Source organism: Scophthalmus maximus, chromosome 12, assembly GCF_022379125.1.
Source record: "Scophthalmus maximus strain ysfricsl-2021 chromosome 12, ASM2237912v1, whole genome shotgun sequence".
Classification (NCBI taxonomy): Eukaryota; Metazoa; Chordata; class Actinopteri; order Pleuronectiformes; family Scophthalmidae; genus Scophthalmus; species Scophthalmus maximus.
In genome coordinates this window covers 16,583,517-16,652,500 of record NC_061526.1, presented here as the reverse complement: position 1 = coordinate 16,652,500, position 68,984 = coordinate 16,583,517, and the positions used below count along the sequence as shown (strand labels likewise).

Sequence of the window (68,984 nt, the reverse complement as noted above, 5' to 3'; positions counted from 1 at the left end):
CCGAGGAGGTGAAGGGTGCAGTGTGTGTGGATGTGTGTGTGTGTGGGGGGGGGGGGGGGGGGGGGGGGGGGGACCTTGATGTACGAACACTAATCGTGATCCTTGTGCTCATTGAGTGGTTTCAGACCAAACCCTGCAGGCCGCATTGGCTGCACAAGCCTGGTATTATGGTTAGCTTGTGGCGAGGACAAGTAATACAGGGCTTAGGAGACTATCAGACACTGAGTAATGGACCCTGCGAGGGAGTTGCGCTCTCTCCTCTGTGTCAAAACTTGCAGCCGAAACAGAGTTGCCCGCGGGCGCTCTGCGAGGCGATGCAAAGGCGAGGTGTTGTCGAGAGTTCCTGTGACTCGTGCCTGCGAGTGAGAGTCGATTTGGCACCGGCGTAATTACCTACACACACAGCTCTATTTGATGATGATTAAAGCCACACATATACACACACACACACACACACACACACACACACACACATCTGTCCAGACACTGCCAGTCGCCAGCCACGGTGGCTATGGCAGACATTAAAGGAGACGATTATTAGATGACGATAATTAAAAGGCTTTAAAGCTCAAGTAGAGGTAAACAGTATAGGTAGAAGCACAGTCTCATATAGGAAGACAGGATCAGCGCGCAGCAACAACCACATCATTATTTCCCCAGTGAAATGACCACCCTGGGGCGCAACACTAATGATAGCTTTTCAGTTTTGTTTTTGATAAAAAAAACAAAAAACATAAAAGGTCTCCATAGCAGAGTTATCATCACTCGGAACAATATTGCTTTTGTGATGTGAAAACCTCCCAGGTCCAATTCTGGCGAATGCCTTTTTTATCCTACAGTCAAGTTGCCCAAAAATAATCTGTACGTTGACGGCGAAAAGGCTGACACTTTCATGGCGCGCGACGGAGGGCAATTGTGAGCCTGGCGAGTACGATCAAAACGCAGTCCGCGTCCCATCAAAACAGTTCAACGTGCGGCCGTTTAGCCTCACGTAAACATTTTTGAGAAACGTCCCTTTAAGACGTAAGCAACGTCAACCCGTTTTGACAGAGAGCTGTAACCGAGCCACCGCCGAGGTCGCACGCAGCTGCATGCGAAGGACAGAACCGAGTCGAGGAAACGCTCATAAATATTCCAAAGATTAATACACAAGGAAACATTTTCTTTTCTTTTCATGAGTGAATCTGGGATCAGGGTGTGGGTGCATGCCTCGGGAAAACACGACTTGGCTTCAGTCCTACCACTTAAATTGGTCTCATGTGGTCTCATGCGCTGGACGTTGTGTTCCCGCGGCAGAGTCGAGCTCCTGAGCCGAACGTCTCAACTCAGGCCTAATCAGAGACAGTCTGCTCCTTTCCCTTCCTTTCCTTTCCTTCGTCTCCCCTCTCTTTAGCCCCCTTTTTAAAAAAAACACAAAAAAAACAGAGATCCCGCTATGTTGCCGTTAAGAAGAGCCCCTCATTACGCCAGGTTTTGGGTTGTTTACACGGAACCGAAGCTGGTACAATGCAGCCCCAGTATGCCGTGCCGTGCCGTGCCGCGCCGTGCCGCGCCGCGCCGGCTCTCGCTTTTACACAGATGTGGATTTGGCTCTGTGGCCTCCTCCACTGCTGGCATAAAAGGCAGCACAACGATGTGTCACGATCCATTTGGTCGCACCTTTTATACAGCACAGAGGGGCAGAAGAAAGATGCAACATTTCCTGTATTAAAAAGGGGGATTCTCTCACCGTTTCACCTCCCGCTCAACTTGCAGGAGACCTCCCGGGGCACAGGGTGTTTTCAATGGGCCAATCACTGCCAGTCTGATTGAAAAGAGGAAAAGAAAAAGCAACAAGCAGATGAGGAAGAGATACTTTTTTTTTTTTTTAAAAAAGCTTTGTGAAAATGTAGTTTGCACAACATGTTTAGGAAGTGTTGCCTTGTAATGGAATGTGTATTTGAAATGTTGGGTTGCTGGGTGGTCGTCGGCCTCTGCAGAGGTCTCCGGGGAACGTGCGCTATCTGCCACAGGATCGCCGGGTTGCCTCGCACCGGTCCCAGAGGAATACCAGCCCTCTTAGTTCATCCAGAGGGGGGTGACTTCATCCAATCGCATGCCACCCGGAGTCAGGAAATTGCCTGTTGTGATAAATACCGTACAAGTGAGGTTTGGGGGAAATCACAGGATTTTTTTTTTTTACCAAATTCAGCAAAAGTCGCACATTGCGCTTGTGCCTGAGCTCTCACAGGGGGAGGCGTGCTTCTCTGTACAAAATGATCACTGAAGCAGTCGATCCGCAGTATATCTGGAGTAACGAGGAACGGAACGACCGTGAAGTGAAGTCCACAGAGAATTATGGCCCAAGTCTGAGAGTTTTGGTTGACTCTCACCACGCAAGGCCAAAAACAGGAGCACGAAGAAGAAGGAATATTGGATGAATTATTTCATATATGGCCTTAACATAACTCTGAATGGATTCTAGTGCTGCTCCATATCTGTGTGTAACAGGCAACTGTCAAACATGTTTGGCCCATCATCCTAAAAAATGTGATCATACTTTCAATGGCCAAAAAATGCAGGTGTAAATTAAATGTGTTCATGTATAAACAACACGAGGATGGGGAAAACGGCACCTTCTTTTAAAGAGGCATACCGTCCTCTCATAACTTTTTTCCCTCCTCAAACAAGCTCCCGACTTCGTTTGCTGCTCTGTGGCAAGTAATCAAGCAGCGTCTTGTCCTTCAGCCGGGACAACTGCATCTCCGAGAGAGGGAGAATGTAACAGATATGCGCCCGTAGTGATTAGCTGATGAAAGCTCGGGGCTTCCCGAGTGCTCCCTGCAAAAGAACCAATACAAACAGTGATTTGACTGTTGTCTTGGTTTCGGCGCTGTGAGATTCGTCCGTTTTGCTTTTGCCTGTGAAAGGAAGCTTAAATTGCCACTTGCATTAATGAGGCGGTAAATAAACGTCTCGTGTGTTAATACTAATGACCTCGAAAATCCAGACAGTAAACTCGGGGGGGCTAAAGGCGTTCATTGTCTCCAAGCGGCCATGCGTGAAATCCAACAATGCAGTGTTGTTGATGTGTTCCTGTGGATGTACCCGTGCACAATTTGCACATGTTTCTGTTTATGAAATGCTTCGCACATGTCTTTTAGAGTGTGTGAACGAGAGAGAGCGCTCCCTTCATAGGAGGCTCTCAGGAATCCCCCTCGGGGACTTTCAGACATCTGGTTGTGGATGGATAGTTTATATCCCAGAGTAATACGTCCAGTTAAGCCCATGAGAGCCGCCGCTGTGCACATCATTACAGCCCTCCTTTGCTTGGAACCTCACTGAAACCCTATCGTTTGGTTCGGTGGGGTATAAATATGCTGTATATCCTTTTCATGCTACTTCCTCCCCCGGTCCGTCTCCCATCTGTTGCAGATTAGAGTTCAGTGTGTGTTTAGAGAGCCCGAGCTTGTCGCCGAGCCGGACTGATAGTGAACCCCCGGAGGTTTTCGGTCAGAACTGTCAGGTAGGTCCGAATTAGCAGAGAGGCCAACTGAGGATACGGCTGGAATGAGAGGGACAAGGGGGGGGGGGGGGGGGGACCGACAGTGAGAGGGTGAGACGGGCTCCCAACTCACACAGTCAGCCCCTACCAAACGGCTCGTCTGTTTACCCATGAACCTCGGGCCCGCTACTCGAGGGTCAGTGTGGAATGCCAACAGCGGCCGCCTGGCCAAATTCAACCGCAGTCCCCGGGAGGGGAGGAGGACAAGCGCGCCGCAAAAAAAAAGGCCAGTCACGCCACTTTCCCTGTGATAGTGAGTTTATTCAAGCGCGGAAACTCAAAGCCACTTTCATATCGCACATACTCTCAATATCTGTCGCCCTCGTGGCATCCAAACCCGCCACCAAAATGTTCCCGATGCCGCGCTGAGCTAAGCCGGTACCACTCAGCTGTTTTGTTATCTTTCTTTTCTTCGAAGTCTCTCTCTCTCAATTGCTGGCTCAGTAACCCATACAAAGCTAAACAAAAAAAAGCCCCTTGGGAATGTGCCGTGGAACTAAAGGCTATATGGTTTCACACACACACACACACACACACACACACACACCCTTCTCCAACACTGTGCTGCCTTGAGGACCGTGCCAGCCCATGTAGGCCGAACTGCAGCCCGTGTGCGACGACGTGCCTGAGGCTGCGAACTTGGTCAGACGCGCTGTTCCCAGCTCTTGTTGTGTTTCCAGTGCTAAATTATGGGAAAGTGATGGAAAATGAGGGGGCCGGTTGTGTAATACACAGCCAGTGTGTGTGTGTGTGCGTGTGTGTGTGTGTGCGTGTGCTTGTGCTTGTCTGTTCCGCTTGACTGATGTGCCATCCCTTCAGGATCCTGTCATTAAGCCGCTGTGTACACAACCCCAATCCCTGGCCTACATTTATCTCTGATACAAAATCCATGCGGGGATACACACGCACGCACATACACTTTCCCATATAAAATGTGATGCAACACTCCAGCTTGTCTTGCCTAATATGTCGTCATATTTGGTTTACTTGCAGTCGCCTCTCTATTTTTGGTCTCAATTTGTTTTTATGGGTAGGGTTTTCACAGGCAATGCTCACACGTTGTTTGAGTGGCACGGCTAATGAAAAGTACTCTCGTGGCTGAGACATGTGGCCCGCTGTAAATCAGCCGCATGGATGCTCTGATTAATAGAGGGGCTTCACGCAATGGCATTAACAATGCTACGCCTGTCAAAATAAAATAAAATAATTAAAAAAAATTCCAGATGGAAGCAGTATGTCATTTTTACTTTCCTGTCAACGAGAATGAGAGAAACATGGTTTCTTATCATCAATCCTTGCTCTTTTGGAACGTGCATGGCCCTAATATTTACATGTCTTTTACTTAAAAGAGCAGCTGTAATATTCAACAATTCCTCTTTTATTTCAGCTATTACGGTTTGTTGGCCTCACAACAGCCCGGTCATGACCCTCGTGTTTATATTACCATTCGAGTGGTAGCGGTGATACATAAATTTGTCCTGTCAACAAGAAAAGAGACAATCTGGTTCTTGACATTTTTCACCGCTTCATATCAGTCGCCAGCTCACCTCTGCTCCAGTATTCCGCTCATGAACACAGCATTGGCCTGTTTTCCTTCTCTTCTGTGGAAGATCATTGAACCGCACTTCTGGTTTTCTTTGAGGCAATGTGATTGGAGCAGCTTGGGTTTTAATCAGGACACTTCAAAAACACATGTGCGCACACACACACACACACACACATACACACACACACACATACACACACACACAAAAACACGTGCGTACACGTGCGCACACACCCACAGTGGTGGTTACAGTGACCTCTGGCTTTTATTAAAGAAGGAATGCATCACTTAACAATATCAAATTAATGTTGGATGGGATGCACAAGACTCTCTTTTTTCCTCCCTTCTCTCACTCTCTCTCTCACACGCACACACACACACACACTGCTACTACAAGACAAAAGGATCCTATTGTTACCTAATAGGTATTAAAGTTTTATGGTGGTGTTTCTCACTTATATTCCAGTTCCTCAGGGAATTGGTAAGAGTATGAGAAAGTGCAGTCTTATCTCGTGCTTTTTAGCACCGTCATGCTGCTTTTTAGCTCTGTTTTTTTTCCCCCCTGGTAAAATATAATTTAAAAATAAAAACCAACAATGAATTTTGCGCAGCCACAGAAGAACACTTTGCACGGTGGAGACAAATGTGAGAAAAAATTCTGGTCTGAAGAAGAGTGTGTGTGTGACTTGAAACGTCACCTGTTGCAGTACGATGCAGAATGATTGTTTACTAGATCAGCAATTAATGGAGTTTGTCTCTTTTTTTTGTTGGAGATACACCAGCAACCAAAGTAGTAATGCAATGTTGTCTCCAGCATAACTTTGGAACATTAATATCTGTCTCACGATCACAGTTGTTGGGAAATGCAGAATAATCTTTATCGCCTCACCTGCCATCACCTTCTACAGAAGCCATGTAACCCCTCCATAGATTTGATTAACTGTTTGTATGCAAGTGGATATTTGCCTTGGCGAGGCCATGTAGCCTATGGGTACTCGAGCACTTCTACGAAGTCAGACTCAAGTAATGACATGTATTAAGCACTGAAACGGGGTCGACTCTGCCAAATACTGAAAGGTAATGATGATAATAATGAGCAGCTTACCTCCAGACAAATAGGAGAGGAGGATCCACAGTGGTTTTTTTGACAACCCCATTTAGCCCCGAAACAGCATAATTCCTCAACGGACGCTAATCAGCCTGTGAGTGGTGAAGGGGATTTACATAAAATCCTCTTGGATGTCAGAATAATTGGCTACATGTGCAGGGATATAGTCAGAATCAGGAGCGTAATGGAGATCGACAGATACACATGTAAGGCTCAACGGTAGCTGTAGTGAAGCTGCACTTACTTTGATTTTGCAATGATTTATCCCCCCACAAAGGAAATACCTACTATTTTGGAAAAGTATAAAAGCATTCACTAACAACCGCTGGTTGGAGTCCAGCTGTAGTTTCCAAACTCAAGGCAAAACCCAGACGGCTTTATTGGTCTTGTGCACAAGCACACGGTTCATCCTCTGGAACCACGAATGTCTGCGCCACATTTCATGGCATCTAACAGTTGGTGAGATATTTGACTCCGGACCAAGGTTATCGACAGACCGGGACTGTCCCATCCACACGTTACTTGAAATTGTTGTGAACAAGAAGTTGAAGTCTCAACAACCTGATCCCGACTGAAACTCCCATCCCCGGGTCACTCGACAGCTTCCTGAATTTTACAGCACTTTTATTGCTCCTATTGTCCCAGAGGTGTGCAGGTAACACCCAGCGGTGGTTAGCAAAGCTCGGCCGAGGGGTTTTTATGACCAGAAACTTAAATCACACTCCGGCTCGGGGAGTGTCGGGGAATGTTAACGCTGAACTGGCGAGGCCACCGAGCGGGACGTCCAACGGATCTGATATGCGGCAGCCAGTTGAGCTGGTGGGCCTTGTTTTGGCGCCGGCTGAAGATCCGTTCCGTGGTGTGAAAAGCTGCTGAGAGGCGTCTGTCGGTGTGAATGGGGTTGAGTGGTGCGCAATCATAATGGATGTGAATTGAGATGTGGATCTGAGGGGGGGGGGGGGTTTGTGTGAAGCAGACGTGTGTGTGTGTGTTTGCATGAGCTGGTTTGTCAGCCGTTGTGCGTATGGCCTGTGTAAGTGGGACATCGCTGATTTGAATCGGCAACAGATACAATCGGGATGCAGACATGTTGTCATTCATGGGCTGTATCCGTGTGGTTGGGGCATTTGTCTCGTGGGTGCGTGTACTCGCAAACAAATCAGTTCACATGACAAAGGACCGCGCAGAACAGCTTGAAAAGTAACATCATCCTGAATCGTACGCAGTCACGCGCGGAGTCACAGTTTATATCAGAAAATCGTGGTTCACTTGGGGTTTTTTAGATTTGCCCTTGGTGATTTATTTGTCTGGGCTTGTCAGCTTTGGTTCCGCGCGTTCACCTGTTGTGTTAGGAACGTTTTCATCTCACTCTACTGTCAACCAGTAGGTGGAAAGTAGTTCTTTGCTTAAGGCATCATCGGCAACCAGTGTCAACCATCCGAAATTGCGGTGGTCCTGCATCCAACAAAGTTTGGGACTTTCGTCCAGCCACTTGTCAATAGAGAAGTTTGTCAATCATCATACCCCATCCCCCATCACATTTCTTGTGTACAACCTAGTCTAACACCGAGAAAAGCCCTCGAATGTGCAATGTCACCCCCATTTTGTACAACCCATGTCCTTTGAGTGGCCTTTGAGAACAGCTTCACGTTACATCAGACGGGGAACGTCTGTTGATGGTCATCAACACCCCATTTGTAATCACCTAGTCTACAACCAGGATTCCAACAAATTATGTTTAGGGTATCAGGGATGGTTCCTGTGTTGCGTTTGAGCGTGGCTTTTTCATGACAAACTGCCCTGCAACAAGTCGAGACGTGTCAGTGTCCTTGTTGATTTGAGACAACCAGAGCGACGTCTCTCCCCTGACATTTGCATTCTAAGGGAGCAGTTGGACCCTCCTCTTGCCTCCTGGGGATGAAACAAAGTGCTGGTGGTTGAGTGCAGGTGTGAATGACGTTTAGAAATGAAAATGAAGTACGTCACTGCTGAAAAAAGAAAAAGCAAGTCTGCTCAGGACAGCAAGGAGGTAAAGCAAAGGCCAAATTACCGGTTGAGTTCGGTCCTGAAAGATAAATGAAATGTGTGTGTGTGTGTGTGTGTCTAGACTTGGTCTTAGATTTCAGGAATAGAAAAGGGCACCAGATCTTGTCTTGAACCTCGGTCCAAAGCTTTTACCTGCCTGGAAAGAAAACTCGACTCGATCAAAAGGTGTCAGTCCAAATGGCTTCGGACTTCACTGAGTGTTGGGCCAGACTGACGTTTCGGGCGGGCCGCCTTGGGCCCTTCATTTGACTGCGCATTCAATTTTTCCTGTAATGTGATCGTGTTTCCCTCAACAGTAGTGGATGGATCAAGCGGCGTCATGCAGCTGCTGTTGAATGTGACGCTTCCAATATTAAAAATGTCACATGTGAAGCAGCCCTAGCTGGTGGTGCAATTGTGCCATGTGTTCCGTGTGTTATATGTGCATAATGTTTTTGTGTTTGTAAGGACTGGGGTTAAAGGTCACTGCATAAACCTGCCATTAGTTACTTCTTGCCCATCAGCTGCAGACATGTGAATGAGACCGGAGCGTCATCCATTCAGCACATGTCCGACGGCTCGTCGGGGCTCTGATGCGTCCAGTTTTTTTTGGCTGTTAGTGTCTAAGATCGATTTAAACCGCTGCTTGTATTGTGAAAGGAGGAATTGTGCAATGTAATCGCATCATCGTCTGATGTTGTGTAGAAGGAAATATGGTGGTTCTTCCTGGTTTTGTGAGACAAAGATCTGGACCCATTAGAAGTACAAAAAACAACAACAACAACAAAAAAAAACGTCCTTCCATCATGTGCCTTTGGTTTAAAAGACAAACAAACGGACACCTACAACACTAATAATGAAACTCAAAAAGGAATTTCAGATGTTTATTTTTTTGGCTCTGTCGCACACCCTCGCCTCTTTTTTTCCGAGAGGAAGCAGAGAAGACAGCAAGGTCAGCTGTCCTCGTGTGTTCTCAGAAGAGCCATGGGTCTTTGGCCACAAGCCCGGGCCCCAGTCTGAAGGGCCCATATCTGCCTATTGTCTGGGGTAAAGCCACTTATCCTCGGACATGTCCTCTATTCACACAGGGGCATTCCTCACCCGCTCATTATCCCTTTTTTGTCATTTGAATTAGTAAGGTGTCTGTCACTAAAAACCTGCCGTTGCCTAAAATTAGATCTCCAGAGCTTTTGAAATGTATATGCAGATAAATATCTCGGGAAACTCAATGCACGTCTTTTGGTAGGGGTTAAACGCAGAGTGGCTTTTGCAGAGCGGCGCCAAGACCCCTGGAAAACTGGAGAGCGTTTCTGAAAGGTTCGCCCTCTTGACTGGACTGCCAAGCTGCTCTCTCTCTCTCTCTCTCTCTCTCAATTTCAAATATGCGTTGGCATGCCAGTAAAGAAGGCCACGCTGGCAAGGCACACACACACTATCTCATCTATCTGCGCACAGAGAATCTTTCACTCCACCTCACCCCACTGCGCCAGTAAGCGAACGGAGACGTGTCTCGTTCGGAACAGGTACTTGTGCACGTGACGACCGGCCCCGTTGCCCCCTCTGCAAGTCACTTTGCGGGGTTGTCAGGGGAGAGGGCTCCTTTGTCCGCCGGACAATTGAGCAAACTCATTTGTCATTTTAGACGCTTTAAATTAAGCCATTGGCGCTTTTCAGCCTTTCATAGTGACGGATGGTGCACAACTTCTCCAAATAGATCACGTCAGACCCCCCCCCCCCCCGAGATACCAAGTGAATTTCCGTGTTTCGGGCCTTCATGTCCGGCCACCGTGTTGCATTCACATTTATATTTATTTATTCCCTGAACAACGGGATATTGCGGCTAATAATGCAGTCTGGTGGATGTCTCTTTTTGTTTTTGACCAAGGCTCTTCATTTTTAGTTCTGCTGGATTGTCTGGAGTTTCCTGAAACGAAGTGCTCACAACACAAAGCGTGACAATAAGATCATTGTGATGAGCTGTGAGTGAGAGATGAGGGCGGGGGGGGGGGGGGGGGGGGGGCCCCTCCCGTCTCCTCTCACTCATTCAGATCTCCAAAATAGGAAGGGGGTGTCAGAGAAAACAGGTCCCCTGCGTGAGAATTTCCCGAGATGGATGAGGTTGACTCAGGAAGGAGCGCGGTCAATATTTAACCAGAAAAACACCAACAAGACTTGAGTTCAATTTTGGAAAGATAAATCATTACCTGCTTTTTAAATGGTACGACACTTCCAACACAGAGAATCCATTTTGGATGGAACACATGACTATTTGTTTGTGGAAAAAACGTTGCACAAAACCACAGAGAATTGTCAGCCACATCTGCAGTTCTTAAGTTCAACCTCAAATCTGTCCCCGGAGTAAAAGACAATGTGAACCTACGGGCCGCTACCTGATCATCAGCAAACATCACAGAGAAAAAAAGAGGTTAGTATGCTGCAGCTAAATAGCCGTATCTTTTCTCAGGAGTTGGTAAAGAGCAAAACCCGAGGTGGGCAAATATTGCATTTACATTAATGAGGTGTAGACAAACATGACTCCAGATGAATGCTAATGTTGCTCTGTGTCTGCTGGGAGGACATGGGGTTCACTTTATCAAACTTGAGGGGCGATAACATGTCAGGCGGCTTCTCTCTGCCTTTAAAAGTATAGCGGCGACATCTCTCTGGATGTCTCGTAGAAAGGAGGTTTCACTTGCAAACCCCAAAGTACTGTCGGGTTTTTCTCGAATGTGCACGCAAATGATACGGTTTTGATGTGGAGATAATTGTGCAGCTGGGCCGAGAGCATTTGCCCTAGCCGGCGCAGGGTCTAATTTGCGGCGGAGCACAAATGAATCAGCAGAGCAAATGAGATGAGATGCATCAGACTGGACGACCCCAGGAGAGAGTGTGTGTTTTTTGAGTGTGCAGTCACGTGTATTATAAATAGAACGTCGGGTCTTGGAGGGAGATAAAGAGGAGTGGAGCTGGTCAGAATTTAACTGCCTCTTTTACACTGCCCCCCCCCCCCCCCCCCAAAAAAAAAGGGGGGGGACGCCAACTCTTTCTATTCCCCTGCAGGTAAGAAAAGCTCAATAAACCGAATCTGGCGTGATAAAACAGTCGTCTGGCTCGCAGAACAAAACTCACGAAGAAGAAAAGAAAGAAAACAAAGAGAAAGAGTGTGAGAGGAGAGTTGGACATGTCAGCTGGCTCTCAGGCGTCCTGCAGCCAAGTTGGGTTGGTGGTGGAGGGCTCGGTGTCAATCTGGTGGAGGAAGGGGCAAGATAGAGGGACATGGGGTAGAAGGTGGGGGATTGTTGACTCTGAGGTGTGTGTGTGTGTGTGTGTGTGTGTGTGTGTGTGTGTGAGTGAAGTGCAGGGTGATTTGCTCTGGAGGGGAGGAATGAGGGAGGGGCCGACAGCTTGGCTGCCCCTAGAGCACACACACACACACACACTCACTCCCACACACTCACAGGGATCACAGACACTCCAGATAGAGACGTCACCTCGCTGCCCTGCCTCCTTGCTCTTTGGACCCCGAAAATTTTTTTGGGACGGCTGAGCGAGCTGCATAGAGTCACGTCTCCTAAGACCCGGCTCACCCACAGCTGACTCTCTGAAGGCAGAGACATCCGGGGGCGGGGGGAGGTGAAAGGAGTCCAGACTGAGTGGGACCTGGATGTGATTAGGGCGAGGGACCGGCTGAGCTCGATGCTGCGGACATGTTGCCGGAGTGCTGCGCGACAGAGGGAGACTCTGGAAGTGAATGAGAGCCTTATGTAGAGAGGGAGAGAGATGCTTTTCCTGCAGGTAAGAGAATACAATGGATGGATTTGTTGAGAGGCCGTGCTTATCTTGAGACTGAAAGCACAGAGTCTTTAGAGTTGATCCTGCATGTGTATATTGCTCTGCCTGGTAATATGAGTGAGGGTCGTGCGTCTTGTGCTTGTGTGCATAGACAGCGGTGAAGTCATTGTGTTAGAGTGCTCGTGTGTGTGTGTGTGTGCAGGTGGTCTCGTGCCAGCTGTTTTAAGTCCCCCGTGCAGCCCCTGACACCCATTTGGCCTTAAAATAACACTTCAGCAGTCAGAGAGCAATGACCTCGGCCTTTGAACTCCACAATTTAATGGCTTTTCTAAAGTAAATCCCACGATGTTGAGGAAAAATAGAGTCTTGTACCGCGTTTGGTTCCAGTACGTGCTCAATATGTCCATATGTGTCCTTCACCTATCAGCAGGTAGCTGAAGCTGTGGCCAATGCCCTGGTTTTAACGAATATCTGCTCACTGAAAGAATATGATACAGTCTGTAAAAGTCTTCAAAAAGTAAAAGTCTATAAATTGGGAAGTATTCCTTTAGTTTGCCCGTGGGTTGTATTCATTTGAAAATAATACGTGTTTGACTTACTGATTCCTCGTTCAAGGAGGGCCCCCTTCAGAAGCGGGGAAGGTCTTCATTAAAAACAAAAAGGAAAAAGAAAACATTTCTCTTTTTAACCCCTCTGAGCCCACATCGCCGCCGCGTCTGAACTCCGATGGGGGGAATGGGTGGACATTTTGTTTTTGTTTTTGACAAAGAACGCCTTTGTGTTATTGCCAGGAGGTGACATGGTGAAATGTGAGTTGAGATGTGTATGTTGGCTCAGGAATCTGCAGTCCCCATTTCCCCATTACCTCGTGGGATGAGAGGCAGGAGATCTGAAGGGCAGAGGGAGGCGCACAGAAACCCTTAGCCCGGCCAATTTCAGGATGCCAAACCGATTCAATTAGTCACTTCATCAATAAGACGGCTGGTTATTTGGAGTAATTTATTGTTTGGGTTCTTTTAGCTTCTCTAAAGGGAGTATTTGCTGCTTTAGTTTGTCATTTAAAGGAGTAACCAGACTATATGTGCGGATTGGGATTGTAGTCATAAGAACATTTCTGATATTTTGTGGATCAATTGATTAATTGAGAAAATATACAAGATTAATTGATAAGGAAAATAAGCCGCTCTGTACTGAACAATTTCTGATTTCATATTCAAGGCAAGCTGGGATTGGCTCCAGCGCCCCCCCGCGACCCTTAAATGGATAAAGCGGTAGACGATGAATGAATGAATGAATATTCAAGGTACATTCCTATCGAAACAGGGTTAGGGTTAGGCTGTGTGGCCCGGTGTTCTGAACGTCACATGTCTAAATCAGAAGCATTGACGGCCCCTTACTCCCCAAATTCCATGCTGCACAAAAATGTCTCTCGTAAACCACCACACTGATGTGTGGGCATGAAATAGAAGAGTATCAATTGCACCACTTACTGGGCCTAACTAGGTGAGGTGAGATAAAGCGGAACAGGTAAAGAAAGGCTTCTGAGTGATAACATTATCTGTTTGACCATAAAACCTGATGGATTAGTCACTGAAGAACAAAGCAACAGTCAAATACCCTTTTGTCCCGTGATAAGAGCTGCGCTTTGACTTGGAACAGCATTTCTGCAGATTCGGCATTTGAGGCCTTGGGCTTTATACAACTGTATGCTAATCAGAATGCTAATATTTCCCCTTATCATGTAACTGCCGTTTGACTACACGGTGAGGTGTGGGACGGGGGGGGGGGGCAGACAAGGGCAGACAAGAGTTGACATTTCTACCTGGATGGGGTGGCACTTCTGTTTGGATCTGGAGTTCAGTTGCAGCTGACCCTTGACCCCTGGAGGGAGTGAAAGCAAGAAAACCATTACTTTAGGGCATAAATACATTATCAGGTTTTTTTAAGGAAGAAAAAAATAATAATGATGGGCACAAAGTACAGTAAAATATGGCACTGATTTATGACTGAGGTGTGTCAAAAGTACTGCTATAAACATGACAAGGGTTTCCGCCTTTCATTTTGAGCTTATTTTTATCTGATAAGTGCCTGTTAAAAAAATGATTAAGTGGAGGTCAGAGAGAAAAGGATTGTCTACTTTCGCGTCTGAGGTTTTTTTTCTCTTTAATACAGCTTTACTGTATTTTACTCTTTTCTTGTGGGATTCACTGCGTGAGAGAATGGACGGTTACAGAAGAAATATTATGGAGATTGACTGTTATGATGACAATGATTTTGGATATGGGCAATGTCAAAATTCAGGGTTAAGGCATTTTGAGGGGGGTGTTGCAAAGGAGGCTCCCAAAGCAATTATCGGTAACCCCAGGGAGAGTCTTGCTTTTTGAATGTCAAACGTAAAGTTCAGCCCCCTCTCCACCTCAGTCGATATCATACAGACTCTAAGTAACTGGTAATCACCTGGCACAAGCAATATCAAAAATGAATTTAACCGCCTGCTCTTCAGTCAAAGGTATAACGGGTATAATGATGAGTCAAAAGAGACAATCAAGACCCTAATGTCCCTGACAGTTCTGCTTCACAGACCTACAGACAGTTTGAAAGGGCCCCGTGTGAAGTTTCTGTCTGTTTTCACGCAAGCAACCTCACATTCTGGTGCAAATTAACATGTCAATGGCTTCAGAGCTGAGCAGAGGCCGAAAGTGGCTTTTTCAACACCTCAAGACCAGAGCGCTGTTATCAGGCTGAGAGGGCCTCTGAAGAACACGGCCGCTGAGATAAGAGGGCTACTGCTGCAGGCGGGAGACACACAACAGCGACAAGACTGGTTAATCCCCTCCTCATGCAACCGTGCAACTGTTATCGGCTTGCAAAGAGGAAGAAAAAGAAAAAGTACATACATAGTGGTCATAGTTAACCATCTATGTAATGGCGACTTCCCGCACGTAGCTGCAAATCACCGTCCCAGCACGGTGATCCATGTGTTACACACCCCTCAGCGGCGGCGCGGATAAAGGCAACAGATGTTCGCCGGGCAAAAGATGGAAATTTCTGTTACATCATGCGCCGTCAAAGCATTACAATCCGAGCGTGTACTCGGTGTACCTTAGGACCATGTGACCCACGGCAAGTTAATACACAACCTTTCAACCAACTTTTGTTAATGTGTCATTCATAAAATGTGAGATAGGTACATTAAGGCGGGGGGGGGGGGGCATACTGGAAAAAAGCCTTGTATGATTTTACGGTATATATCATCCGAGTTTGTCTGAAGTCTCCTTTGAAGGTGGACAAGTAGGCCACGATAATGGATAAACAAAGGCATGGAGCACTAATGGGATGGAAAAGGACATTAGTTATTCTTGAATGTGACTCGGCCGGTTTGGATCGTGAAAGGATGGGAGGGGTTTGACGAGTGGTTCGTCTTTTTTTCTTCTTCTGCTCCTCCAGTTTTTCCCCCAGCAGATATGTCTGAGTGCTAAGTCATTGGTTACATCAAAACAACCATCTCGTTGAGAAACAAAGAGATTAAAGCTAAACGCAGAGGAATTTAAAAAGTAAGTGGGAACGAAAAAGCCAGCCAACCAGTGACAACAGTGCAACCCAGCAGTCCTCACGACTTCTACCCAGAGCTTTGGGTATGATTAAGAAAACGAATCAACCAAACAGAGAAGCTATTGGAAAGAAATTTAGGTTATATACCTGTATGTATAATTCCTAAATCCAGCTCCATTTTTTTTTTTTTCTACAGCGCCCGCGTGTGATGAATCTGGAGCGCAGTGAGAGAGGGGAGCGCCCTTCCCCCCGAGGCCCGGACATGGAAGCCCGCGCCGGCGGCAAGATGGGGAAGATTTCCGTGGGCTTCCAGAGGAGCTCCACCTCGGACGACGACTCCGGGTGTGCACTGGAGGAGTACGCGTGGGTGCCACCCGGACTCAGGCCTGAGCAGGTATAACACCTCGGCGTGGTACACTTTTTGTACCATGTACAAGTTGTAAAAGTAGTTTGGGAGGCACACCAAACACAAAATGTGTTTTTTTCTTATTCTACAGTTCAGCTCATCTTTGTTGGGAATGACTTCATTACTGACGTTCGCACATACTCTCCCACACATTTTTTTCATTTGAAATATACGCCGACGAAAACTTTAAATTTGGTCCACGTTTCCCAACCCCCCCGTCGGAGGGAATTAGGCTCGGCAAATATTAACATTTCCAGTCCCTTGCTGTTGCTTGTGTGTGCAGACATTTTGCACTCGGGCGCCTGTGACTGGACGGAGATTGACATGTTTGCCCCACAGTGTCACATAAGGACATACATAGAGCGGCAGTCCCTCTCCACTGATACCGTCTCTACTTCCCTCTTTAGACCCCCCCATCCCCTCCCTTCTCCAGCACACAGACGGTCTCTTGGCTACAACATGTCTCCCAAATTGATGTGGTCTAACTGATCATAGAACAAAGCACAAGGGTGGAGCATTTTTTCCAATTCTTATTTCATGTTTATCAAATCCTCTGCGCCATAACACAACGCCCTCTTTGGCATTAAATCCGCATTATGCTTGAAATAAGCGAGGGGGGGGGGGGTTTCACTGCTTTCTCTCAGCTGAAGTTCATTCATACCTCTCCATCTGCAGGTCCAGAAGTACTTCTCCTGTCTGCCAGAGGACAGGGTGCCGTACGTCAACAGCCCCGGAGAGAAGCACAGGATTCGACAGCTCCTCTACCAGCTGCCGCCGCACGACAATGAGGTACAGATAATGAGACCGAGACAGCGACGGGGCGGCTGCTGCTTTATATCCTGATGTGGGGGGGACAACTTAAGCAACAACGTTGCTTACTGACAGTTTTTACAGAACATCTTAAAGAGTATTACAGAGAAATAGTAATCACACAACCAGCATATTTTTGGGATCTGTGTCGTATTATAATGGCAATTCAGTAATGAGCGCTAACTTAACCAAAGCCAGCCGCTGAGTAAAGCCTAGACAATCTTGCCGGCCTTTTACTAGTAAAACTAAAACAATGGCCACATTCTCTCGAAAAAAACCCTCCAGTGACAATAAAGCACATGCCTGCCTCCTTCTGTGTTATAGCTTTATGGTGTGTAAACCGTTCACATCTGTGTTAATAGAGTTTACATTAGGAGATACGGTGGAGGGGTTATCACCAGAGAGGAGGGGGGGCTTCTGTCTGACGGAGGTGGTCTCTGTTAGTCATGGGAGATACACAATAGACACGCGCGCGCACGCACACACACACACACACTAACACAGAGGGAGTGTTTTAGTCTGAGTTTTTATGATGTTTGTCGGCAGACCCGGTGGTTGAGGAAACAAACTGCGGGAGGATTCCTTGCATAACAGTGGTTAGGAGGGATAATGTGTGTGTGTGTGTGTGTGTGTGTGTGTGTGTGTGTGTGTGTGTGTGTGTGTGTGAGAGAGAGAGAGAGAGAGCTCACACGCCGGCATCGTTTACTGTTGTTTAGAGAACAACTGAGCTGGTGGTGAGAATAGTCTCCGTCTCGTATCTGAGGCCTTCATTGCCATCTCTAAACACAGGGGAAGGGTTTGTGTATCGCTCACGCCATCCTTTCTACGCAGCCTCGAGGGGTATTAGCTTTAATCAAACCCTTTTCCAGCCATATATGGACTTCCACGCTTCCCCAACATTGCATGCAAACGATGAAAGCTCAGCCATCAGCAGTAAAGGCGTGTTGTTTTAAGTGCTACATCGCTTTCTCCTCTTAACCGGCTCCCCTTTTTTATCTGTAAATTGACTTCTGTTCTTTCTGTTCTCTCTCTCTTTTTGTCAACAATTTTTTTTTTTTTATTACCAGGTGCGTTATTGCCACACTCTGACAGAGGAGGAGAAAAGGGAGCTCCACATGTTCAGTGCCCAGAGGAAGAGGGAGGCACTGGGGAGAGGAACACCCAAGATCCTGCCTCGAGCTCTGCAACACACCCGCTGTGAAAATGTAGGTACCACACATGGATGCCCGGGAGAGAACACACACACACACACACACACACACACACACACACACACACACACACACACACACACACACACACACACACACACACACACACACACACACACACACACACACACACACACACCATAAAGTGAGCCAGGAAACCCGACGGTGGGTTTATTTATATCACAAGCGGCTAACACCCACTGTCCCATCCCAATGCAAGGGAGCCCGGGGCACAGTCCTGATTGGCTAATGCAATGGTCTTAATCACAGACATAAACGTCCTCATTAGGCCGTGAGAGGAAGCGGGGAAATTGGGAGGCTCATGCTCAAGCCGTGCAGAGATGCCAGTTCCTCTTGAGGAATTCAGCCAATTTCCTGCCCCCAATTTAAAACTCAGCATGACAGACAGCAAAAAACAAAAAGTACAGGTTAATAAGTAATTCTTGCGTAGCATCTTAAAATCCTCCTTTTTCCAAACAAGTCACAGTATGTTGCAGATAATTCCTCATCTACTGGTATAATTATGTGCAGCTCCGCCAAGTACACGTAGCTGATTTGAGGATTTACTTTCAGGGAAGGAGTTGGCAAGTTTCTGTGGACAGGGCAACATGTACTTTGAGATGCATGCTCCTTTTTTTAAATACTTTTTTTCAGGGATCTTGGAAATCTTGGGAAAGAGACATATGATTTCCATTTTAATATTCGGCTTAAAGTCTTAACAGTGTGCAAACACAGAACTGGAAACAATCCTACCTTTGATTTGGTGATGGTGATTTAAACAAGACATGCAGTGCCATTAAAGCCGCCCTTGATCATTCTTTAAAAAACTTCCTTTCGATGCAACAAACATAAATATTGTTATGTTATGTGGGTTCTGGAAAACTCAACCGCAACCAGTGAGTAAACCACATCCTCTGCCAGGCATCCAACACACACATATACACACACGTCCAAAAGATACATCACGAACACATGTGCATACGAACATATTTACATCCATTCACACTCACTTTGTCAGACTAGTTTCCTGGTGCTGTAAATCCCAGGGACATACAACACCCCCATATCCAAGGCCCCACTCTGTCCACCCTGGTCATAATGCTTAACAGCTGGGCATGCTATCCCATAGCTGCCTATGGGTGCCTCATAGCTGCGCTGGGTTATATAAAGACTCACGATTGCACATGCAGATGCATCTTGATCGCTGTGGAGTCATACGATCTTTCAGATTCAAGTCCAAGGCCGGTCTATTCTATTTAAGCGTAGCGAACAAAAATGCCATCCAGTTCCTCAGCAACACCGAATGTATAACTGATGACTTATACCAAAGTGAAACAGCCCCCGGTTGAAAATTTACAGTTGTCCCATGTCTAACGTCGTTATGCAAGGAGGGTTTGATGGATGTGGCCTTGACAAATTGAAATTGCATTGCGTCTTTTTGTCAACTGCTGCCGTGTTTCCGGGATTGTCATCACTGTAGGGTTCACTAATGTGTTTTGAGTTGATCGCATTCCTTTGGCGCTTGCAGTATGATCACCTGTTGTTTGCCCTTCATTGATTTAGAATTGTTGCAAATGAAACATCAACAGATATGTGATATACTAAGATAAGATACTTATCTCTATAATCTCTCTCTTGTTTAGGTTGCACTCATCATGTGTCACTGGCATCTACTGTGTCACATCTGTTTTAAAATGTCTTTCCCATATGTGCTTGTTTCAAGGTAGCACACTTATCACCAGATTTATTGATAATGACATAAGCAAGGTTATACTCTCAGTGATGAATGTGCTCTACCTATTTCAATCCCCACTGTTCATTGTAGGCCTCTAAAACTGGTGCAACAAGATGCCTGCAATATAAATCTCATGGATCATCTGTTGTTTGTGTTGGATTGTTAGTGTGGCGGAGGAATCAACGGAGGGGAGATGGCAATTTTTGCCTCCAGAGCAGGGCCAAGCCCCTGCTGGCACCCAGCGTGCTTTGTTTGTTCCACGTGTCAAGAACTGCTGGTGGATCTAATATATTTCTACCAAAATGGCAAGATTCTCTGTGGAAGACACCACGCTGAGCTTCTCAAACCACGATGCACTTCTTGTGACGAGGTAAGCGGCTGTAATTGTAGCGCCACCTGGCTATCCTTTTGTCTTTACAACGTACCATGGCAATAGCGACGAGTATGGAGCTTAACAGAACTAACAGCAGAATGTGTGTTTCTCATCAGATCATCTTCGCTGACGAGTGCACTGAAGCGGAGGGTCGCCACTGGCATATGAAGCACTTTGCCTGTTTCGAGTGCGAGATAATGCTAGGTGGGCAGCGCTACATCATGAAAGATGGCCGACCCTACTGCTGTGGCTGCTTTGAGTCCCTGTATGCAGAATACTGCGAGGCCTGTGGTGAAAATATTGGTAAGTTTGTTAAGGACAATAAAGATCTTTACTTTGCTTATCTTTGCAGATTAAAGAGTAAAGGACTACACATTCTATACCCAATATAGAACGCATAATTCTATAGCTAATGCTATCATCCTTTTCTCTTTATCTCATGATCCTTTTTAGGTGTTGACCATGCCCAGATGACCTATGAAGGTGTACATTGGCATGCCACAGACCAGTGCTTCTGTTGTGCCCAGTGCAAGACATCCTTGCTGGGCTGTCCCTTCCTTCCAAAGCAGGGTCGCATCTATTGCTCAAAGGCCTGCAGCCAGGGAGAGGATATTCATGCCTCTGACTCGTCTGATTCCGCCTTCCAGTCAGCTCGCTCACGTGAATCACGGCGCAGCGTCCGTATGGGCAAGAGCAGCAGGCCTGCTGAACAGTGGAGACAGTCACAGCTGTTCAATCCCCCTGCGGCCATCCCATCGTTTGAGTACAAGATTGTGGATGGCGATGGTGATGCAGATGCTGCCGTTGACGTGGTAGGACGTAGGCTGGCCCATCTCGGCCTGGAGGAGAGGTTCTGGAGGGAGCGGGAGGAGCAGGACGCCTGTGGAGAGGAGGACCCAGAGGAGTGGGCCCAGCATGAGGACTATATGACCCAGCTCCTGCTCAAGTTTGGTGACCGTGGGATGTTACACCAACTTCAGCAGCCATCCCTTAAATCTCCCAGCCCCAGCAGTGACAGAAACGGGCTCATAAGTGTCTCTGATCCGTGGCTAAAGCCTGATACTACATCATTGGGGGTTAGCGCCTCCTCTCCCACGCCTGCCAGTCCCACCCAGACCCAAACGTCCAATCAATCCCGAGCCAACAGCCATAGTCCTGGACTTATGAGCAAGAAGCACCTGCCTGAAATGTACTGGGCCCAGTCGCAGGATGGGATGGGAGACTCCGCCTATGGGAGTCATCCAGGTCCTGCCAGTGCCAGAAAGATCCAAGAGTTGGAACTGGATCAGGACCCATCTGGCACAGGAAGACAGGCTTTCTGGTCAGACAACAGGCAGTGGTATGAAGACTCCCTTGAGTGTATCGCTGGTGAGCTGAGGAAGGTCGAGCAGGGTGTTGGAGACTCCATGGACTCCCTGGCACTCTCAAACATCACAGGTAAGGAGACTACTGTTTTGATTGAGTGATTCATTGAGTGATTCAGTCAAAAATCTGATCTGCTTTCATTTTATTTTGAACATCATTTCAAAATGTGCCTTTCCTGCCCCTTCTTTAGGTGCATCAGTGGAGGGAGATGGCAGGGATAGACCTATTGTCTACACCCTAGCTATGAAGGATCCCTCAGTGGGAGACGACTGCGAGAAAATGAGCAACATGGGAACCTTTAATTCGTCTCATCGTCACCATAGTACCAATTCACTGAACCTTAACATGGAGAAGGGAGACGAGCAGGTGGCATTGGCAATGAGGGGAGGTACACCAGGAGGACTTCTCTCATTGTCCCCACATTCTGAAGGTCTCCCTACCCCCTTTGTCCATGCCCCCGCTCTGAGGAGAAGCAAGTCCCAATCGAGGCCTCCTCAGATGGTCAAGTTCTCTGAAGACACTGTTGACAATGGATATAATGATGGGTTTGAAGTCAGTATTAGAAAGCATCCCATGAGTGAGAAGCCACAGCGGAGGGTTTACTGCCCAGATGAGATGAGCCGAGAGAGGAGCCACTCAACAAGCCACCATGGGCGCAGCAGGCCGCACCACCACCGGCAAAGCCGACACCACAGGAGTCGCAAAACCCGCTCGGACAACGCCCTTCACATGGTTCCCTTGGACAAAGCACAGAGGCCGTATGAGCCCCAGCAGCAGGGTCTGGTAAATCCTTCATGTGGTGCCATGCTCTTACAGCATCCCTCACACAGGCTGCCCCTGGCCTACTCCCAAACTCGATCTGACTATATGCTTCAGGGCGCAACGCAAGGAGACCCACGGGTGGAGCATTTCATGGGTCTCCACAGAGATGAGGACGACTGGTGCTCTACTTGCTCCTCTTCATCATCAGACTCCGAGGAGGAGGGCTTTTTCCTGGGTCAGCCGATCCCTCAGCCTCGACCGGTTGGGCGTTACTACGCTGAGGACTTCCCAACAAGGGTTACAGCCCTCTCTACCCACATTCATGGCTCACAGACTGGTCGCAGAAAGAGCCACCGCTCTAAAAATTGCATCATCTCTTAATAGTTCCAGTGTAATTACACACAGTAATCTGCACTCCATTAAGTAATAGTCCGATTTTCTGATGGTTTACGCAGGTCAAATCTGAGTTTAGAAAGGCCGTTTTAAAACAACGCATGTGCACAAACAGATTATGTGCAGATAGGTTCATGTCAAGATGCATATCACTTTTGGCCAAAATCTACTGAAAGAAAGAAATCTTTAGTTATAACAATTAAGCAAATAAAAGATAAAAATAAAAAAATGTGAAAAAAACAGTAAGAAATGCTTTTCAGTGTTTGTGAATTTGGCCTAGATACTGGGTCTTTTTTTAATTTTAGCACTAATGTGATGCATGGACTGGTACATTTGGAAGCCTTTCTTAAGACAGTGTTGACAGAAATGATGGCAGAGTTTCATTTCATTTCATTTTTCGCCATTAAGTTGTTTTAAATGTCCACATTAAGGTTTTGCAGCAATATCTGCGCGCATTCAAATGGCAACACTGTTATACACAGAGGTTGACAAGGAGAAACTAGAAACTAACCAAATAATTATTTAATGCATAATAGTACAAAATGATTATGTACATACTAAGTTAAGATTTGAATACTGGTATTTTTATATCTGTGTTTTAAGATTTTTTTTTTCTTTTGAAGTGTATATCTATAAAAAAAATAGCAGTTGTAAACCAACAGGCCGTGTTAATATTTCAAGAGAAACAACAAAGAAGGTGCCACTTCATAAACTGTGTTCTTCATAGTTAAGTGCCATGTTACTTGGTAACAATGTCTATTTTAACATGTATTCCACAATGCTCTCTGTTGGTGTAGAAAATATAGAGAGCATGGCAGTAACAGTTGCATTTTTCATATTCAGACCAAATGTTCACCACCGTTGCTCAGACATAACCAGCTTAATGCTTTGTCCTGTAAAGATGCTTGTAATAAATACTTTTCTCCAAAGCTTCAGGAATGATTGTTTTCACCCGTCATTTTTAAAATTACATGTCAAATACCTTGTTTTTTTTAAATTATTTTAATAACCTGGAAAATTATGAGTACCTGTTGTTTGTATACCAAACCATTATGGAAGTTGAAACGTATTGAATAGCATGCATTGCATGCATTTGAATCAAGGCATGTTGTTACGGTAGTCCAATATGTAAAATTATTGGCATTGCATGTCACCGGGACATGCAATGCCAATAAACCACTCCATAAAACATTAGGCCTGTGATGTTGATATTTCAATAATTGATTTGTGTTAATAGATCACAATAAACAAATTTTAAATGAAATCATTTTTACTACAACCTTCAGAGACATCTCTGTCTCCATGTAATCAAAATAACCATCCTTTGTGCGGGTTTTAATAAGGGGTTATAAAGTTTGAAAAGCAAAGTGAGACAACACATTGAAATAGAACCAATCTGGCATTTCCAAACAGTACAAATTTATACAATAATTTTGGAACATTTGTTGTTGAAAATTTAGCAGCACCAAGTCAAACATCTGACTGCTACAAAATAAATTTACATACATAGCTGAAATACTACGAATCAAATCACTGTCTTATCTGGCTTTTCTTTAGGAAAAAACGTGATTGACCCATGTCAACCAGTTTTCCTGGGCTGCGACAGGCGTAGCTTTTTAAATAAACAAAACCGATTCTTTGCCGACATTTGATAGAAAAACAACTCGTGAATAATTCAGAATTAATATCTTTTAACAGAGAACTTGAATGTAAAAAAAATGCTCTGTTCAGATCTAACACTGATCATCCCCCACATACACAGGTGCAACGCTGCATCCTCTCTCCATGCCGAGTTGTTCTTCAGGTCGCTCTGCCGTAGAATAGCTTTAGTCCAGCAATCCACAGTACGATCCACAATATCCATCATGTTCAAAGGTCAATCCTTCCATGTTTAGTCTCATTTCATCAAGACGATTTGACCAACATGTCAGTAAGAGGAGCTGTGATTCACTGCCGTCTTTGTAAGTTTATGACCCACCAGGGACGTGGACGGAGTGGTCGAGTCACAGACGGCGGGCTCTGGCTGCCGTCCTGCCTCGTCCAGCTCGTGGATGAAGTGTTTGAGGTCCTCCAGGCAACGCTCGCGGATCTCTCCAAGGTTCTCCCTGAGGGGAACCTGCAGCTGCTTCTCCAGGTTGGGGTCTTTAGCCACCAGCATCTTGACTACAATGCCAAACGTCTCACAGTCCTGACGGTACACCTGGGCAGAGACGGGACGTGGACAAACTGTTTGAAAACACTCTCATAGAGACACATTTACACCCACTTGTATGTAGAATCAGGTCTACAAGGTGTCAACAGGCGGATGGTTATGAGCTACAAGAGAAAAGGTCTGAATTGTGGAGATAAAAAGTTTGCTTCCTTCCTGTTCCACCTGTCGCCTAGGTGTAAATCCTCCAGCGGCGCTGAGCCTGAGCTGATCACTCTGGTGTTAACACGCATCATGTAGCGCCAAACGATAAACACCTATCCTCTCAAGGTTAATGAGGCCCTTTATATAGGACAGGGTAGCTCAAGGTGCAATAAAACCCCACTATAGTTAAGAGGCTCAGGGGCATATCATAGGTGTTTGAGGGACAATAAGGAAGAGGTGCTGAGGTCTTGTCAGGGAGCTGGCATTTCACACCGAGCCTCGAATGTCACATGAAACAATGGAGGGAGCCTGCTGCCTCCACACAAAGCAGTTGGATTTGCAAAATACCAAGACAGGCTCGTTTGAAACTCATGATCCCACACATGAGCCGACATGCGTTGTTTCAGTGTGGAAAAACTCCCACACTGAAACAAATTATGTTGAATATAGTGTTACCAGAAATCTGACACAGCCCTTCATGGAGGTTTATCAGGAATAAAACCAAATCCTATGCGATCACAAATTGACTCAAAAACGTGGGACTGCACTTCATAATCTGTCAATTATTTTCACCCTTAGTTGTTTGGTCAGAAAAAAAATTCAGAGTTGAAGGTGTTCCAAATGACTAGTTTTGTCAGACCAATGCTCCTAAATACAAAGATAGCTTGTATATATCTGAGGGAAATGATTATCCAATGAAAATACTGCACTTTAAAAGTCACCTTAACTATCAAAATATACATGATTACAGTGCATGAGTGGTGAGGAAAACCACGAATTTGTAACATACTATAAATAACTACAAATACACAACAAACTAGGACAGGACTAGACGACTTTAATTGGACAGTGTGGTGCTCCAGTTCTCTGTAGGAATAGAAATAAGTCCACACGGACAAACTTAAGGGGGTTATGCGACACCTATTTTCTATATCTGTCACTCTATTATTTCATGACACATTTTTCTTCCTCTTGTCATTTTCTCTCAACTTCCATCTCTTAGTCATCTCTCTTCTCTGACCCAATGAAAGTGAGTTAACTGACCGACACTGCTGCTTTTCACAATCGAGCATCGAGATGAAGTTGCTGCAGGCGAACGCACAAGGGCACAACCAATGACAGGGGCAGTGCACGGATGTGTGTGTTTATGAATGAGCCCATGCGTGTGTGTGTGTGTAAAATTAGGCCAGGCAAGGGGCGAGTTTCATTCATTCACTGGATACCAACAGTGGCTTCTGTGCTGCGGGGCGTTCTAACTCGCTGGCTTATTTATAGAGTTGGACAATGTTGCTGGAATAGAGAGCATGGTCGGAGCTGAGGGGAGATGACAAATAAAGATCTGTTGTCAAACAGAGTTAATGTACTTGTGACAACAGTTGGCAGCTTTTTCAAAATCGGCATTAAACAATCAGAGGATTCCTGGTGAAGGAATCATTTCTATCTATATGTGACCATTAAAAAGGCTTGAATGCGTCCTTCTTGACCGACAGCAAACTCAGTGTTAGAGTACGTTTGAATATAGTGCAGTGTCATGTGAAGAGTGATCAGGGCTCATTAGTTTTAGTTCAGGAAAATCGTCATGAACGTAACAATTACAGGAATCAACACTGACGGCATCTCCTCTGGGCGTTCCTATACATTCCTCATGTACACCGAATGATGAAGTGGAAGATGTTACACAAAGGTCAGACTAACACAGCGGAACAAACATCGTGTACTTGTGATGGCCAATCTCCCCACTGTGCTGAATGCAGTGATAAAGCGAAGGGCCTTTTAATGTCCTATGGTCTCATTCAACAGCTGATTGAGACTGTAAATTGATTTATTTATCAGCTCTTTGAAGGAAGTATGCAATCAAGTGCGCTGCCAAAAACTTCTATGGACACTGGGAAATTTGTACCGAGATAACAATGTGCTGAAAACGTACGTCCTGTATTCGAACGCACTTCCCGTAATCCCTCCCCTGTTGTCCAATCAGGAAGGAAAGGACCGGTTCTTCACTTTTAGGCGGGGTCGCTTGAGATTCTTCTTTAAACTTTAATTTCTATAGGCTGTTAAAACTGCATGTCAAAAGTGACAAAAGTGGCTTCAGAAATAAGAGAAGCGAGTCAAGTTTTGCCATCTTTGTACATTTAAAAAAACAAAAAACCATCAGTGAAGCTGGAACTGTCTGACTTGTCCCTATTGCAGCCAAATATACTTAGATTTATCAACAAATGAAATAAAACTCCCTTTGTATCACAGCCTAGGCCATGAGGAGTCAAATAAAATAGCCTCTATTCCCTCTCATGCCTTGTCAGTCACTATAACCTGTTAGTCGGTACTGCAGCCAAAGTCAATTCAGGTTGAATACTACTTCACTTAGCTACACAACTCACACACACACTGGTATGACGGAGCCCAGCCGTGTGATGCTAAATTCAGCTCGTAATGTGTGAACATTTCGGAGACATCTAGGAGGCTTTGGAAGAGCTCCTGGACAGGAGCGACGCTTGTGCCCGTGTGTGTGGGTGGACGAGATGGCGAGACCAGATTGGGTGCAGAGAGCCAAACATCTGGCCAACACTTGTCAAGCAGCTAAGCACCGGTGCCAACCGCAACTGAGACGCTGCTGTGGCTTGGCAGAACACACGCGAAAGTGTTGTGATTAACTGTTCGTCCTGGGCATGATGGGGGAATTAATACCAGCCACGGTGTTCACAGAGTGCTCATAAATTTCCTACGGTCTATATTTTTTTTGCCACTTTGGCAGGTAACCAACCATTATGTGAAGGTAGGTCAATCGGGTTTTGATCAGTGTTCACAAAGGAATAAAGGGAGAAAATGTTTCCCAACAAACAGGACGTTTTCACCCGTTATTGTGCAGAGAATACATTTAGATGTGATTACTTCTTTCTATGATCTGGTCGGGGCCAATTTCTCACTCACACTCATGACTAAGGCTAAATCCATACTAATAAGTTTGCGTTTTTAAATGCCATTTTAAACCTGAAGCGTAGTTCTTATCAGAAGTAATCTCTGTCCATACTTACATATCTGTAAAGTCGCACCACGTGACCATTTATGTACGGGAGTAAACAGGAAGCAGATTGTCTACTCTGTAGGCCGTTGCTTAGTTACATAAAATACTACGAACGAGAAACAGCAATGGCGAAACATAAGCAGGGATTTATTTTCCTGTATCGACTACGAGGTGAAACTAGTACTTCCAGGTATTTACAACGTAATGCATTCACCGCTGGTAGTGGAGACTGATAAAAACAAATCAGGAAGTGAATGCGGGTGCTGTCTCGTTGTTTCCCAAACGACTCTGTCTTTGCCCGTCCATACTACAGTGCTCCCCTGGAGTTTTCTAACTAAGACGTGGCCTGCAGCGGTTCCAAACTTCTCAGTTTCAGGCGCTCGAAAACTCCAGAGTATTGTGGACGACTTGCGTGACTGTAGCAGCAGTGATGCGTTTTAAAAACTTAAATGTAGTAACGTGGATGTGGCCTGGATAATCCAGGCTTTCACGACGGACTGAGTGAGAACTGCCAAGTCACAAAACAACCTTCACGCAGGTTTCCTGAATGCCACAAAAGCCAAAGAAAGGAACAAGAGGAGGAGGGGAAAAACGCTGTAATCGTCAGCAGAAATGAATAGTTATCTAAGAATCTGAAATCCTGGAATGAAAAGCTGAAACTTCATATCCCTGTGAAAATGGGACACGCTGTTCCCACCTGTTTATCGTTTTAAACTCTTATACTCTCTCCAGAAAAGATGAGGCGTAAGACGACATCGTTGATAAGGATATATTAAAAATACCTTAAGTGCAATGAAAACGGTCAAACTTTTCAGAATACCTGAACATATGAAACCACGCTCGCACAACGGAGCTTAAACGTTACGCAGTTTGTCTTGAGCAAGGAGCGAGAGGAGACACAGATGGGGGAGAAAAAGACGAGGCCATAAAACAGGCCACAGGCTGCAGCGTCAGCAACAGCAACAGCGTTTCGAACAGGCTGTTGGCCCTGTGGCGCAGCTCGATGTGAGAGCACAGCGTGTGCCCCGGGGCAGAGCTGGCTCAGGTTTAATGGTCCCAGTAAAGCAGTGGCAGCGCTCACTGGTGCAGGAATTGCCTTCATTAGATAACTGAGCAGAGCTGCAACCCAATGCCTCAGGTGGTTTCAGCTCCTTCAAATGGTCAACCTCACAATTCGGTGTATGCACAAAACTAGACCCTGTACTTGTGTTTCTGTTTTCATTTATGTGTTAATGTATACATGCCCTATGTGCAGGTGTGTGTGTGTGTGTGTGTGTGTGTGTGTGTGTATTTGTAAAGCATAATGAGCACTTTTTTGCAGTTGGGGAGTCAGCATGGGAGTTTAATAAGAGCCACTAGGAAAAGGCAGGTAAATTTGGCGACCAGCTACTTTGCGAGAAAATTACCTGATCACTTCAACACCGCCAACCCCCCCCCCAAAAAATGTCCGGTCATGGTGACAGTGGCTCGAGCATTTTGGGACGCACCGACCAGAAAAGTTAATTTCCTGCCTTGTTGGGTCCAAGTATAATAGGTGACTGTTCCTGTGCTGCCTGCCCAATAAAAACAACCCATGTGTGAGTCAGAAAACCCAAGGTCACCATATGTACAGGATCAGAAGTCAGAGGTAGAGTGCGTCTCATGCAAGGACTGTGATGTTGACATTTATAGAAAAGTCTTACGAGTCACCAACTTGTAATGAGAGGATTGTAAAAGCGGTGATTTCCCAAAGGGGGAAAAAAACCGAGCTGCTGCTGACAAAAAGTATAGCTTTATGCATTTTTCTTTATGCTACATGAAAACTAATACAGCATCCTAGCAACTGTGTTGATCCAAAACACAGTGCATCATCTTTACGTCAGCTTACGATCAGTATAATAAGGTATGTTGGCTTAGGAACATTTACATGTGAAAAACATAGGCAGCAACGACAATAAATGAGAAGAAGTGTGGCCAAAAACTCTCAGGTTTTAACAGCTGATGAGTTGTTAACCCTAACAGTTTTTTAAGCTTTTTCCTTTTTATTGGGTCAAATTCAACATGTCAACTGTTGGACACCTACCTTCTCTATCTCCTGGGCTTTGGCTGCGATGGCCAGGGCTCGTTGCTCTTGAAAATTTTCTGCGGAGCTTTGGCTCTCCTCCACCACAGGGGCGACCAGGGGCTCCTCTTTCTCTACCTCTGGCGGATGGTTCTCCTCCTAAAAAGGTACAAAACTGATGATTTACTTGTTTCATACAGCACTTCTCATTGCATGAAAAATGCAACTCAACGTGCTTTACACGAAAAGATACAGTTAAAGAAAAACAACCCAAAAGCTTAAAAACTGAAATTATTAAGACAATGAAAGGATATTAAAACAAAAACCTGACACCAAATGATAAAGGAAAGACGTTGGTTGTATCAATTAAAAGCAAGACCAGAATATTACATTTAAGAAGAGCGCGTTACTATTCTGAGGACCGCCGACAAAACTGACAGCATCAAAAAATGTTATGAGTGAAAAGAATAGACGGCAAATGTTAAATTTGTCATGACAACTTACAGATTCCTTTGATAACACATCTGTTAAACCATAACATAGAGGAGACTAACATTGTTAGTGCCCATTGGTGATTAAAGCCAACTCAGAACTGTTTGCTGAACAAAATCGTAACACAGAGATGACAGAACAGACAATGCTAGCATTAAGATAATGTAGGTCAGCAACATAGAGGTCCAATCACAGCAACGCTATGAACTGACCTACTGACTATCTTTACAGGAAAGATGTGGTCGATGAGGCGTACCGAAGGATAAATCCTAGATAAACCGAAGAAGCAGCTATAGCTGGAAAGTCGGAGTGCGCTCTATTGAAGTTGGGCGCTGTGGATTTCTATAGTTCCATCTACAACTACTCAAATAATTAGGATTCGGCGGAATCACAGCACCGAGAGAGGACTAAAATACCAGCAGCATATCGTATGACACGACCTTCATATTGTGCACTGTTATTACTTAGCAGATTATGACAAGACCTTGGCTGAAAACACCACCAAGCTTATTTTTTCTGTGAAACTGACTCGTATCTGAGGAGAAAAGAGAGTCTAGCCAGATAAGCCACGGTGGGCTATCAAGTGGGCAGACTGGAAACTCTAGTACCCACAAGTACTACTGTGAAAGCCAAAAGAAAGAGCAAAGGGGTGAAACAAGGCCAACTTGGATCACAGCTCCATTTTCTTTTTTGCTCATTTCCTGATACTATTACCATTCGGAGGCCAGGGAGCAGAGCTGCCCAGCCGTGACTAAAGTCCACTCATACATTAAAAAAGGCAACAGGCCCACAGACGTAGTCATATTACATCTCCTGTAATTCCTTTCCTCAGTCATCTAAGAGATGGTACATCACTTCGCCGAGTGTGGTCTAAAATAAAAGACGAGACTCATAAAGCATCATCCAATTATTCCTCCTTCAGATTCCTTCCCTGAAGCGAAGTCCAGTATGTACACTGTGTGTGTGTGTGTGTGTGTGTGTGTGTGTGTGTGTGTGTGTGTGTGTGTCAATTTGTGTTTGTCAGTCTTCAGCCTCCTTCGCCTCGGTGAAAAAATATCCCCGACTGTGTCTTTCACGTCAATTGACTGGGCGCAGCCCCAACCTGGAGCCTGGGATGTTTTAGTACCAATACAAAGCTTGGCAGACACACTGGACCATAAAAGAAATATTAACAATTAATGAGTCATTTATTTCTATGTAAAACTAAACAGAATTAGACTTAAGAGTGCTGCTGCCTGCTTGGTCTGCTGAACCATAAAGGGACATTTAGCATTTGTCTGTTCTTTTTTGCATGGTAGTGGATAATTTTTAATGGTCCTACTGATAATTTGCCAAATACCTTCAGGGAGAGAAAAAGGTTTTAACGTCAGTTCTTGCGGATCAAAGTATGAAATCTTGGAGATTTTTATAGGTTCATCATCTTTGATCAGAATTTATGGTCAAAGACACCACTACAGGAAAAGTTACAGATCATCAAAATCATTTGGGTTTTATCATCTGGCGACCATGAACGTTTTTACAAAATCATTTAGTAGATATTGAGAAATTTTGCAGGATGAGATGAAACTTTTTCCTGCTGGTAAAATGTTGTTGCACTTTAATTGGCAGTAGTTTGAAAGCTTTGTATTAGGCTCAAAACTCGTGTAGACCTTTGCAGTTCCAGGACACGCTCTCCACCCATTAGACCAACCCTTGGTCACGGCCACAGAGTCAGAGATGCTCTTTTGGTCCCCGCTGCAGTTTCGTCAGTCTGGGACGGCTCCAGAAAGCCTGCGCGTGCTTGTTGAATGGCCGCAGCAGGCAGCGGCCGGGGCCGGGGCCATTAGAGTGAGCTTTACTGGGGGCACAGCACGGGCCTTTCATGTTGGCCAAGGTTATGGGTTTGTGCCCCCAGAACAGGGAACAACAATGCACCATGGGCTAGATCAAACACAGTGCAGTCTCTGCCCCAGTGTGTGTGTGTGTGTGTGTGTGTGTGTGTGTGTGTGTGTGTGTGTGTGTGTGTGTGTGTGTGTGTGTGTGTGTGTGTGTGTGTGGAGGGGTTGAGCACTTAGTTTAAAACTTTGATCACAGCAGTTGATGGGGTGGTGGCGGGTGGTTCTTTCAAAAATGCACATTAGAAGGAGACTTTGTTGTAACTTGCAATTTCTGATGCATGGGTTTACAGAGATATCCACATGCCTACTCGGTCAGTTAGAGGGATGATCTTTAAAGCGTTTTGTGTGTGCAAAACGCTTGGGTATTAAGTGTGTGCCTTTATTGGATGTCTTACCATACTTGTTATTTTTAACCACCAAAAATCATTCCTCAGGAACCTCCAGTATAGAAAGTGAAAAGGGGAACATGTAGCATCTACAAAAAAATGCTTTCAGCCTTTTTGAATATTTTCACTAATTCAAGAAAATAAAAAAAATGATACATTGTTCGTCAATGCTCATTTATGTTAAACCTCACAAAAATCAACACTGTATTCATACGACCATCTTGAGCACGTCATTAACACGGGAGTCTTTCCCTTCTCTGCCCTCCATCCTGCGAAAGCGGCATAAGACACGCGGGGCCGTAGATATATACATTTATATCCTCACAAGCACAAGACCTGCTACATCCACCAGACTGTCACAGCTATCAAAATCTTTCCTCATACTTGTCAACAAATAGAGGAAATGACTGTTCAATGTAAAACAGTCTAAACACATCCCAATGAGCTCCACAGGGACTTGTTCTGGATTTGAAGCCGAGATCATGAGATAAAGTTATGACTCGGGCTACTGAGTTAGTCTGTTCACTCCTGGGTGGCCACAGCCAGACGCGCTGCAGCTAATCACATCTGATTCTATTTACACTCCCCTGCGTCGTTATCAGCCAAACAAGATATTATTTTCAAAAAGAAGGCAGTGGGAGATATCTTCGTTCGGCGCGCGCTCGAAACAGTAAAAGTATTTTCTTTTCAAAAACGAGGGGAACAACTTTGGTCGTCACTCGAGCCCCCTTTCCCCCTCCACCATTAGTTCTTGTGATTGAGGTCTGCTTACTCCGCAGGTAAACAAAGCCCGGGCCTAGTGGCTTTCATGCTCTGTGTGAGTGCCACTTTAAAACCCATTAACACACTTCAATGGGACTAAATGTTTATTAAGGGGATGGATTGTAAGAAGTTCCAGGTGCATCCTGCTGTACAGTGACAAGAGTCCATGGATATACCATAAATACAGCAGTCTATCATACACTCGGTAAGTGTAAGACCGATGGTTTATATTGGTGAAAGGAAACAAAGGCTTGTGTTGTGTTCTTGTTCGTCCAATTGAACTGAGTGTAAAATGTTAGCGCAAAAAAACCCCCGCATACTTAAATGATGTCTCACCTTGTTCGACGTCGCACTGTGTGGAGAGCCTTCTCTTGACAGGCCCGGAATTTTGTCTGGAGAAAGGAGATAAAGAAAAAGATTTTGACACGGTGAAACTTGAGCGAGGGACAAACTAATGTGTAGAGAAAAAGATACTAGAGAGGGAGGATAACAGCAGGAAGCAGGAAAAGAGGTGGACGATTAGTGAGTCCAGAAAGTGAAGAGGGTATCGTTAGGGACTTTTGGAAAACGGGGGTCAGTAAAGGTGCTGAAGTTTGGTATTTCGGGATCCGCACTGGTACGTAGGCTAGAACATCTCGAACAAGAGACACAGGGGTTTGCTGTCGACCGCCGCTCAGTGGACAGAAACCAGCCACCTGGAAAGTCACGTCGTACCGACCAAATGGGAACTCTTGGGCACCTAGTGATGAAACCGTAACGACCTCGGAGTGGAAATGCCGGCTTCAGGAATATCCATCAGACATCCTATACCCCTTCCGTCTTCATCCACACACGACCGGGTGGCATCTTTATGAGGCCTGACAAAGTGGCAGACGGCGCGGGGAGGAAGGCTCGGCTGCGGGACGCATTAGAGGCGCTCTCCGTCTCTCTCGGGTTACGCGGACGGGGGAACGGGTTAAGTTTAACGATTCTAACCTTTGCGCATTTACGAAAACAAATCCTCTGCGTATCATCTCATCCTGTTTTTTTTTCTTCGTTTCTGTTGAAAATAAAAAAAACGGATGGCAGAAAAGCCAGGCATAGTAAGATGTGGGCGTGGTGATGAAACGATCCTCAGTTCAAATATCTGCAAGATCGAAAACCACGGCCAGACTTTTCTAACCTATCTGTATTAACTCTTACCGTACTTACCAGTCATCTTGCTCTGAGAATAAGTATCTTCATACCCTGTAGGAAGACCAAACCGCAAGGTCACTGGCTGCGTACATAATAACTATGCTTTTTTTAGCCTACAGCAAACTAGCAAGCATGCTAACTGCTCTGATGCGCCACTAAAAAAATAGGATCAAGAGGCTGCAATCTCATTTCAAACATGACTGCCACCCAGCAACCATTTGTAATTTTACCTTATCAGCGTGATTATATTCTGTGGCCAACCAAATGTAAACTTAAAAAAAAAAGGAGAAATGGCACTGGGCAATGGTAGGAGGTGTAAATGAAAATACGTGTGGAAAACAGGGAGGTTAGAAGGTTTACAGCTACAAAACCTACAAAGAACATGCAGAAAAACAAGGAGATCCTTTCGCACTTAGCTATTTTACAGTCCACCGGATTCCAGATTTTCAATAAGGCTGCAGGATAAGTCCTTCTGTAAACATATACTGTGCATACCCAGTGTAAGTAAGACCAATGAAAGATATATGATATAAATCTGACATGGATTAAAATGGCTGGTGAGCAATTGGGCTATTTGTCATGTGAAATGCCAGAGAACTTTGATATGAACTGTAAACCCCTGTGTTCCTACACATTGACCTTCATTTTCAGAGCAGAGTGGTTAATAATTTGTTTAGAATTCAGTGTGATCACACTTTTTAGGTGATCATACTGAATATATATATATATATATGACATATTGCTCTAGATCAGAATATGAAAACTTTTCACATTTACAGATCAGTGTAGGAACCACAGATAGTGCTAATGGACCTCCTCAACAGGGTGTAGATATAGTTTATATAAATGAACCCATTAGAACAAAGGCACCACTGCGTGAAACAAAATTGAGGATGCAATTAACTTCAGACCTGGGTGAAAGAATTTCTACTTTATATTGGATTCCTTAGGTTATATCATATATATGCTTAATTATATTTTATAGGGTTAGACCTGAATTTAGTTATAGATTTGGATTATCATTACTTCATTCTGACCTCCATCCCTGCATCTTTCTCAAGGCTTAGTGGCAGACATCTTTGAGATGAAGAAACATTTTTCTAGCATGACAAAGATGCAAAGAGACGTGCGAGGAAGAACAGAGGAGCTTATCCATCACCCAGGTCCAAGCTCATGTGCACATGGCTCCATGTACAGACCCAAACTGTCATGTCCACTCTGTTGAGGAAAGAGCGACCCCCAAAGGTGCTCAGTAACACCCGCGTGACCATCTGAACCGTCTGCACCTGGAAAGTCAGTCGGCCAGATTGTCAGTTATGGATTAACAATTATTTGATAAAATAGAGGTGTTCCTAAACAAAGATTAGACATTCATTTTTTGTGGGTTGTGGTCATCCAGAACTGAAAGGGCTCCCACACACGGCGTCGGGCGACGGCAAACTAAGAATTCTACATACTCTTGCCTTGCTGTGAGGGAAATGGCAGGCTTTTGGCTCTGTCTGGGGAGTAGCCTCTGCTGCTGACGCTGGAGCCGGAGCGACTGTGGGGGGAGCGCGCCACTTCGCGGCGCACAGGGGAGCGTTCTCTGAGGGGAGGGAACGGGGCCGACTTTCTCCTGTAATGGTCCCGGTCCTCCCTGGAAGAGCACAGGAACGCGCAAGCCGTTAGAAATTCAACACTCTAAACAGCAAGGCTTGGCAGTGAGGGGCAAATTAGCTCTCAAGCGCTACACCAGTGTCCATAACGACTGGTATTGTTCTGTGCAGACAAAGCACAATGCTGCCATCTAGCGTTTTTATAAGGTCACTGCACAGGATACATACTTTTCGATGACAGCTGCTGTAAAAAATCCACAATATGTCAAATCTTCAGGGACAATTGACATAATCATTGTTCAAAGATGTGGAGAGTCATAGGACAAAACAGAACCACAACAAATGAGCAAAAGATCAAGACCAACACAGTTGGACATACCAATGAGTCCCAAACACAGGAAGGTGTTCCTTATGATTCTGTATATATATATACATATATATATATTCAATCGTACCCTCTGTCCAGGTTGAGGATGGCCTGCACTAATGTGTCTTCCCCGCTCTCTGGGAGTGACCTGGGCGCTGGGTAGATGCCCTGGCTTCGCACGTTGTGAGGAGGGGGAGCACGGGCACTAAGGCAATAAAGACAAATACAGTTAGAAATAAAAACTGTATACGATTTAAATAAGTACCATCTGGTCCATCAATTAATGTGTCAATCATTTGGTTTACTGTTGAAGCTTGTGCATCTTCATCCATCTACAAGCAGGTTACATAAGAACTGTGCTCGTAAATGTCATCTGTGGTCAGTTCACCGAGGCTTTGTAAATTAACAAACTACATCCAAACAAAGCACCACCTCAATGCAGGTTTAAGCAGTTTACTACACCATCTGTATTGTAACTTCAATAATTTTAATTAGGTCTAGACACACAGCAGTGTTATTGACAGGGGTCCCTTCGGCCTTAAAGTTAAAGGCAGCAGTAATGAGTAAATTAGTTAATTTACACTGTAAGTAGCAGTTGTGCTGGTCTTTGCATATGAGAGCATAGAGAGTCCAGGAATTATTCTTGGGTCTAGTTGTCGCATTTACCTACTGGCAAACAACCTGAACTATACATACAAACATTACCCTGCTAATCCACACTACTAACTTCTAACTCTCTGCTCCAGTCACCGGCCTCACCATCACGCACTGAACTATCCGTAACAAACTTGTTAATCTTGCACAGAGACGATACATTGCAATGCAATTTGCTTAATTACCTGCTACTGCTGCCTCTTAACACTCAGGAAGAAAAGGCTAACTTTCTAAAGCACAAGTAGAGTTTGAAAACAGTTTACAGTTTGTATACTAAAGCATGCAAGATGCCTGATCTCAGAATGAGAAATGAGTCAATGACAGCTTGATAAGCAGACTTGTCTGTAGCAATCTATGGCTAGTCACAGGATAAGCACTACTGGTGTTTACTCTAAATCTGTCAATCCAAATCTGCGGTCGGTGTTTCTGCAACCCGATCTGTTACTTAAGTGCTGCCACTGTTCAGCTAACACAGCTAGTCTGAACAGTTGTGTAATTGTGCGCTGCCAGGCGAGACTTGTGGCTGCGACGGGCCAATATGGGTCAGAGCGGACCATGATTTATGATTGCTGCAATGTAAACACACATTTGGCAAAAAAAGAAGGGATACTGAAAACAGAGGCCTGCAGAGATCCTGCTTCAGCTGAAGCAGAGGAATTAAACACGGAGGACTTGTGGTAAGCCTTAAGAGGAGGAGACGTTTACCCAAACTCCAAAGGCCGTCCTGCGTGAGGGTCCTCCCTGGGTCCTCTGTACGGAAAGTCTTCCTGAAACACACAGTTGAGAAATTGTAAATATACTAATCTGTGAAAGTGACGCTGAATGCAACTTCTTCTGAATGATTCAACAGTGTCCTAAAGTAGAGATGTTCACGAGTTAAGTAGTAAATAATCAGTTTTAAACAACAAACTGAGCGTTTCTTATTTAAAAAGATGCATTTAACTTCCATCCATCTACAAGTTTTTCCCTTAAGTTTACATAATCTTAGTATAGACAAAATGAAAACATGATGGAATTTCACAATCCAACATGGAAAAGGCCTGCCACAGTTAATTGCTGTGGCATGTGGCTCACTCTGTAAGAGAGGAGTTCCACATCTAAACTTGAACCTTATACCATAGCGCCCCCAGCTGGCAAGTAATGTGTGTGAGCATGATGTACGACTGCAGTTTGTCTGCAATTGTACAAAATGGCACATATTAGTAGTAGTACATACTATCACGGAACGATAGTATGCGTGTGATTTGAAATAACTTGATGGACTGAGATTTCTGCCTTTTTAAATTCACTTTTTGGATCAAATCTTCAGTTGTTGAACTTTCCTGCAGCTGAACACATGCTTTGATTTTCTCTCCGATTTACATTGTTAAATTATTAAATTCCTGTTTTGCTTAATGCCTTTTCTTTCAGAGTTGAGGCAATTCTTGATATCTTTGTTTTATCTCATCTTATCACATTTTGATCCTGTACATTTGTCCACATGCATATTATAGGATATACAGTAATTTGCGACATATGGCTCTCACCCTTCTAGAAGGTGGAACGGCCCTGCGTTCAGCAGGGAAATGAACGTTGTCGCCGTGATAGCCCCTCTGATCTTCATGGTAACTTCGAGGGCCGCCTCCATTCGGGAAAAATCGGGGGCCTCCTTCATAATCGTACCCACCCCGGTTGTAGTCATCCTCTGGCCTGCCGAAGGGGCCCCTCCTCTCCACTGCGCCGCCTGCTCGTGGGTACGGACCCTGCAACCATGAGTACATTTTATGGATTTGAAATTAACTGACATTTACATTTACCGTGGGTCTTTTTTTTTCTAATTGCTGACTAATACTTCAGCTGCTATGGAAAATGCATTCCTGAAAAGATTTTTCCTCAGTTGAACAAGCTGTGAGATTCTCTTTCCATGCAGTTCAATAAATAGCTGTGACAAGACAAAATATACAATTGACAGAATAATTCTGGTGGTTTGACCCATCTTAGCCCTTCACCCCTCAACACATAATGGCTTCTTGAAAGACGGACAGTTCCTTACTTGCGTTTGTATGTGCATACTTTTTTTAATATAATGGGATCAAACCCCTTCATAAGGAAAAGAAAATGGACCCTGAAGCCGCTTGGTTCACACTCACCGGTCTCTCGTTTACAAAGCGCTCGTCGTACACCTCTCGTATGCTCCTGTCTCTCCTGTATGTCACTGCAAAATGGAGAGAAGGAGTGACCGATCGCAGACAAAATAAATACACGTAGGTTTCAGTTGATGTTCAGGGTAACTTCTTTGAGCAGCGATATTCCAGTAAAAGATGGTAATAATAAAAAAAAATGAACGACGGATAATATCTAGTTTACTTATGACACTGGTTTTAGAAACAATAAAGCCACTCATGCTGAACTACTTAACCACATATAAAATCTATGAATATATAAGTGCCCCTTGACACATTTCTCTCTAGCAGAAGAGGCATTTTGTACTTTGTTGTTAAAGCAAAATTAAACGGAGGCACTGTACGAGTGGATTATGAACTTACTTTTTCACCTGAGGACTTCTGTGTGGTATGCGAGATCTTCAGCACAATCTGTGACACAATAAACAGGGGGGGGGGGGGGGGGGGGGGGGTGTTAAGACCATATATCAGGAATACCTCAGAATTACACGTAGGTGGGAGACTGTGCAACAAAGCATGAAATGATTCGAGACAGGGGAGCAATGTTGGACTATGAGATGTGTTCCAATAACTGAGCCGGCTGAGCTGATCTTAACTGCAGATCTTACATTCATTGGACCGACGACGCCCTTCATTCAACGCGATAACAGCCAACATATCGGTTAGGTCACGAGACCCGGCGCAGCATTTTCATTTTCTGGCTGAATTCACTGCCAACTGCTGTCGGCTCGCCGTACAGCGGACAGCTAGCGTTGCTACCTAACTAGCCTTCGTGTATGCCGCAGAGATCCGCACGCTCTATGGCAGCCGGCGGGGCGAGTTAGCTCCGCGTCAGCGAAAACGCAAAAAAAAACAACACATGAACACGCACGGCGTACCGTACCTCCCTTTCGATGAAACAACCGCGCGGAACAACCTGCGCGGCGTACGGTTATTTATTCCTCCCAGAAATACCAGAAGCAATCTCACCTTCCTCTATCGCTTAGGTAGCCTAGCCTCTCCCGGCGGGACAACAGATTTTTCATTGGACGGCGGGGTGATGCCGCGTCATCAGCGTGCGACCCGCAGATATGGCGTTTGTTTCTCTTTGCTAGGTGCGCGATGCAAGAACACGAAACACTGCGCCCTTTAAATGAATTGAGGTATTAAACGGATGGTGGGCGCCTTGTTGGTAAGTCGTTTGGCAAATGTGTTTCACGTAAAATTGGTATTCTGCTCGTTGAAGTAACGTTTCGATGTTTATCGCTACGGTAAGCAACGGGGGACTTAATTCAAGTGTAGGGTCAAGGCTGGCCGACAAGCTGGTTGTTTACACTTTATTTATTCATTTTTTTTAATGATTTCTTTTGACCCTGCTTTTGTCTTACAGTGTGTCGTAGGCGTCCAGGATGAGCGGGGGTTTGGCACCAAGCAAAAGCACTGTGTACGTGTCCAACCTTCCCTTCTCTCTGACCAACAGTGACCTGCACAAGGTAATTTGATGTGGAAAATTGTTTTAACCATGCGTCTATTAAACTAAAACACAGTCCAATGACATACTGAAACGGATGGCGTTGTCTCATTTCAGCTATTCACCAAATACGGAAAAGTTGTCAAGTAAGTAGTGTCTCTCTGTCATATTTTGTTTTATTATTTACATATTTACACCATCATTTGGAGCACACAACCCACAACCTTCATTTAAAGGCTCTGAACACTTCTGTTCGAAAAATAAGCACTGATAGCTATTGAAACCCTTTTTCAGGGTTACAATCGTTAAGGATAAAGACACTCGCCAGAGTAAAGGGGTGGCGTTTGTCCTCTTCCTGGACAGAGAGTCCGCTCACAACTGTGCAAGAGCAGTAAACAACAAGCAGGTGAGTCTCAAGTTTTCACATGCTGTATGTCACAATGCGTGTAGGCTTTCAGTTGTGTGAATTCTTTATTGGACAATCACTGTCAGAGGTATTAATGTTTCTGTCTCCCAGCTGTTTGGCCGAACAGTGAAAGCGAGCATTGCCGTCGACAATGGACGAGCAGCCGAGTTTATAAAGAGGCGGAACTACACAGACAAGTCTAAATGTTACGAATGTGGGGTGAGTGAAGATTTGGTGGTATTCATTTCTCCTGTGACATCAAATATTTCTTGAATCACAATTGCGAGTCTTAATTTCTTTCTGAATCGAAGAATAAAATGTGATGTGTAGAAAATATATCAAGAGGTGTGCCTGGTGTCTGAATGCCATTTTACAGGATACAGGTCATCTGAGCTATGCGTGCCCCAAAAACATCCTAGGAGAGAGGGAGCCCCCAAAGAAGAAAGAAAAGAAAAAGAAGAAAAAGGCTGAACAAACTGAACATGTGTAAGTGTTCAGTAGTGGATATTGTGAGATAGACTATTGTTTTTGTAATTCCCACATCATTTCCCTTGTAGTGAAGAAGAAGATGAAGAAGAAGAAAGTGAAGAAGGAGGAGAGGACCCAGCTTTAGATAGTCTGAGCCAAGCTATAGCTTTTCAGGTAAGTGTGTAGATAAACTGTGAAAAAAGCATTCACATATGATACACAGAATTTTGTCATCATGAAAGTTTGTGTCCTTTTGACCCCAACAACACTTGTAACATCACAACGGAAACCAAAAAGGTGTCCTCAATTTAAAAAAAACAAACAAACAGGAGAGCAAGGTGGTAGTATGAAAATAAATGTTTGAGATGGCAGCCGTAGCTCTGAGATGGAAATTATGGGATTTGTTGAAAAATAAACAAACATTTACCGGTGTGTCTTATAATGCCGTCAATTTTATTCTCTCTTATTTCCCTCCAGCAAGCCCATATTGAGGAAGAGGAGGAGAGACGGAGGAAGCTGGCACTTTTGTCTCAAGAGGCACACGCTTCGACATCCTCCGATTCTAAGAAACCACGAATTAAAAAGAGTGCGTACTTCAGTGACGAGGAGGAGCTCAGTGATTAATAATGACAGTGGACATCACCACCAAATTGTTCGCTTGATCTGGATTTAGTTGTGTGAGGTTTTGAATAACCCCTTTTCACCTCTGGAGCTGAGACATTTTCATGTTTTCTAGAAATATGGTGTAATCTTTCTTACATTGACTGTGTTGCTGATGGTTTTTATTTTTTATTTTCAATCAATAAATCCTTGTTTCTTAATGATGGATGAAATTAATTGTTGGTGAAGCTAGAGAAAACATTTAGTTCAATGCAGTAAATGGCAATAGGAGTGAACATATTTTGAGGATTAAAAAAAAGGATCAAGCATTTATTAATTGACTAGTTGGATCCGTTTATATATGAACAATTGTCAAAAGTGGGGAGAAATCTGCGTCCAGTGTGACCAGACGGATACAGAATACAATCAAATGACCAAAATATAAAAAAAACTGGCTATTTGAAATCTAACAGCAGGGTTCTCTCTCTGGAAAGTATAAACCAATCCTTAATATTGCAACAGCTAAAGTGCTGCAATAAGGGCGTCCAGTGCGGGGAAATCCCATCGGCTGCAAATAAAGGAGACCCACTTTCTTATCCTTCAAATGAAGAAAAAAAAAAGGTTTGGGAACCCCTGGCTTGTCCCCTTTCCGCCGGCTCGCTTGGGATTGTGGTCTTTGGGAGCTCGCTTGCGTCAGCACGCAAACAAAGCAAAGAGGGATTCCCCGTGTTTTTAAACGCGTCTGTGGTCAAAACCTGTGCGGCACGTCTGCAGTCTGCGAGGCAGACGCAAAGATGGAGGGGCATGAGCACAGTGAGAGGGGGAAGGAGTGGGGCCGTGGCGTTAAACGCGTCGCTGCAGACGCAACATGTCAGCTGCCGTCTTTTGTTGCATTTGCGCGCTGCCGGAAAAGAAAACGCTCTCGGGTTTATGTGATGGTGAAAGAGGCAACTGCAGTACGCGATGACTAGTTGTCATTAATATTTATTGACTGCCGGTGTAAAAATTAAAATGGAATATATTAATGGGGGCTGTGTTGAGGGTAGTGAGCGTGACTGTTTAAGAATAGTACTAGATTCTCTCAAATTTGAGAAGAATCTGTTTTTTGCTTGTACCGGAAGCAATCATGTGACGTGGATATTTAAGTCAACTGTACGTGAAGATGGTTTTTCTTCAGTATTCTTTTTTCCTGCTCCGTGTTCAAACATCGGCTGCGGCGGTCGACTGCAACGGAATTGTTTAGCACGTCTAAACGCAGGTTTAACGTAGTCCCACTCGTTTGTCATAACCAAATAATAACGGTGGCACCAATACATTTTGTCCCCCTCTGTTGGCAAGAGCGCGAGTTTTTACAGCGGGCGCGTGAATGCGTCGTCGACTCATCAAGAGGAATGTCAGCGTCGGGAAGTCGCGCGGCCGCCGATTGGCCGAGGCGAGTCACGTGACCGCTTCCCAAGCGGAGTTTCCACGACAGCTGGAAGCCGAGCGGCGCGGGCTCATCGCCTCTCTCGCCGAAAATCGTCGGAAATCGCCGGACTCGCGCTCGTCTCAGCACCTCCAGAGGAACCCTGGTCTGGCATGGGCGACAAGAGGAGTCCCACAAGGTAAACCAGCGACCCGGTGCGTCCTAGAAACCCGAGCTAGGAGAGGGGAGCGGACGTCGGCGAAGCGCACAGAGGGGGGGGCGGGGGAGGGGGTGAAAAGAAGGGTTTTTTTTTCCCTTCATGGTCTCTGTATCTCTCTCTCTCTCTCTCTCTCTTTCTCTCTCTCTCTCCCTCGCGCTGCATGTGTGTGTGTGCGCGCGCGCGCTCGCGTGCGAGGCGCGGGTGTTAAAACCCTCGTCGCCAATTACAGTGTCGGATCACCGCGCGCTCGCAGATGATTTTCCTAAAAACCCAGATGTTTGCCATCGATAGTGTTCGCGGAGGCGATCTGAACTCACTCTCCTCGTCTCCCCTCGTCACCTTCCCTCCTCTCTCCTACCGCCGCCGCCGCCAGCACCAGCACCTCCTCCACTTCCTCCTGTGTTTTAATCCGTATTTTGGTTTCTTGTTTTTTTTTTTTGTTGTTGTTTGTTCTTGTTGTTGTTGTTGTTGTTACATTTACCGCTTCCGAAGGCCGAAGCGTCAACCGAAGCCCTCATCCGACGAGGGGTTCTGGGACTGCAGCGTGTGCACGTACAAGAACACGGCCGAGGCTTTCAAGTGCATGATGTGTGATGTGAGGAAGGGGACTTCAACAAGGTAAGGCGATGGATGCAAATTACCCCTTTGGTGTCTTGCAATGGCGAGCCCCCCCCCCCCCCCCATGTATGTGTGTTTGTGTGTGTAGATAGGAGGGGGTCCTTTGGGACTGAGGTACTGCCCCCCTCCCTCCCCTCACAAGGAAATGATTATTACCAGTTCGATCTCACTGCCACCCCCTCCCTCTAATTCATGTTTCTACCTTTTACCATGACAAAATGGATTCATGTCATTGTAATAATCAGGTATTCCATACACACAGTTTTGGTCAGTAAAACATAAACATATGTGGCCATTTGCCTCGACAGCTGCCTAATGTGTATTCCCTTGTCCGCGATGATCCCTGAAACTCGACGTGTTTATCCGCCAGTTCTATCTTGTCACATCTCCGACGAGCAGCGGCGCATTAGTCTCCATGTTCTCTTCCCCGGGTGCTGACACTGACCTCAGTGAAATGAGGGGACGGGCAGGCATGGCGGCGCTCCTCGCTCTCTTTAAGCAAACACACACAAGCACACACACACACACACACACACATCAATCCTGTTGCCCTGGAGATGTTTGTGGGGGAGGGCGGGAGGAGGAGGGGGGGTTGTACAGGTACTCAAGCATACAGATACACAGCGTGTGTGCGCGCGTGCTCGGTGCCCTCCCTGCGCCTCGTGGATGATATTTCTCCTGACATCAGTGATTTGAAGCAGGAAATGACTTGTTCCTGAGCGGCAGTCATCATTAGGGTGAAAAACAAAGCAGGCAAAAGGGCGAAGGAGGGAAATTGTAGCCGTTTCCGCGGGCTAGGGAGAAAATGTGTTGTTACATGATCTCCCGCTTTAATGCGTCGCTAATTATCTTCTTCTGCGTTAGTAACATCTTGGCTTTACACCCAGCGATTCGACTGTAGCCACCAGAACAAACACGCTGCAGCTCTCAGTTCTAAGGCCGTATTCAGAATTGCAGTGTTTCTCGTGTTGGTGCGTGTAATTACACGATATATGTGGTTGTTTTGAGTGAGTATGAGTTTTTTTTTTGGGGGGGGGGGGGTGTCTACACGCACTTGTGCGTGTGTGTGTGTGTGGGAGGGCCAAGTTGTGAAAAGAGGTTGTCAGAGCAGCTGCCAGACAGACAGCCATAGCTCATTACTATGCAACAGCTTAATCAGCCCGCTGTCTCACACACACACACACACACACACACACACACACACACACACACACACACACACACACACACACACACACACACACACACACACACACACACACACACACACACACACACACACACACACACACACACACACACACACACACACACACACACACACACCATGCAAATTTCACGCATGACTGCGTGCATATTCGTGCACATCCCTAAACACACACACTGAAGCACAGTTTGATGCTCACACAAACAAAGAGGCCGAGCGGCAGACACGCCGTTGTCAAAGGGGGCCCAGTTTGTTGCAGTTGAGTTTTGATTGTTGAGGATGCTTCAGAGATTGTGTTGGGCTTCCATTAACAAAACAAAAAACCAGCCCGCTGCTTTGCCAAGAACCTGCCTGAATATTCACAGAGAGCTCTGACACCCTTTGTACCCATCTGGACTTTTTTTTCTTTCCATGGGCCCATAATTCTTCACTCAGCGCCAACATCCGTGCGAAGGTCTTATTTAATGTTAATAACTTCCCGTCCTCCCAGCTGCAGTGCTGCGGAAGCGTTGTCGCGGCGGCGGCGGCGGCGGCGGCGGCGTGCTCTTGTACAAGGCCGCACGTGAGCACTCGAACGCGGGCCAACACCGCGGCGCAAGCGGCCTCACAGGTGGTCGCAGCTGTTAATGACCGAACAACAACAGACGAGTGGGTTTCTCTCCGCGAGTGAGCCGAGGGTGCTTAAGGGCAAAACAACACGCGGAATATAAATGCAGGAAGAAAAAAATGAATCTCTCACTGGTTACTCAACAAGCATGACTGAGCTATTACTGTGCAGGCCGGGCGCCGAGCGTCCAGTGGTCAGAGGAAGTGTCCCGTAGCCTGAAGGTCACAGGTCTGACAGCTCGGGTGGATTCTGCGGAAGCGGAATAAAATCATCTCGTCGCTCGGCATAGCTTGAGGGCATTTACGTCTGGGGGTTTTTTTTGACAGGAACCGAGTCTTTTCAGCAGGTGCTAGAAGTGATGGACGCTGGGGCAAAAAAAAGGGGGGAAACATTTTAGGTTGAGGCACGGAAGTATTTGAAGAGAAAGAGAGTTTGCGTTCGGATAGCTGTCAGGCGATAGAGGATGAAAGCTTTATTAAGATCTTGCTGCCTAAATCTGTCTGGCTGATCGAGCGCACGCGGTCGCGTCTGCCCGAAGACGGGGGACACGCCGGCAGGATTGGGCTCGCTTATCGGCAGGGGGAGACAGACGGACAAAGAGGGACATGAGCGACGAGAACGACGCTCTTCTAATCCCGCGAGCGGCTAGGAGGTCTAATGTGACAGAAACACAAGTGGATCGCGGCCATTTAACAGAAACGAGTGTTTCAAATATTCTCTCTTCGCCCAAAACATTGGTGCAGATAAATATGGAAAAATAGTTGCTCTTCTACATCAAGCCGCTGGCCCAGAGCGTTAAATTAAAGCTATCGTAGAGGAGCTCGGGATCACAACGCAGCCTCATTACCTTCAGACTTTACCGAGGAAGGAGTGAGTGTTTTATCTTCTGTGACTCTTTGGCCTCACTCCCAGCCTTTGAAAAAAAACTAAAAAAAAACCCCAGCGTGATAGATTAAAGTCGCGGTGCAGTGGTGTAAAGAAAAAAAGGGCTGTTTGATAAGTGCAAGGTCACAGGTTTGATGATACCTGCGTCTGCTGAAACACCCGGGCAGGGCGCCCTTGAGCAACACATCTAGAAGCCCTAGTGCAGCCACTAAGATTTGTCCAGGATTAGCGCGCCGTCCTAATGTTTGCGATGTAAGATGACGGCTGAGACGTGCCTCGGAGGTAATGAACCTCTCCGGTGTTTTGGAACAAAAGATGGAAATGTCAGGTGAAGTGGCGCTGACAGACAGACAGACAGACAGACAGACAGACAGACAGCAGTTAAACCAAAAAAAAAACAAACACCATCCTTGGGTAAATAGCGCTGTGGCGTAACAGAGCAGTGTGTGTGTGTGTGTGTGTGTGTGTGTGTGTGTGTGTGTGTGTGTGTGTGTGTGTGTGTGTGTGTGTGTGTGAATCAGTTCACCGAGCGGAGAGCCCTGACTCGTCAGGCCCACCGGGGAAACACTGAACTGCACTGAAGAACTTGTTTGGCAGCATCATATTTCTACAGGTCGGGACAGTGAGCTTGATCACGTTTCTGCAGTATTACTCCTCTCTCCCCCACCTTTAACGCATCGTTTTTCTCAGCCGCCTCTCCCTCCCGCGACCTCGCTCCCTTTCCTCATTTCAAGGGGTTGGACTTAAACCCAGGGCTTCAACTGGGTGACGGGCTGACCGATGTGCGAGGTTTGCGTCGGCTCCACCTAAAACGGGCACAGGCCTCTCCGGCTGGCTGGGAGCACTTGGCTGCTTAGATGTTGTTTTTATCATCCTCCGCACAAGCTCGCCCTCACAGTTCCTGTGCAGCGCGCACACTCAGAATTGACCTGTTACTGTGCATTGGGCTCGGTTCCAGTTCCCTTTTCTCGCCGTGGACAAAAAAAAGAAATGCAGCTTTCAATATGACAATCTGAATTATTAGTGCAGGAATCCGGCATACTTATCGGATTTATTGATACATAAATATCAATGAGTAGAAAAATAAAAAGTGAGGAAGAGCAGCAGCAATGCAATAAATCAAGGCAAGTACCTATTAAGCTAATACTGTATGTGCAAGTGGGGCTTCAAAATCATTTCTTATCGTTGAATAATCTGCTGGGGCCAGCAATATTTCCAGTCCCCCATGTCAAAGATGAAGTCTCCAAATGTATTGTTGTGTCTCAACAACAGGCCACAGTTCTAAAGTCAAAGATGGAAAAATAAATGCGAATTTGGCGCACATATACTTGAAAAGATCATCTGATCATCAAAATAGTTGTCAACTTTCTGCCCGCCGTCCCATCAATTCCAGCTCTACCTAAAAGTGTTACCGACAGCATGCAAACAAGATAAGGGAAATGAAATGCTATCACAAATCATAAGGGGTGGGGGGAAAAAAAGGGCGCAAGGCAGAAGAATCACAATGTTCCGATGCAGATACTGACAATAAAACTGTTGCCGCTTCAAAGCTTTTTTTCCCGTGAAGCCAGCCAGTGATTGGTTTCAGCAGATATCCATCATAAACACGCGATAACGATCAGCCTGCTGGAGCCGTCGCTGTGTGATTCATGTGAAATGGCGATCGGGAGAGCCGTGGCAGAGAGCCGATTCTAAAATGTGAGGGGTTAGAATCACTTTCAAATGCAAGAAAATAAAGGATTAATTATATTCTTTTTTCCTTTCCGTTAGAATAACTGCATTGGTAAAAAAAACTAAACAACTGCAACTGCCATGGAATAGTAATCCACAGTATGATGCTGTATATGCATACAGAAAAAAAATCCATAATTGAAATACATTGTACAATGTATTATTCCAATGCCCGTGTACACATCTATACTTACGAGACATGAGTAGGTTTTTGGGCAATAAAAATCCGTTGCTCAATCCTTAAATAAAAGTCATATTGCTTAGCTTCTTTCGGTTTGCCCTCCTCTACTCATGTTACAGCCTTTACCGTGTCGACAAAATCTACTTTACCAGACGCAACCAAAAACATGTCCCGTGAAGACAGACAGGATGTGAGAGGAAAGCGAGTGTATCAATGGTTTTATGAGCTGGATCGAATCTGCAGCAGCAGAGATAAAAGCTGCCGTTATAATTGCGACCAATTAAAAAGAGAAAAAAAGGAAGTCAAACGACAACACAGATTGCATCTATAAACAGGTATGATGCCTGTGAAAAAAAAAAACAATCAGCGTTTTACAATCCCATCTGAATTATTGCGCCCCTCGATAAGTCGCGGGCTCAGTCGCGTGGGTTACCGGTGTTGGCGCTTCGCACAGCCTACAAAACGGAGTGTACACAGGGGACAATGAAGCCGGCTGTTATCACGTCACTGTGGCTCAAGATTATGGCGACATGATAAGCCTGTAATTACTATGGTGACACTGATGCATGACATACTGCTCAGTGTGTGTGTGCGGGCGGGCGGGCGTTTGTGCGAGGAGAATGTGGTAGAGTGTGGCTACCAGGCTGGAGATGGTGTCATAAACCACAGGACGTGGAGAGCCATCTGTCTCTCACACTCTCTCTCTCTCACACACACACACACACACACACACACACACACACACACACACACACACACACACACACACACACACACACACACACACACACACACACACACACACACACACACACACACACACACACACACACACACACACACACACACACACACACACACACACACACACACACACACACACACACACACACACACACACACACACACACGGGGAGTGGCATGTACAGGCGAGGGAGAGGCATTAATCATCGGGTTGGAGGAGCTCCCAGGAGCAGCCTTCCAACCTGCTGATGGAAAACCTGACACACACACACACACACACACACACACGCGCATCTACTCCTGAATCAAGGCTGTTCAACGGGGCATAAAATAAGCTGTTTTGCAATGATCTTACAATCATTACAGAACTGTTGAGATTTGTTTATAGCCGCGCACACAGACACACACAGACACACACACACACACACACTCCAGTGCTTATTTGCAGTCCATCAGCTGTCATGCGGGCTGTTTGCTCATCACACAATGTCCTGGACAAATGCTAGCGAGCAGTCCGAACGTCCGCAGGGTCCTGGTGCTGCTGCCTCTTGGACGTAAGCAGGGCTCCATGCGCGTCGGCTGCCAGCCAAATCGGCCACTTCCTCCCTGAAGTTCAACTAGCTACTTAATTGTAGTCATTTTTGATTATCATAATGCACGTTTTCCGACCCACCTGCCTCTCCTTCAGAAGCAAAGTGAGCCAGATGATGGAGAACCGCGGCCGTCTGTCCGTATGGATCTTGCCCCCTCGTGCTCCATATGAATGTGTGTGTACGCTCAGGCTAGCGGATATTCGTCTTCGGTGTTTGATAAATATTAGCAAAAATAATATATGTAAATATACGCCACACAAACGGGCTTCATGAATTGACAAATAAATGTATTATTTTCATTTACATTATACCTTTTTTTTTATAACAGTGTCACCTCTGAGACGCATTTCAAACTAAAACAGGATGTGTTGTCAAAGTATCAATACCAAAAGCCAAATAACAAGAAACCCCTTAAAATAATCTGATTTACTTTCGCTGAGTACATTTATGTTTCTAGTGAAACAATACATTATCCATCATTGTCACATGGCTTGATAACCCTTACACTGAAAACCAGATAAAAACGTTGGTACTTGTTACATTCTCTGCTGCACTGGGATCAGATCCGATGCACCGGGAGTTTGCAAAGTCATTTTTGATATGAAGTCTATTATTACCATATTTGTAATAATTTAAAAAACCCTGGCTCTTACACACTGGCATGCCATCTGTTCTAATTGCTGAATCACATCAAGCAGTGGCGTTGACCCGTTTGCCCACTGTGGCAGAAACATGGCAATCTCGCAATTCGACCGCCCACTGAATCAGTCACGCAGAAACATTTCCAACTGGTGACACGATCGGGAGCGTTATTTTCTAGTAGTGTCGGTTCATTAAGAGCTTTATTTTGTTCTTCTTTTTGTTGTTCCTCTGTGCTGGAGCACAGGGCCGAGGTAGCGGAGCGCGAGGTCAGTGGGTGCAGGGGAAGGAGGGAGACGAGTGAGATTGCGATGGATGACGTGTGTGACATATTTGGGAAGGGGGTCAGCCAGAGTTCCCCTGTCCGAGAAGCGCTGAGGGATCATTGGCAGCATTTGCATTTCCTACCGTTCCAGCTCGCAAGATGAGACAAGTTTGTCTTTATCTCACGGCATTTGAAGCAAAAGCTGCAAAAGAGCTACTGTTGAGAGACTGAGAATCAAGCTCATTTTGTGTTTCGCATTAATGCCGCGGGAATTTAGGAATGTTCATATTAAGAAAACTTGTGGAAGGAGGAACTGATGGGAACGGTGTCTCAATTATCGTCTGTTTTATTAGACTGTTTTACCCGAGCTTAAAATGAAGACATTGTTGTCTTTACTCTCCCCCCTTTTGTCGAGGAAATACAGTTCGGTGTGTTCAAGCCCCCCCTCCCCTCCCCTCTGTAACGTCCTAATTTGCCAGTGTGGGACTCCATTAGCCGCTGTAAAAAAAGATGGCATGAGTGCAGCGAGTATCGATTGGAACCACCGCTCCAACACGCGGTATTAATGTCAGAAAGAATAGGCCGTTGCATTAGGCACAGAAAATCCTGTTGGAATCAATGAGCGTGCGCGCACAAAACACACACGCACACACACTCGGGGCCTCGGAAGCTAAGTGCTAAGATAATAACCATTTGATTGGGTTAACAGAGGCGGCTCTGTTTAGGCCGCACCGTAATATTAGGTTGTCTCCCTCTTTCACCTCCAGGTTTATTGAGCTGCTTCTGTTGGCGAGAACCGACTTCGTTGCAATGCACGAGGCAGATAGGGTGTCCAAAATATGTTTATAGTCGCCCCCTCGCTGCCGTCAGGCACAGCCAGGCCTTTTTCGGTTTTTTAATTAGAAAAGACCCTCACTAGGCTCAGATGATTCTTTCCCGCTGCCTTGATCACACATTAAGCAAAACATACAGAGGCCTTTTGGCGCTATAATAGGCAGCAGCACTTAAATAAATCCCACAGAAGTCACATCTCGAACTGAATTCAAACAAACCCAAACCAAAAGGAGGGTTATGAATGAGGCAGTTTTAGTCTCTTTTTTCTGGGGGGGGGGGGGGGCTGCTAACATTTGTTGTCCCGAGGGCAGGACGGTCGATTGTGTTGTGACAGCCTTGTTGTGTGAGCGCCAGTAAATTCAGAGCGGCAGACATTGCTTTGTTTGCTGTAGGAGGAGCATTGGGTTAAAAGGATGTCAAGGAGAGCGGCAAATTGCTCGAGCTGGAAACAAGAGGACGTTTTGAGGCGCTTCTGTCTCTCTTTTCTTGTCAGCAGTTCTGCAGCATTGTGCTGACAAGACAGACATATTAGAGGATCTCGACATCTCCTCCCCATCAGACAGTTATGTTGGCCAAGAGACCCATTTGCATTTTCCACTCTCGCCTCACTAGCACCGCTGCATGTTCTGTGAGGGCAGTGATAACTCGGAGAAGAGGGGGGGGGGGGGAACTGACTCGGAGAGAGACTCTTTGAAGCTGTGCCCCAATTTAGGTCATCCTAGAACTGTTAAACAACAGCTTTGCCCGTAGAACAAGAGCTGCGAGCAGCGCTGGCTTATGTTCAGTATTTCCTTGTAGAAAATGAAATGGAAGCCCCCAAAGCCGCAAACTGGCTGTTTTGTTTTGTGGCAAAGCTGCGGCACAGAGCACCACTTGGTCAGGTGCTCGGGATAATTCTGTGGATGTGCATTTGTCCGCTCTGTACTTTTACGCCCTTGAAATTGCATTAGGCAAATGCAAGAGGACATTTTGCATGGGAACGTTGTTATTTTTCCAATTCCTTTCAGAGGGTTCATACACAGGTTAGTACACCCGAGTGAAGCCGTTTCTCCAAGCGTCACACCGAGGCATCGATACTTAGGGTAGCGATATTAAAGAAGATATTTCATTTTTTGAACGAGCAGTGCGAGGAATCTCACGTAGCACACAGGGTAAGGTGATTCGGGTAAATATCTCGGAAGGCTTGTAAAGCTGGCTCATGAAATATGAAATTGCCTCCAACAGACGCTGTCACACTGTGCTCCTCTGCTGTTCTCTTCATGCCCCCATCCTTCATGTGCTCGCTGCTGTGTGTGTGTGTGTGTGTGTGTGTGTGTGTGTGTGTGTGTGTGTGTGTGTGTGTGTGTGTGTGTGTGTGTGTGTGTGTGTGGGGTCTAAAATGCATGTGTTGTTTGTTGATTGCATATGTTTTTTATGTGCACCCATTTTTGATCTTAAAAAATATTTGGCCTTTGGTGCAGTATCTGCAGGCTGTGATGTGCATTGGTGCTGTCATACATGTAACTGTGCCCGTGTGTGTGTGTGTGTGAGGAAAATGAGGCCCTAGATGTCTCTCTCTCTCAACAGATGGCCTTTTCAACACTCGCCCTTTTGGGCTGAGGCTCAACGCACACTCTCACGAACAGAAATGCGATCGCAGTCCTCGCGCATGCAGCCTGTTGCAAGAACAATCACTTAACGCGTCTGTTCCGAGACAGCAGATACTTGCGAGTTCCCCTTGTCCCGCCGTGTTTTCATTTCATGTCCGACCCACGGGTGAAAAAACATTTTGTGGAGCCTTCGTTTGAAGGTGCATCCGCAGCTACCGACACAACTGATGGTCATCGTGTAAGAGTGGGAAGCTGGTGAGGGATTGCAAGCCTTGTTGCAGCCGTATCGCCTGCTGCCAGTGGTAAAACACGTGGCATGATATACCACTGGAGACTGTCCACATCCAGACTGTAGGGCAGGGGACGTCGATGTGTTCCATTCAGAGGAAAGCAGCGAAAAACACCTTGGGTGTGACCTTCAATAAAAAAAAATGTGTCCTTTCGGTCAGGACTGAGCTCCACCTTTTCTTCTTTTTTCAGTACAGCGTCACGTCTCTCTTAGTTTGATGTTTTTCTTGGCGAGCCGCCTCGAGTTTTGGAAAAGCTCCCCAACTAGCAGACCGTATAAACACATGCATACTTGTTATGCATTCTGAAATCAGTGTCTTCTTCCACATTTAATATTCCTATCACATCTTTGTTTTCAGCAAAACAGATCTCGTCGTGTGTGTGTGTGTGTGTGTGTGTGTGTGTGCGTGTGTGCATCACTGTGGCTGCCAACACAAGCCTGTGCAGGTATTCTGCATATCTCAGAGCGCGTGCGCGTGTGTGTGTGTGTGTGTGTGGCCACTTGCTGCCAGTGTTAAAGAACACTTGAGCAGTCGCATCCTAACCAGAACAGGCAGCGATTATTGCCTCTTGATTGTGGCGGTACGTTAGCATGAAGCCATGTGTTCACTGTGATTTTCCCTCTCATTAATCTGCCTCCCCCATTTTGTGTGTCTGTCTCTCTGCCCTCCGTTCCTCCTTACTCCCCCTGGATCAGGAAGCCTCGTCCCGTCTCCCAGCTCGTCTCGCAGCAGCAGGTAACGCAGCAGTTCGTGTTGCCCTCGCAGCCCAAAAAGGAAAAGAAGGAGAGGGTAGAGAGGGAGAAGAGCGACAAAGAGCCGGCGCTCAAGAAGAACAGTCACAAGAAGATGAGGTAAACAAACTGACTCCAGGTTGGGGGGGGGGGGGGATGCATTCATGAACACTAGGATTTATAGATGAAGTTGGGTCATGCAGGATTTTAAACTAATCAGCTTTTCATCATCTTTTCTGTCCCAACCATCAGGCCGAGATTAAAAAATATCGACAGGAGCAGCGCCCAGCACCTGGAGGTGACGGTTGGGGACCTGACGGTCATCATAACAGACTTTAAGGAGAAGGTCAAGCCCTCGACCACCCCGGCCACGTCCTCCAGCGCCGCGTCGTCGGTGGTCGACCACCACAGCCAGAACGGCTCCAGCTCAGAAAACACAGAGAAGGGGCTGTCCCGCTCCTCCTCACCCAGGGGAGAGGGGAGCTCGGTCAACGGAGAGTCCCACTGAGTCCCGCCCCTCCCCCCTCAAATCCCCAACGGCCTCCGGCCACATCTCATCTGCAGGTCACTGGAAGGGAACCCTACTTTTACCATGGAGCTGCACAAACTGTTTTGTTTGCTTTCTCGTGACTTACGGTATCTGTCAAAGAACTAGGTGCCAAACCATCCGATTTGGCAAGTGCAGTCATTTGAAAGATTCTCCACATTAAGAAAGCAATATGAAACACCCTTAGCGCCATCCTGGAAGTTGCAGTAGTCTGCATTACGAACAAAGGTTTGGACAGTGTGCTGGACCCCTCTGCTCATCCTTGAGCTGCACCTGCCTATCAAGATTTTTTCCTTTTTTTTTCAATATTTCTAGGAAACAAAATGTGCAGCCCCACCCTCGGTATCATCTCCAGTGGCCGGCGGAGTGACCTATTCTTCCCCCATGTGGAATTCTCTGCCCCTGTCTGGATTACTTGCCTACCCTGTTGTAAACCTGAACAAATCCACGACACAAGTCTCTCAGCGTCTTGACTCTGAACGTTCAATCCGACAGCGAACCTCTGCTGCTGACCCTGCTTCTCCGAGCGTTTACTTCTTGACTGTATCTGCTGAAGAGTGACTTTGACACAGCATGGTGGCTACACTTCTGGCGCCATTTTTTTGATCTCCACAATGCTTGGAGCAGGTCGTTCAGTTTGGGTTAAGCTTACATCCACACGACGGCACCTGGCAGAAAGGTACAGCGCCTGATTTCAAAAGGTTAATACCGGTGTTATTTTAATCGTCATCCGTGCCACAGTCGGTTTGAGATAGTTCTTTTTTTCTATCTTGGCTGCCATTCATTTTGTTCATCATATTGACAACCGCGTGTGCTCTTGATTTACAGTATGTCCACGTCGTCAAAGACCATTTTAGACAGTAATCCTTGCTCTGAATGCCGAGTTTCGTCTTTTGTTTTTTTTACCCGGAGCAACAAAAACTTTTCTTGGATGCTACCTAGGTATTTTCGCAATATTCCTAGTTGCTGTAATCATTGCTGGTATACATGTTTAATACAGAAAGATTTACCCAGCACTGATAAGGCTTTATCAGCACTGAGTGAACTCGTTTGGCAAGGGCTTGAATGTAACGGACGTTCATCGTATGCAAGTCCCTCGCTCCGGCTTTACTGATATTTTTGATACAAAACATAGAAGCGGAAGTTTGATGTTAACTAGTGGCTGGTAAAATAAGTCAAGAAGTCAGAAACACCAATCTTGGGTGTTACTAACATAATTATGTGCGTGTGATATGGAAGTTAGCAAAAAAAACTAAGCTGAACACCTTAGCCATAACAGCTAAAGTCCATAATATCTCAGGGCTGTGTTACATGAAGTTGATATTGTCCTTTTAACATCACATTAACACAAGGCCGCTTTAAGAGTCCTCCAAGCTTCGGAACTCATCACAGTCGGCGTGAAACAAGGCAGAGGCGTTAAAAGAGAGAGAGAGACAACCCGCTTTGAAAAAAAAATCCAGAATAGAAAATGTCTGTACGTCTCAAGCAAAGAGTGTTGTTGCGCTGACACAAGCGCACAGTCGGGGGGTTCGCAACGCCTCTTCGAGTGATGCTGTGGCAGGAAGGAGCCGCCGCAGACGGACTCTGGGTGAGCGTAGGAGCACAGGATGCCACACAAATATAAGGACTTTGTTATTGTATCCTTAAAGTGCTCTTGTGGGATGACCTGACGGCGCAACGGTGCTCTGGATCGAGGGGGGGGGGGGCTTTGAACTTTATTATTTTAGGGCAAAGTCAATACAGTCTGTACATGCAGTTTTTATGCCCCGGGGACTGTTGAAAGTGCAGTTATGGCTCTCCTCCCATTCATTCAGATAGGGGGCCCGGGCTTGTTCGCCTGTAATAACCTGCTGCTTCGTGGCGAGACTTGCGTGCGAGGACTGTGGTCCTGCTGTGCTGAAACTACATCATGTCCACAAAACTTACACATCGCACGAATTCCCGGCAAATACGACAACGGTTTCTGAATCATTTCTTTTTGTGCTTCTATCTTCTTGGACAAGAGACGGTTTCAAGCCAGGTTCATCGCAGCGCGTTTTAGATCGGGAAGAGAGCCGCGTCTCTCAGAGCAATCGTCAGCCAACTGTGGAAAATGACAAAGTAACTGTTAAATGACACCGGTATTCTCCCTTTAATCTCAGCTGCACAAACAGGGCTGCGCCTGCACAGTGTCCCAGTTGAAACCCAGAGGGCGCTCACACCCCTCTGCTGCCACAGAGGACCCAGTTTGGAATACAGCCGGACTGAAAAAGGGGTTTTGACTTCTGGACATTTTTATGAGCTGTAAAGGGGGAAATCCCGCGGCGTGATGGGACTTCAGGAACTGTTCGAAAGCCTCCATTTTGACGAGACAAAGTGGAGGAACTTTAGAGTATACTTAACTCCCAGCAGAACTACTATAGATCAACCTAACTACACAATAACTTATAAAAAACCTGTAGAATAACTACACAGATAAAATGGATATTTCTAAAAAAAAAAATATTGTACATGTCTTGACGTGGCTGTTATTATCCATCATATCAGTGTTATTTGTCGATATTTTTTACTTTCAAATTCTAGCACACATCCTGAGAACTGTCACAGCATGATAATATTACGGTCTCGGTATATTGTGGGACGGGTTGTGTCTCTTAGTTTGTTAGTATCGTTTAACGTGTCAGAGGTGTCCTCTCGCGGGTCCACTGCACTAGCTGGGACTAGGTGTGTGGACTCGTTGAGAATTGTTCAGACAGACATTTGTTATTTGGTTGTTACAAAAATTGGAAGACACCTAAAAATGTGTTGGTGTCACCTGTTAATTTTTTTTGTGTGTGTGTTGTTTTGCTTTGCCATGCTCAATGTGTGAACTTGTTTATTACATGTCTGAATAAGAAAATAACAAAATCCAAAACGAAAATGTCCTTTTCTTATGCACACAAGTTTACTTTAGTCATCGGCCATTTTCTTTTACACGCGGTTTCAGGCACTTTTTTGTATTTTCATTTGTTAATTGGGGCTTTTAAAGCGGAGCAGTTTGTGTCTTTTGAGCTCCATGTGGTGAATCGCTCATGACTTGCTGCTTACCTTAAGCTCAGCATGCAGGTTCAGAGTTTACATAGCAAATGTAGTCCATCATGCAAAACTCTCCCTGCCCACCCTTTAATTTGAAATGTGTGTTCAGCCATGCAATAGTTTGGTCGCAAAATATTTATAGCATAAGCGTAGAATAGTTATAAGGATATGGTGTGGTTTGCACACTAATTAATGAATCACTACATCAGCCAATAACCTCATTTTCCCCCACACTAAATGAAAATGCAATTGGCGTGCAGCTCTGTTTTGTCTAATGCAGCCACCTCAATAAAGACTACTAGTCATTTAAAGCCAGGCTGAATGGGTCTTTTCAGAGGTGAAACCAATTGAAGGTTGCAGTAGGCAGAGTCTGGGGGGGGGTCAGCCCTGCTCATCGCTCCCACCCTTCCCCCATGTGAGGGTCCCGACCTCCTGCCTCTGTTTCATGAGGCGCATCAAGTGAAACGATTGGCGTTAAAGGAAACGGCCGGATGCTCGTTCCCGCCTTCAATATAAAAGCATGACAAGTAGTGGAAAAAGGTAAGTGGGTGCACAGAGCTACAAAGATCATTTAGATCAGTAACTGCATCAGGAAATTGTCATTATACAGGTAAGATTTTTTTTTGGCTTGGCACTGAGGCAAACCAACATGAATATACACTATATTTGTTTTTCCTCTGTTGTTTTCTTTTGTTCTTTTGAATGCAAGAGATTATGTAAAACTTGCATCATAATCATATTGTCCCTCAACAGTTTGATATTGTGACCCCTTGTCTACAGATTCCAAAGTGGCGAGTGATCCATGTATTTCAACTCAAAATGGCAGTTGAAATAAATAAACAAATATAATAATAATCTTTTTTTGTTATCTGAGCAAATGCTATCTACTAAGGGAGATTGTGTGATACATCCAAGAGAAAAGGGATGGCTGCTACAAAGTTTTCAAAGGAAGTGTATACATTTTTTCTTTTCCATTCCACTGCTCCACAGAAATGCCCAACATGAAATCCCAAAGGGATTGTTGGTCCTTTTTAGAAATAAAGGTATCTTCACAGATTCTGGTCTACAGTGTGAAGAATCACAACCATACAAAGAAGAAAAAGATGTATTAAAAAATTGCACTGTTAAATTGACATATTGTGTTTAGATTTTTACACTGTAATGTAAAATGGTAACATATTAGCATAGCATGCTACAGTAAAGGGTTCACAACTCTGTATATTAAAAAAAGACTTGCAGAGACATGACGCGACCGCCAGAGGGTGTAGTTGCTACGAACGATAATCACAAATAGAGAGTTTTATTTTCTAAGCTGTGACCGGAAGTGGGATCCCGTCGCGCCTGGCCCCCGCAGTTACCAATCGTTCGCCAGTTTCTGTGTCATGACTGCGGCTCCGAGTGGCGTCTCCAAACTCCACAATGCGGCGTTACAGCCGCGCGCTGACGCTGTGCACGCTGTTCGCCGTGTTCTCCGGCCTGTACGTGTACAACAAGCTGCTGTACTCGGACGTGTCGGCCGCGGGGAGCGGGCCGAGGAGGGCTCTCGTCCCAGCCAGGGCGCCCGGAGCCGCTCGAGGGGCCGCGGACAAGACCGGGCCCCAAAACCTGCACTGGTACAATAGGTATGTCCGCATATCGCAGGTCTCCGCTGCTTCAGCGGGGCTATACAAATATGACTATAGTTACACTTCACGCGATGACTGTGGACACACATGCACGTGCATGCTGTGCACGGTACAAGCAGTGCATAGGAATGTGGCCCCCGCGTCATCTCACGATTACTTCCTGTGCGTGAATACGGCAGCGATGTGCGACTTGCACAGGTGTGTGACTTCCTGTCACTCACGCCAAAGCTCGTCATCTCGCCAACAGGCCGAGCTAGACCTACAGCTTTTGCATATTTGCTTTGAATGATGGAACAATTCCATCATGTTATTACTCATGTATAATCCGTGTCTCACACCCGACTGTTAATGTTTCTGCCAAATCCAAAGGATGTGATGAGGAGGATGTAGTAGCTAAGGAATAGGTGAGTGTATACTCCCACATGATAATCTTCAGGCTCCTCCATTAGACGTTGGATTTGCAGGGGGAAAAAAATGTTAAAATGTAAACTTTTCAAACAGCTTCTGCCGTCTGATCAAAAACTCCAAAACATGAAATAGTTTACCATGACATAAGATGAAGGAAAGCAGCCATTCGTCACACGTGGGACTGGAGAATGATGGTCGATTTTCTTCAGCTGTAGGAGGGATAGTTGTAGAAAATTGTACTTGAGGTAATAACCGCGCAATAAAAAGTTTCAGCTTCTGGAAGATTAAACACTATGACACGTTTTGGGGACTTTGGGAAATTCAAGGATGTGTCACGTTCTCATATTTCTCTGTGTGTGCAGTGAAATGCAGGCGTGGTAGTTACAGTCTAGAGGACATTTAAAAATGGCATTATGCTGATGTGAAAAATGGCATTAGGTAGCTTTGCATTTTTTCATGTATATATTCAAAGCAGAGAGCTGGAGTTTGCCATTAAAAAAAATAAATAAAATCACGTTCCCTTTGGTGTCAGTGGTACTAATGTGTGTCTGTCCACCCTGCATCATTATATTCTGTCAGAAAATAACCTCTTCTAACATCCGCTTGTGTGACTCTTCTCACTTAGGTACATCATGCGTCAGCGGGGACAGGCGGAGGTCGGCGGCGGCGTTCGGAGCGGCCCTGAGCCTCCCATGCACCTGGCTGTGGTGGCCTGTGGCGAGAGGCTGGAGGAGACCCTCACCATGATCAAGTCTGCTGTGCTTTTCAGCATCAAACGCCTCTGCCTGCACATCTTTGCCGAGGGTCAACTACACGCCAGCTTCATAGAAGCTGTGAGTAGGAAATATTTGGAATATATACATCTGAATAACTGACTCGGGAGTTAGCGTGTTTGCATTACACGTATATCCCTAGTAGCAATTTAATGCGCCATTCTCTGTTTCAGCTGGAGTCGTGGCCCGGCTTTATTCACTCCAGGTTCCAGTACACAGTCTACTCCATCAGCTTCCCCAGTGAGAACGCAGCGGAGTGGAAGAAACTCTTCAAACCCTGCGCTTCTCAGAGGCTTTTTTTACCTGTGAGTTTCAGATCGAATAAAACGGAAATACATAACTGATGTGATTCATCAAGGTCCAGCAAACCTGCAGCTCTGAATTAAAAAATGTTAATCCTGCCATGAAATTGGGATTGGTGGCTGCAGAAATTCCAATTTTACTTTTAAAATCTACTCATTGAAATTGCCTTTTTTATATTCAGGAGCCCCGTAGTGAAATGTAGTATTTCAAAATCACCAAAAAGTTTTTTTGGAAGATTCAGAATGCGTCGTTCTGTTCCCTTGAGGACAATTCCTTTTGTAAAACCCAGAGCAGAACATACCAATTATATGCACCATTCCAAACCCTGTAGAGTATCCACATCACGTCCTTATTCTAAGAGACAAATATCTGTTTCTTTTCCTGTCCTAAGCTGATCCTAAAGGACGTCGACTCGATTGTGTACGTGGACTCGGACATCCTGTTCCTGCAGCCCGTAGACAGACTGTGGACGTTCCTCTCCCGATTTAATTCCTCTCAGTTGGCGGCCATGGCCCCTGAGCATGAGGAGCCCCGCATCGCCTGGTACAACCGCTTCGCCCGCCACCCCTTCTACGGCAGGACGGGCATCAACTCAGGCGTCATGGTTATGAACATGACGAGGATGAGGAGCACGTTCTTTAAGGTGAAGACACATTTCCTGTAGGAAGTAATTGGTTACGTTGGGTTGATCTTATTAGTGTACCACCATTGTTGGCCACAAGATGTCCTCCTGCTGCTGCAGTTGTTGTGCACCAAGAATTCACAAATCAATCCTGTTGCACAGTGAAGCTCCCAATACTTAAACACTATCATCTACAAATTGTTATTTGACTGTTGTTAATACTTGTGTGTTGACAGAATGACATGACGTCTGTTGGGCTGCGTTGGGAGGAGCTGCTAATGCCTCTGCTCCAGAAATATAAACTGAACATAACCTGGGGGGACCAGGACCTTCTCAATATAATTTTCCACCACAACCCTGGTAAGGAGAATAAACAGTAAGCCCTAACTTGAAAAAATTAACAGAGAAATTACTATTCATTGGCCAGATGTTTTGCATTAATATGCAGAATTCCTGCTTTGTTGCACTGATTTGTTTACGTGAGTCGTTTGTGTTGCAGAGACGTTGCTGGAGTTTCCTTGCCAGTGGAATTATCGTCCAGACCATTGCATCTACGGCAGCAACTGTGCGTCGGCCGAGGAGGATGGCATCTACGTACTGCATGGAAACAGAGGGGTTTACCACGACAACAAGCAACCTGCCTTCAGAGCTGTGTACGAGGCAATACGGAAGGTTTGTGTTAGTGATGCTTGAGTGCACTATATGTAAGCTGTGTGAATTCAATATGCATTCCAAGCCTTCCATGTTCAGCCAGGGCATGGGTTGGTTGTATTTATGCACAAGAAAAAACTAAGCAGTAAAATACATAACTCTATATGGGGGGGGGGGGGGCAGATACATTTTCGTTAATGTTATCTGACGTTGTAAAATTAACTGCACTTTGATAATTTACTAGCCCATTTTATCCACCTCTTGTCACATGCTTGTGCTTGAGCTTTTGATATTCCTGCAGTTCGGTGATAACATTTTTCATTACTACCGAGACTAAATGAAGACATTAAATCAGGATACGTGCAAAGTGTCTGATCTAATTTAATAACCAAAATATGTCAATAATCTAAAATATTAACTGGGAAAAAGTCAAAGTTTTAATGTCTCCCCCCTTTTAATTTATGGCTTCAATAGGCTTTATCCTAGACTTTTATGTTTTAACAACCCACAGCAGTTAGACAGGCAGATATTAATGGTAGACGTGGAAGTGCAAATGAAGTTTAATAATGCAGTCCATCAAGAGTAGAGGATGTGACTTTTTGACACTTGCTCTTTTGTTATGACACCACTTTATATTGTATCATAATTTTCCGTACGAGTAAAGTTGGAATGTTTCCTTTAAACTTTTCCTGCAACTGCCGTCTTTGTAAAATCAGTGACTGAAAGGAGGACCGTCATTCTGTTCAAGCGCCTTGGGAACATGAAGGTTAAATAAAGGCATGTTGAGCCTTTTCAAAGTGTTGCAGGTGTAATTTAGCGCAACACCTGATGGGAGACGACCTTTTACGACCCCAGTAACACACCTGCCCTCCTCCACTGCCCCGTGTCCTCACCCTGCGAGATGAGATTTTGGATTGGCGCTGACCCTGAACAACCTGAGTGCTGGTGGCATCAGAATGTCTACACTGTAAAACCACTAATATCTCAACCACCCGGCAGACGATTGGAGTCGGAGCTAATTTCCCCCGTGAGGATGTTTATGTGTTGTTTACCAGCAGCGTAATGGTATTGACGACAGGAGTGGCATTTACTTAATGAAGCCATCAACGCTCACTGTCTCATTGCTTTCCTATTAACAAACTATCGAGCATAGATCACGGCGATGGCGGATCCATACCTTATCTATGGCCTGCAGTCAAAACTGCGGCTTCATACGACGGGATCAATTTTGGCAGTCGACATGTACCTGTACTGAACAGGCTGGCCCATTGAGATTAAAACTCCAAACAAAAAGGACCATAGCAGGCATGAAAAGTTTTCTTCCAACAAATACCTGATGTAGGTGATGGTACTTTCATAGATATGTGATTTAGTCTGGTTTGCCAGGAGGACAGAGGAGTAGAGATCGATTCTGTGCGTGTCAGACAATTTCATCGTTTGTTAATCTGCAGCAGAACCTCCGGGATACGCGTGTAGTGTTATGGAGTGAATAACGAACAGGACAGTACTACACCACCAGCTCAGTAAAAGTGTGTAGGTGCAGAATACTGGCTTGGGAAAGAGGATTCAAATGCAGAAGTGAAAGAACTGTTGGTCGTCTAGTATGAAACAATGCATATGCGCAAAACTTCCACAGAAAGCAGACGACGCCGTAAGGCCACACAGGGAGGCATGTAGAAGTCGAAAGGCTTCTGAAAAGCAGGGGCAGCAATGAAAGTCTGGCGAAAAGAGTGAACGCTGCCCGGAGTGCGCATATATACCGAGGCTGATTACTGATGTGGAGCAGGTGTGTAGTCATGTGACCAATCAGGTGCCCCAGGGCCGTTTCACAGCAGACATTTTGACTTGTCATCAGGGGAAAGCACACCTGTTGCTCGTGACATTTTGATTTGAAATCGAATCCTTCCTCCAAACTACCTCAACCAAATCCCTTTTTTATTTTGGTTAGTTAATTCATTGTTTAACATATAAGATATCGGAAAACTGCTCAATATATTTGCCAGAGCTCTTTGTGTTTTCAGCTTGTTTTCGTTCAAACAACTGGAAAAAAAACGCAAAAAGACTGCGATGCAACAATATAAAAAGAGCAGGAAATCATTCTTCAAGCCAAAATGTACTAACATCACTTAATTCTCTGTTTGGGAAATCACTCCACGTGTGTATCGTTAATGTTAGACAAAAGAATAAAATTGTAGCTTTAAAATAAGGACCTCACACAAAGAAATTGGAGTGCTCCTCCCTGTCTGTCTGCCTGTCCGTCTCAAACAGACCACAGCAGTCTGTCCGTCATAAAGCATCCCCTCCCTCCGCTGCAAAAAGCGGAGCCCAGGAAGCAGCAGTTAAATTTTTACAGCCGATGGTACATTTAGAGTCGGAGTCTGCACACCAACATCGCCCCATCAGCCACACAAAATCAATACAGCAACTGTAAATGCAACTTTATGACCGGCGGGGGCACGTGTGTGTGTGTGTGTGTGTGTGCGCTCATAAAAACATTCTCTTTGTGACCCAATATCAGGGACCAAACCGCAAGCAAATGAGCTGGCATAAAAAATGGTAATTCCTCTTTGATTTCCTTGGAGCATTGTAAAGGCTCCTTCATTATTGGGAAGACATCAAATTTCTCCTGTAATCCCCGGTTATCACTGGACAGTAAGCCTATAGCATAAAACTGACTCCAACAACAATGTGGACTTCTTTTATGTTTTTACCCGGCTGACCGATCAGATTAGATTTGGAGCTCCGTTGGAGTCCAGCGTGCCTTCGGGTTTTAGTTTTTAATTTATCTAAGGAAAGATATCTTCCAAGGCCAAATGCTGCCCAGAGCACCACTTTGCCTCGTTACAGAGGGAATCTGATCGATTCCACTGGAACAGGGGATGGAGAGTCGTCCTCAGGGGAGTTTTGACACTGGTTTGGGACTTAAGCTGCTCATTTTAAGTTTCTAGGAATACTACTACTACTACTGCTCCCCCTGGGCTACTACCACGCACATTTTGCAGCTTTCCTAAGAAAAAGGGAGGGGAAGGAGAGTGCAAGTCATCTCACCTGGAACCATGAGACCAGATGGATATACACAAGTCTTCCTTGTGTGTATCCATCTTTATTTTGGAAATGTATTAAATCTAAAAACTTGACTGAAGTCCACCTGTGGCAAATTGAATTGATTGGACATAGTTAAGAAAGACACAAATCTGTGTGTATACAAGGTCACACGGTGAGTCAGGCAAGCAAGTCCAAGGAACTCCCTGTAGACCTCTGTAATAAAATAGTGGCAAGGTATAGATCAGGGCCATGACATAAAGCTATTTTTTAAGTTCAAAGTGTTCCCAGGAGCAGTAAAAGGCCTCAGTAATTGTGAAATGGAAGACATTTGAAACTACCAGTACTCTCCCTAGAGTTGGCCAAACGGAGTAACTGGGAAATAACCTAGTGATCACTAACAGAGCTTGGGAGGACAGGAAAACCTGCCGGAAGGATGAGCGTCTCAGCACAACCCTATCAGTCACACCTTTATCCAGACTGAGACCGACAAAAAGTGGAAGCTGTGGAGATTGCTGAGATGCTTTGACAACAAGATGACAGCCAATCCTGAAAGAAAATGAGATAGAGCAAGAATACCTTCAAGAAGAAAGAAGCCTTTTGTAAAGAGTTGGATAATCAGCTCCAGCAAGACGTACCAAAGGCTGAGGCAAAGAGCGGCAAACTAGAGCCTGTTCATACCAATGAGGAACTTATCCAAGAGATTGGTGGTCAGCCCACTCAAAATCTGAAAGATGACAGAAAGCTCTTGTTTGAGAAATCTTCTACGTGCCTCACTCGGATGCTCAAACAGAAAGGCTTTTGAGAGTCCAGACGAGACCTTCAAAATGGAGGACATTTAGACTTCCTACTGACATTTAGACTTCCTATTGCAACAGAAGATTCAGGACCAAAGGAAGGAAAAGAAAGTTGTCCACATTCTTTGTGTTTTTAATATTGTACATTCACAAATGTTCAGTGTGCTTTCACCATTTAAATGCTTTTGAGTAGCTGCAACTATCTGCAATTTGAAAAACAATACGCAAGGTCCAATCTAACCAAAGATTTTTATTTTCATTTCAGTACCCATTTGGCGCAGACCCAGTGACATCTTTGTTGGATCCTCTCGAAGAGGAACTGTTGAAGACAACACACACCTACTGTGGTAAATCCCACGCACTCTTCACAAAGAGACTGGCACACAGCCTGACAAATACCAACAGCAAGGCTCCTCGCAGACAGTGACAAAACATGAAATACAAGATGGGACGGACGCCAACGGGATTTTTAGAAGCTCGGCCACCAAGATGAGGAAGACTTCATATTGTGGCTTACCGTTCATACTTAGTTTTCTTGAACTCCCAGCTTCTGATCCCACAAAGCTGAGTGAAGTTTGCCTGCTTTGAACGGCAGGGTTTGTTATTGACTGATGTGCCAACACTAAAGCTTGGCAAACAAATTGTTAACTGGCACTGGTAAAAAACAAAACATGAACATACCTCTTTGACTCTGTGGAACAAGTAGAGTATCTCGAAAACTTTGGTGAACATTCGCTAAATGTTCTTTTGCTGGATGTCCGTCCAAATGTTAACCGAAGTCTGGTTTAATGGACACCCAACCAGTGAGACCGTTGCAAACCAGTAACTGCTCACCTCTTGTAAGTTGCTCTGGATAAGAGCGTGATATAAAAGCCTCTAATCTACTGTAAATGTAGTGTAGGCCATTTGTGGTTAAATACTCAATTTAACAGTTGCTTTGCTACAAATTTTTCCTCTCGGGTTTTTATTATTTTACTGACAACTGGAGATTTTTCAGTGCCTTCGGCTAATGACCAAAGGTGCTAGAGATCAATAAAAGTTTGGGAGAGTATCTCTTGACTTTCCATATTGGAGAATTTTATTAAACCTTGTGAAACGCTCTTATTGAAAGAGACACACCATGGTAGAGCTGGACAAAAGGCTTTCTGCAGGGCCTACGTTGGAGACATGCACTGGACCACTTTTTCCGTCTTTAGAAACCACTTAGAAACATGGAAGGACAGTCATTTATGAGAATTAAAATAAAATATATTTTCTATATTTTCAGATAACGGTGCAGAGTAAACATTTGGTCTATTCTTTGCTGTTTTGTTACATGGGTTGCCATGACCTGGGGGGCAAAGAAAGAAGGGTTGTTCTTTTCTGGTACAATGTACAATTTGGGGTCTCTGTTGTTGTGATGTCTGGACACATGACTCTACATCTTCATGTTTTTAGTTTCTTTGAAATAACCTTTCATACCCTCCCCTATGTTGTTGTATGGACATTGCTGCTGAATAATTGGATACCACAGACTCCTTTTTAATAAGATGTGTAATGGCAACCAGGCACATAGGTATGATGGGAATTCTTTCAGTAATCTCCAACACACAGCATAGCTGGTGCACATCAGTATGCAAAATGCAGAAAAACTGCTACTGAACATGTGAATAAGCTACAAGTTCTCTCCTGATACCAAAGTATTTGTTTTATTACTATAATTTTGCACCGGTGAATGTATTTTGAACACTGAGGGATGAAATGTTGTAAATAAATGTAATGACTGTCAGTGCTTACGGTTTGTCGGTATGGTTGTAAAGTAAGGATATCCTCTGTGACATTTCATTGTTTACTTGTTTATTTGTCACTACTGAAATTGAAGTGTCTTTTTTATTATTATTTTTTTATTAAAGATCATCTCAGTTTTGTAGAATTTCTATAACAGTGTGTTATATTTAACCACCAGAGGGTAGCATTTTTTCATATGTCCAGTAATGTATTTTTGAAATAAATATGATTTGTTTTCAAGGTGGAAAAATAAGATTTAGAATAAAGAAAGAACTGGAAGGAGAACTACTTCAGATTAATCAAATTAATGTATGCATTTTAAATTAATATGACTGCTTTTAATTACACATTGTTTACCTTTTTGAGACTCAATAACAGGGAACTTGGGTGAGGCAGATGAAGAGATCTAATTTGATCACTTTT

The 68,984-nt window shown here is 45.2% G+C and overlaps 4 protein-coding genes and 1 long non-coding RNA gene across 8 annotated transcripts in view; 4 read left to right on the top strand and 1 right to left on the bottom strand.

Annotated features, from left to right (window-relative positions):
- LOC124850828 overlaps nucleotides 1–1,868 on the bottom strand; it is a 15,864-nt gene extending 13,996 nt beyond the window's left edge. The window contains exon 1 of the long non-coding RNA XR_007031775.1: nucleotides 1,730–1,868. This is a non-coding gene — a long non-coding RNA (uncharacterized LOC124850828). The remainder of the gene's footprint in view (nucleotides 1–1,729) is intronic.
- prickle1b (prickle homolog 1b) overlaps nucleotides 1–23,561 on the top strand; it is a 27,829-nt gene extending 4,268 nt beyond the window's left edge. Inside the window, exons 1-8 of one of the 3 annotated variants that reach the window (XM_035603930.2) lie at nucleotides 11,678–12,018; nucleotides 15,764–15,961; nucleotides 16,649–16,762; nucleotides 17,851–17,988; nucleotides 19,896–20,099; nucleotides 20,219–20,405; nucleotides 20,556–21,539; nucleotides 21,658–23,561. In XM_035603930.2, coding sequence (XP_035459823.2) covers nucleotides 12,004–12,018; nucleotides 15,764–15,961; nucleotides 16,649–16,762; nucleotides 17,851–17,988; nucleotides 19,896–20,099; nucleotides 20,219–20,405; nucleotides 20,556–21,539; nucleotides 21,658–22,610 — 2,793 coding nt within the window. In that variant the 5' untranslated portion in view covers nucleotides 11,678–12,003 and the 3' untranslated portion in view covers nucleotides 22,611–23,561. Of the gene's footprint in view, nucleotides 1–11,677; nucleotides 12,019–15,628; nucleotides 15,651–15,763; nucleotides 15,962–16,648; nucleotides 16,763–17,850; nucleotides 17,989–19,895; nucleotides 20,100–20,218; nucleotides 20,406–20,555; nucleotides 21,540–21,657 lie in introns of those variants that run through there. The other 2 variants (XM_035603943.2, XM_035603937.2) reach the window with 2 other exon arrangements.
- Nucleotides 23,562–38,878: 15,317 nt separating this feature from the next.
- On the top strand, nucleotides 38,879–42,654 carry zcrb1 (zinc finger CCHC-type and RNA binding motif 1). Of its 2 annotated transcripts, none has more exons than XM_047336141.1 (8): nucleotides 38,879–39,080; nucleotides 40,889–40,981; nucleotides 41,077–41,105; nucleotides 41,254–41,365; nucleotides 41,477–41,584; nucleotides 41,742–41,851; nucleotides 41,923–42,007; nucleotides 42,311–42,654. In XM_047336141.1, exons 1-8 carry the CDS (start codon nucleotides 38,913–38,915, stop codon nucleotides 42,455–42,457), a joined length of 852 nt encoding a protein of 283 aa, XP_047192097.1. In that variant the 5' UTR covers nucleotides 38,879–38,912; the 3' UTR covers nucleotides 42,458–42,654. The 2 variants fall into 2 exon arrangements, with proteins under 2 accessions (XP_047192097.1, XP_035459963.1); XM_035604070.2 differs by lacking the exon at nucleotides 38,879–39,080 and adding an exon at nucleotides 40,441–40,680 and having other exon boundaries at nucleotides 40,879–40,981.
- A 1,135-nt stretch (nucleotides 42,655–43,789) lies between these two features.
- yaf2 (YY1 associated factor 2) lies at nucleotides 43,790–58,884 on the top strand. The gene is made up of 4 exons (XM_035610922.2): nucleotides 43,790–44,037; nucleotides 44,551–44,676; nucleotides 54,937–55,092; nucleotides 55,225–58,884. The coding sequence occupies exons 1-4, from the start codon at nucleotides 44,012–44,014 to the stop codon at nucleotides 55,478–55,480; spliced, it is 564 nt and encodes a 187-aa protein (XP_035466815.1). The 5' UTR covers nucleotides 43,790–44,011; the 3' UTR covers nucleotides 55,481–58,884.
- Nucleotides 58,885–59,761: 877 nt separating this feature from the next.
- On the top strand, nucleotides 59,762–68,562 carry gxylt1b (glucoside xylosyltransferase 1b). Its single transcript, XM_035610913.2, has 7 exons — nucleotides 59,762–60,195; nucleotides 61,232–61,439; nucleotides 61,553–61,684; nucleotides 62,074–62,325; nucleotides 62,541–62,664; nucleotides 62,804–62,976; nucleotides 67,060–68,562. The coding sequence occupies exons 1-7, from the start codon at nucleotides 59,993–59,995 to the stop codon at nucleotides 67,219–67,221; spliced, it is 1,254 nt and encodes a 417-aa protein (XP_035466806.1). The 5' UTR covers nucleotides 59,762–59,992; the 3' UTR covers nucleotides 67,222–68,562.
- Nucleotides 68,563–68,984: the final 422 nt, after the last annotated feature.

Bases quoted from the DNA above. Each gene is read 5' to 3' on its own strand.
- zcrb1 (XM_047336141.1), top strand. From the start codon at position 38,913: ATGAACGTTGTCGCCGTGATAGCCCCTCTGATCTTCATGGTAACTTCG. The intron at 41,106-41,253 runs GTAAGTAGTGTC...ACCCTTTTTCAG, and splicing joins AAATACGGAAAAGTTGTCAA to GGTTACAATCGTTAAGGATA. The intron at 41,852-41,922 runs GTAAGTGTTCAG...TTTCCCTTGTAG, and splicing joins GCTGAACAAACTGAACATGT to TGAAGAAGAAGATGAAGAAG.
- yaf2 (XM_035610922.2), top strand. From the start codon at position 44,012: ATGGGCGACAAGAGGAGTCCCACAAG. The intron at 44,038-44,550 runs GTAAACCAGCGA...CCGCTTCCGAAG, and splicing joins GACAAGAGGAGTCCCACAAG to GCCGAAGCGTCAACCGAAGC. The intron at 55,093-55,224 runs GTAAACAAACTG...CCCAACCATCAG, and splicing joins AACAGTCACAAGAAGATGAG to GCCGAGATTAAAAAATATCG.
- gxylt1b (XM_035610913.2), top strand. From the start codon at position 59,993: ATGCGGCGTTACAGCCGCGCGCTGACGCTGTGCACGCTGTTCGCCGTG. The intron at 62,326-62,540 runs GTGAAGACACAT...GTGTGTTGACAG, and splicing joins TGAGGAGCACGTTCTTTAAG to AATGACATGACGTCTGTTGG. The intron at 62,665-62,803 runs GTAAGGAGAATA...TTTGTGTTGCAG, and splicing joins AATTTTCCACCACAACCCTG to AGACGTTGCTGGAGTTTCCT.